Source organism: Gorilla gorilla, chromosome 4 (genome assembly GCF_029281585.2).
Source record: "Gorilla gorilla gorilla isolate KB3781 chromosome 4, NHGRI_mGorGor1-v2.1_pri, whole genome shotgun sequence".
Taxonomy (NCBI): domain Eukaryota; kingdom Metazoa; phylum Chordata; class Mammalia; order Primates; family Hominidae; genus Gorilla; species Gorilla gorilla.
Genome location: NC_073228.2, coordinates 139,925,371 through 139,996,971, shown reverse-complemented (window position 1 = coordinate 139,996,971; position 71,601 = coordinate 139,925,371). Strand labels below are relative to the sequence as shown.

General features: G+C 46.9%; 1 protein-coding gene across 1 annotated transcript; it reads right to left on the bottom strand.

Moving 5' to 3' along the window:
* Positions 1 to 29,327: 29,327 nt before the first annotated feature.
* On the bottom strand, positions 29,328 to 64,335 carry TGFBI (transforming growth factor beta induced). Its single transcript, XM_004042547.4, has 17 exons — positions 63,966 to 64,335; positions 59,314 to 59,412; positions 49,048 to 49,112; positions 46,684 to 46,844; positions 46,164 to 46,328; positions 45,759 to 45,905; positions 43,581 to 43,722; positions 40,065 to 40,277; positions 39,104 to 39,241; positions 38,323 to 38,468; positions 37,366 to 37,502; positions 36,386 to 36,516; positions 33,963 to 34,087; positions 32,247 to 32,349; positions 31,569 to 31,648; positions 30,461 to 30,485; positions 29,328 to 29,969 (listed from the first exon to the last, which is right to left on the bottom strand). Exons 1-17 carry the CDS (start codon positions 64,097 to 64,099, stop codon positions 29,929 to 29,931), a joined length of 2,052 nt encoding a protein of 683 aa, XP_004042595.1. The 5' UTR covers positions 64,100 to 64,335; the 3' UTR covers positions 29,328 to 29,928.
* Positions 64,336 to 71,601: the final 7,266 nt, after the last annotated feature.

Below are 71,601 nucleotides of genomic sequence, written 5' to 3'. Positions count from 1 at the left end.
ACTGGGGATAGTGGTAATAGTCATCAAGTATTAAGAAAGATAGGAGGGAGTGAAAGCTTTTGAATGATGTTTATATAGAGGAGTGCCAACAAAAGTTTCATTTAGGACATTACTGATTACAGGAATATAGGTTTAAGCTTCTTTGAAAAAATTAAATATTAATACTATTGGAATTAAATTCTCCTACCAAATGACTACTTTAAAAAAAGGAACTATTTGAGACCAGCCTGGCCAACATGGTGAAACCCTGTCTCTACTAAAAATACAAAAATTAGCCCAGGCATGGTTGTGCACGCCTGTAAATCCCAGCTACTCAGGAGGGTGAGGCAGGAAAATTGCTTGAACTTGGGAGGTGGAGGTTGTAGTGAGCCAAGATTGTGCCACTGCACTCCAGCCTGGGCACCAGAGTGAGACTCCATCTCAAAAAAGAAAAAAAAAAAGGAATAAACCAATAAAATATGTGTATGTCTGTGTGTATGTGTGTGTGTGTATGTGCGTGTGTATAACTGATAGGATGTACAGAAAAATATTAACAAGAAATGGTAGAATTATGGGTAATTTATTTCTTCTTTTTTACTTATAAAAATAATAGAACAGGCCGGGCGTGGTGGCTCAAGCCTGTAATCCCAGCACTTTGGGAGGCCGAGGCGGGTGGATCACTTGAGATCATGAGTTTGAGACCAGCCTGGCCAATATGGTGAAACCCTGTCTCTACTAAAAATACAAAAATTAGCCCAGGCATGGTGGTACATGCCTGTAATCCAAGCTACTTGGGAGGCTGAGGCAGGAGGATTGCTTGAACCTGGGAGATGGAGGTTGTAGTGAGCTGAGATTGCACCACTGCACTCCAGCCTGGGCACCAGAGGGAGACTCCATCTCAGAAAAAAACAAAAGGAACAAACCAATAAAATATGTGTATGTCTGTGTGTGTGTGTGTGTGTGTATAACTGATAGGATGTAGAGAAAAATATTAACAAGAAATGGTAGAATTATGGGTAATTTATTTCTTTTTTTTACTTACAAAAATAATAGAACAGGCCGGGCACAGTGGCTTAAGCCTGTAATCCCAGCACTTTGGGAGGCTGAGGCGGGTGGATCACTTGAGGTCACGAGTTTGAGACCAGCCTGGCCAACATGGTGAAACCCCATCTCTACTAAAAATACAAAAATTAGCCAGGCACGATGGCAGGTGCTTGTAATCCCAGCTACTCAGGAGGCTGAGGCACGAGAATCGCTTGAACTCAGGAGGCGGAGGTTGCAGTGAGCTGAGATCGTGCCACTGCACTCCAGCCTGGGCGATACAGCGAGATTCAGTCTCTCTCTCTCTCTCTCCATATATATACATATATATATATATATACACACACACACAAACACACACACACACATACATACACACACATATACATATGAACAATATACATAGACCTACATATGTTCTATATATATAGAACAATATAATATATATAGAACCCAGGAGGTGGAGGTTGCAGTGAGCTGAGATTGCACCACTGCACTCTAGCCTGGGCAACAGAGCAAGACTCAGTCTCAGAAAAAAAAAATGTGTATATATATACACACACACACACATATATATATGAACAATATATATAGAACTATATATGTTCTATATATAGAATATATAGAGAACAATATAATATATATCAAGTAAGACTCAGTCTCTATATACATAATAGAACAATATATATATAGAATTCTCTCTCTATATATATATAAAATAGAACAATAAAATTCTACGTGTGGAAGCAAGGACAAATTTTGTTTTCTTTGATACCAGGTGGTCTATTTTTGTCTGCCAGTATGTCTTTGGGGAATGACCCCTCTCATATTTCATACTCCTGGCATTCCAGTCTGATCCACTTGGTTTGGGTGGGACTGATCCAGAGCCACCAGACTGCTCTGTTCTCCTGGCAATTGGCTCAAGGACAGGCATAGGATCCAAGCCAGACACTCAGAATTCAGATGACAATCCAGCTCTTTTATCTGAAGTAGCATGACGTTCATCTTTACCTGTGCGGGAATGAAGCCATGTCAGGGTAAATCAGCAAGGAGAGAGAAGGGAAGGGAGAGGAAAAACACAGAGAAAGACAACTAAGAACAAGGTGAACCTTTCTACTCTGCTAATTTACTCCTTGGACTCCTCTGTTGTCATAGCCAATACATTTATCTTTTCACTTAAGCTAATTGAGTTGGTTTCCATCACTTAACTAAAGGAATCCTGACTCAGGCAATGTCCCAGCCCCTAAAAGTCAGGAACACATTTCTATCATGGCTTCTTTGAGTTTACTTTAATCAAGAATGCTTTCCCTTGCCAATATGTTATGATTTTAGCCTGAGATAAGTTTTTCTATGAAATCAACTGCCCATTCTCACTCTACTTGTGGGCAGAGAGAGCCTTTTTTGGCTCCTCCCCTTACCATTATCAAGTGGGTTATCTGTTCCCACAAGTGTTGCTTTGGGATGGTTCCCCCCTCTCCACAGGTCTTAAATCCTCATCTGCGCCTCCTAAGAGATCCCCATCCATAGGAGATCTGCCCCACCCCATTCCGGCCTCATTCTCTTTCACTTTCGCCCCTGCTCATTAAACTCCAGACACCATGGTTTCTTTTCTTGACTTCAAAAATGCCAAACTTTTACCTCACCCAGGGGCCTTCACCATGCTGTTCCTACTGCCTGGAACTTACTTTCTTCTGAGATCCTCTCTTTCTTTCCCTTGGCTGACTTTTCATATGTCAGCCTGAATATTATTTGTAACCTTCCTTCTTCCTACTTTCTTACACTCCAATCTAAGATCTGACATCAGCTCTCATTTCACTCTTCACTGTTCTTTCATAGCACTTACCCCAAAACATAATTACACAGTTACCTGTATTTCCGTAATCATGTGCCTAATATCTACTTCCTTCCCTCAACTATAAGCCCCGTGAGCTCATGAACAGGGTCTATTTGGCCCATGGCCCGATCCCCAGTGCCGACACATGGTTGACCTTCTCTAGATGGTTGAGGAATGGATGAGTGCATGCTCATGGCTAGCCATTAATACTCTGGACAGTTCCTGGAACACAGTCAGCAAGAGGGCTGCTTTCAGGAACAGGGCATCTTTTATGAGGCTTGCCAAGGAGACACTGCAGAGATTAATGGCCTTTGTGTTGACTTCAGCACAACAATAAAAAAAAGAATCCGGAAACAGAGTTTCCAGGAAAGCTCTAGCATCTAAAGAGCAAATAAATGGCATGGAACTAGGGAAGGCTCGGTGTTCCTATCAGTCCCTTGCAGACAGTGGCCAGGATTCACATACATCTTCTATATAGAGTGTTACAGGCCACTGTTAAATCAGATTAACTGGGAAACTCTTGGTACAATCAAATTTATTTTCACAGCATGCAAACGGTGTCCACCAAATTCAGAAAATGTATTAGGAATGTTAAGCAGTAAAGTTGGAGGAACGGCCTAGTGAAGGTGCTAAACTCTCAGATCAGAAGAGAAGGCAGTGCTTTTAATATTAGAACTATGGTTTTCAAGACAATTTTATGAGCATTTGCAGATTATTTCTTGCAGCATAGAGTAATTGTAGAACAAGGGCTTTGGAGTCAGCAAGGCCTGGATTTGGATCAGGCCCTGCCGCTTACTATCTATGTGCAAGTTACTTAACCTTTTCAGGCTTTGAGCATTTTTTTCTTCTGAAAATGGTGGATAATATCAGAACCTACCATTTAGGGTTATAGTGAATGAGTGGGCATTAATGATCATAATCAATGCCAAACACAGAACAGCACCTGACATCTAATGAGCACCCAATACTTGTTAGCTATTGTTGTTGTCTTATTGTTATTGCTGTTGTTGTTAATGTAGGTAAACTCCCTGGAATGGTACCTGGCACATAGTGAGTATAAATGACTGCTGTTACTCTTTGGGGTCCAGCGAAAGTGATATTGAAGTATTTAGCAACCCTGGCACTGGCCAATCAGAGGGAGGCTAGGCATTAACCTTCTGGTGGTTGGATTTTGTGGGAAGTGAAGAGGAGGATCCCATGGGATGAAGGGGGAGGACAAGGTTGGCCATCATGGTGGGGGGTCATTTTGGGGGATATAGGAAGCGGCTAGTTACCACTCAGTTATTTCTACATTTAACTACCAGAATGGCTGTACCAGTGCAAACCAACTCACCACCAACTACTAAGTTGGATCCTACAGAGGATCTAAACCCAAGGGTGCTGCTGGTGCTCACCCAATTAGAAAATCACCTCTGAATGCTCGCTCACACCGTAAGGGTCATTATCCAGCCTCTGCTTCCTTATCCAGACCCTTCTTTAGTCACTTCCTGCACAGGAATCATCGATTCCTCCACACCCAGCCACTGGCAGCCTCAACACCACCTCCACTCTCACACTTTTGCAGGGACTAGTCTCTCCCTGGAAATTCTTCCCTGCGAGCCAGCTTAACTCAAGCCTCAAGGCTCACTCCATGCTCCCTTCCTCTTCACCCCACCCAAACCAGAGGTGGGAGCCACATCCGGCACCTTCTGCAATATAGCAACTATCCCATTGGCCTTGTGTGTCATCCCCCAACCCCAGCCCCAGAGCCTCAGGGCCCTGAGTATTCACCTCATTTCCCACTCCCCACCAGGACTGTAGGGATGGGGCTGCCGCCCCACACTCAGCTGACTCCCACTCAGGAAATGGCCAGTCTCTATTTTGAGCAGAGGAACGTGTCACACCTCCTGGGCCAGGACACCTCCCCCCTGCCAAGAAACCACACTCCGACTGTGCTTAGACAATGACCTTTCGGTTCTGTCCTGCAAAGGCCTTCAAGTTGCCCAAATCCTCTGAGCCTCCAAAAAGTAAATCTTATTTTCTCTTTCCTCCCAACAATCAGCTATATATAGCTCTGCACGCAATATCTAACCTTGGAGAGCTGAGCACTTGGACAGGCTTGGCCTATTGTCTCAGCACCCGCCCACGTGCAGTGGCTTGGAGCCGCCCAACTGGGAGCTATCTGCAGGGAGGGGCCGGAGAAAGGGAGAGGAAACAAGTCCACCCTGTCAGTCCAGAAGGTCTTGGCCCTGTCATTTCCTTGCGGTTCAACTTTGGACAGCTGATTCGAGGTTTCTGAGCCTCAGTTTTCTAAACTGCCAAAATAGTGTAAATTTGTTGAGAGTATCAAAAGGATTAGTGTACAAGTTTGTCAAGAATCTGACACAAGCCTGGAGACATGGTGGTAGCTAAATAAATACTTGCTGTTAATTATATTATCTGGTGACTTTTTGAAACCTCTGGGTATTTGGGCGATTGAGAAAAACATCCTTTCTCTGTCTCTCACAAACACAGCACACTCACACAGACACACTCACAAAAGGCTCTTTGCTCCTCATCTTTCTGAATGTTTAACTCTTTTCCACTGATGTCCTATCACCAAGCTGGTTCCTAACATTTGTGCAGCCCCAGACTAGAGTACATAAGGAGACTCATATACTATATAGTCTTTTAATAGCTTTAGTGAAGTGAAATTGATTACACAATAAACTGTCCGTGATTGATTTTGATATTGTATATACCCATGTATACCTCCATGAAAACATCGTCACAATCAAGATTGGGAACATATCAAATACACTCCAAAGATCCTCCCCCTCTGCCCCTTTGTGAGTCCACCCTCCCACCTTCCAACTGTACCCACCCCCCAACTGTACCCACCCCCCAGCCCCAGGCAACCTTTGCTCTGCATCTACTTTTGTCAAAATAGATTAGTTTGCATTTTTTAGAGTTTTATATAAATGGAGCAATACAGTATGTACTGTTTTCATTTGGTTTCTTTCAGCAAAATTGTTATGAGATTCATCCACATTGATGCATATATCACTATTTCATTCCCTTTTGTTGCTGGGTAGTATCCTATCGTATGAATATAACACAGATTGTTTATCCGTTGATCTGTTTAGGAACATTTGAGTCGTTTCCAGTTTGGGGCTATAATAAATGAAGGTACTGGGAATATTCATGTACAAGATTCTGTTTCTATATATGCTTTCTTTTCCCTTGAGTAAACATCTTATAGAATGGTTGGACCATGTGATAGGTGTATGTTTAGCTTTTTAAGAAACTGCCAAACTCTTTCTCTTCCAAAGTGATGATATCATTCTACATCCCCATCAGCAGCATGTGTTCACATCCTTGCCAACACTTAAAATGGCCTTTTGTTCCAAACATTGTAATAAATGTGGAGTAGTATCTTACTATGGTTTTAACTTGCATTTCCCTAAAGACTAACAATGCTGAGATTTTTTTTTTTTCATGTGCTTGTTTGCTATCATGTATCTTCTTTGGTGAAATGTCTATTCACATCTTTGGACCATGGAAACAAATGAGCTGTTTGTTTTCTCACTATTGAGTTATTTTTATTCTGTATACAAGCCGTTTATCAGGTATACCATTTACAAAGATTTTCTCTCAGTCTGTGGTTTGTCTTTTTATTCTCTTAACAGCATCTTTTAGAGAGCAGAGTTTTAAATTTCGATGTAATTCAGTTGATCAATTTTTTTCTTTTGTGATTCTTTTGATTTTTGATCTTTTATCTAATAAATCTTTGTCTAACTGAAGGTCAAAAAGATTTTCTCCTAGAAGTTGTACGGTTTTTACTTTTAAAATATTTTTTAATTAATTAATTTTTTCTTATAAGTAAGGTTTCACTATGTTTCCCAGGCTAGTATGGAACTCCTAGCCTCAAGCAATCCTCCCACCCTGGACTCTCAAAGTGTTGGGATTACAGGTGTGAGCCACCATGGCCAGCCAAAGCTTTATGCTTTTTAAGTTATATGTTTAAATCTATGATTCAGCATTACTTTTTATTTTTATTTAATGGTTTTGTGTATGGGAGGAAGTGTGGTTCAAACTTTATTTTTCTGCATATGGATAACCAGTTGATTCAGCCCCATTTTTTAAAAAGACTACACCTTCTCCATCTAATTACCTTTGCAACTTTGTCAAGAATCAGTTATCTATATATGTGTGAGCCTATTTTTGGAGTCTGTTCTGTTCCATTGAACTGTTTGTCCATCTTTACGCCAATACTACACTGTCTTGATTTCTGTAGTCTTAAAATTGAGTGGTGATAGCCTTCCGTATTTATTCTTCTTTTTCAAAGTTGTTTGGCTAATATAGGTCCTTTACTTTGTACATAAATTTTAAAATCAACTTGTCAACTTTTTACAAAAAAGCCTGCTGGGATTTGATCAGGAGTGTACTGAATCTACAGAACAATTGGGACAGAATTGACAGCTTAACAATATTGAGTCTTCTGGCCCATGAGCAAGATATGTTTCTCCGTTTATTTAGGTTTTAATTTCTCTCAGAAGTGTTTTGTAGTTTTCAGTTATGGATCTTGCACATATTTTGTCATATCCATTCCTAAGTATTTCATAACTTTTTTGTGCTTTTATAAATGGTACTTAAAAAAATTTCAATGTCTAATTGCTTGTTGCTAATAAATGAAGATACAATTTATTTTTGTATGCTGATCTTGTATCTTGCAACTTTGCTAAACTCACTCACTAGTTCTAGCAGCTTTTTCTAGATTCCCTCAGATTTTCTATATTCTGCCAACAATTCTACTTCTTCCTTTCTCAATTGGATACCCTTTATTTCTTTCACTTGATTTATTACACTGGCTAAAACCTTCAATACGATGTTAAAAAAATGGTAAGAGCAGGCTTTCCTGTTTGGTTTGTGATCATAGGAGGAAAACAGTCTTTTCTATTTAAGTATGCTATTAGTGGTATCCCTTTGGTAGAGGCCATTATTACGTTAAGGAAGTTTCCTATCATTCCTAGTTTGCTGGGAGGTTTTTTTTTAAAAAAATCAGGCATTCCTGATGTTAAAATGTTCAAATGCCTTTTCTGTATCTATCGTTATGATAATGTGAGTTTTCTTTTTTAGTTTGTTAATATAGTAAACTATGTTGATTGATTTTCAAATGTTTAACCAATCTTCCATTTCTGGGATAAACCCCACTTGGTCATGTTGTATTATCCTTTGTATAGATTGTTGGATTGTATTTGCTAAATTATTATTTAGAATTTTTGCATCTATGTTCATGAGGGACATTTTCTGATGTTTTCTTATAAAGAGTTTGTCTGGCTCATAAAATGAGCTGGCTTCCCTGTTGGCATGCTCTGTCTTTGGAAGGATGCCCTGAGAAAAAGGCCTACATAGATGCTGAAAGCAGGTGGGCACAGTGCCATTCTGGCAGGTGATTTGAGTGTTCTGGTAATGTAGAGCATGATCTAAAAGAGTTCTGGGTTAGGTTATACACTTAAATCTATGCTTTATCATTACCTAAATTTAATTTTTTTAAATGGTTGCGTTTTGTATATGGCAGGAGATAGAGTTCAAACCTTTCCCTTGGTTCCTTCACAGTTACTTATCACACTGTGGAGAGGTTTCCAGGGAGGGCTCTTTAAAGCATTAGGCTTAGGGCAGGGGCCCCTTTTGCCCAGGACTAAGGCATGCCACCTCCGTGAAGCCTTCTGGAATCCTGACTAGCTATCATTTGGAATCCTTGCCTACTAGGAATCCCACTTCTTCTGCAACCTTCCTATATGAATTATGCTAGTGAAAACATTCTCTAATGTATTTTCAACTTTTTTTTTTTTTTTGCCACTGCTTCTTCTCAACAATGTTTAGATATGCTCCAGGCTCCCATCTGAAAAACCTACAAGACAAAGCTCTCCCTAGTCCTGAATATCCTTACAACCCTTGCTCCCTCTCTCCTTTCACAGCCCAACTTCCAGAAAGATTTGAACATGCACACTGTGTCCCATGTCCCATTCATTACTCAGCCATCAAAAAGCTGACTGTCAGTCTCACCACTCCTGCCAAGGTGAACAACAAACTCCTTGTTGCCACAGTCATTTGGGAGATTGACTGTGTGCAGCCTCTGGCACTGCTGGCCTCACCTCCATCTTGGTCCCTGTTCTGTTGACTTCTCTAACGCCTTGGTTCTAAGCTTTTTCTTCTCTCATAGAACGCTACATACTGATGCTCCTCTGAGATCTCTTTTCTCTTCTCTTCTCACTTGTCAGATTGTGCACCTAAATCCAGATGACTTATCCCATTCCCACTGGCAGCCACGTATGCTTGCTCAGGTTGTACACTGCATAACTCCGGAGAGTACCATTGACATCACAGTCATTCTGAAGGGCAACACCCAGATTTGAGTTATGCACAATTTGGCCATATGTGATAGCCTTGCCTGTACATACTCCAAATATATCACTTGACATCCTACAGAACAATGATCTGTTACATGTCCTGGTTGTAAGGCTTTTGAAGGCTGAAATTACCCCCTTAATCAACCCTGAAGGGCTTGGCACAAAGTAGATGATCTTTAAAGGTATGCTGAATAGATAAGCCTGCCACTGAATTTTAGCCAGTATACATTTCTCCACTGAGAAGTACCACCATTGCACAAGCATGAGGTTGAACTTCCTTTTAGACTATATGTCCTTTTGGACTAGAGGAAGAGACTGTTTTCTAACCTTCCCCTCACCAGGTACTCCCATTCTTTGAGCCCAACACTAGCTGGACGTGCTACTTCACCTTTGAGCCTCAGTTTACTCATCCAGCAAATAAAAGGATCTACCTTGCAGAGTTTGGTGAAGATTATGGAAGTAAAGTTGTGGAAAGCTCCTCTATCTTCTTTTCACTATTCCAGGGCACTCAGGATAATGCCTCTGACTAAAGGCTACCCCAGGAAAAAATTATTATATTGATCACGAAAGGGCATATGAAGGGCAGGAAACAAAAACCCCAGGAGGTATGTCCTGCCTCACCTGCTGCTAGCCTTCAATTTCAATTCTACTCCAGCTTGTTGGTATCATTTATTAATTAATTCATCCATTCACGTAACAAATGTTGAGCACTTTCTACTGCCAGGTGCTGTGGCAGGCACTGGGAGACAAATAGCATACGTAAGACAGATATGGTCTCTGTCTTCGTGACACTTGTCTCTACCACATTTGGCAATGTCTGGGTTAATGTCTTGTTAATGGTGGAAAGACGTAGGGTGATGCAACAAACAGTAAGGAGAGTGTGTGGAGAGGAGAGAGGTGGCCTGGTCCTTTAGACAGAGTGTTCAACAAAGAGTTCTCTGAGGTGGTGGCATAAGAATTGAGTGTTAAAGAATGAGATTGGAGGGTGGGGAATCTCTGAGAAAGAGTGAACAGGATGGAAAGGGCATGACTGAGGAACCAGAGAAGGCAAGGTGGTTGCAGCAGAGCAAAGAAAGAGGAGAGGGGCACCAGGTACTGCCAGAAAGTTAGGTGGGCACCTGATCATCCAGTAAACCCTGTCTGGATTGGATTATAAGAGAGGAGGTCTTTCAAGGTGCTGAGCTGGGAGGGGATGTGATTTGGTTTAGAGTGTACAAAGATGGGGGATTTCCTTACTGTCCAGGGACATTTCCCCACCAGGGGGAGCACCTGGAACGCACCCGCTGGGTCCTTTCCTTTCTGCTGGCCAGTTTTCATTCCTAAATCCAGGCTCCAGGCAACGAAGCCAGGGCTGGATCTGATCAGCAGCTGGAAATGGCTAGCAGGGAAATGGTCACTGGCAATTATTTTTATAATTGTTTACCGAGACTACTAGGTACCTAGCCTGAATAAAATGTGTTATTTCAGCATAACTTCCCATACCTCCCTCCATCAGGGGTATGTTATCAATAGCCCCATTTTTGGATGACAACTTGGCAATTACAATGAACATATATGCTATTCAGCCCAGCAATTCCACTTCTGAGAGTTTATCCTCACATTCATGAAATTGCCCATGTTCACAAAAAGGCATGTGCAAAGGTGTTCATTGGAGCGCTATTGGTAAACTCATGGAAAAAAACAAACAAACAAACAAAAAAACCTTCAATGTCTAGCCCTAACAGGGGATGGCAAAACAAATCATGCTTCATGCACTCTTGGGGAGCCATTATAAATAATGAGGGACCTCCCAGGCCTGCTGTGGAATTTCCCACAAAGCAGGTGCAGAACAATGTGTACAGTGCAGTCCTTCATATCAAAACACAGCCATAACCCAAATAAAGCTATGTATTTTTAATTATCTTTATATAATAGAAAGAGGACTAGAAGGAGACACAGCAAAATTTTAAAAAACAGTGGTTACCTCTGGGGAGAGATCTGGATTGGAAGCTGCAGTTAGGTCAAGGGTGGCGGGCTTTCACTACCTTTATTGTTTTAATTTTTACTGTACTCGTGGTTTTTGTTTAATACAAAATGAATATGAAAAGCAATTAAAAAGGTTGAAGCTACACAACTAGGAAGAGAGGAAGCTGGATTCAAACCCAGGTTGGGACAGCGCAGTTTCTAGTATAATGGGGTCCTACTATCCCCAGTCACTCACTCACTTAAATGTTTATTGAGTGTCTACTGTGGACCAGGCTAGGAACTGAGGAGGATATAGGGAGACAGCAAAGAACAGAATGGAAGATCCCTGTCTAGTGCAGCTTACCAGTTGTTTGAGATACTTTTAAGCAAGACAGGCAGACAGACATACACTACAGGCAACTCTTTCTTGAGAGTTCAAACTTTGGTTCTGTTCCTGAATATGTCACTTTTTGTTAATTCCTAACATTTCAGTTACTTACCACCACTGATTCTCAGTTTATTCATTTGCAAAATGGGGGCAACATTATGGATCTCAGAGTTGTTCCGGCCATGAAATGAGGTAAATGTTTAACCCAGAACGTGGCACATGGTGTGTGTGTGCTCAACAAACAGGGACATTATTAATATTCTGAAGGTCCCATTTTCTTTATTAGCAATTTTCTCCATCCAGCTCCTGAATCTTTCAAAAGAAAAGTAGTGTAGACAAGGGGATGGGTTGGGGGAAAAGAGGAATGATTTATTCTCCTTCAGCCTTAACAGAGCGTCTCTCTTGAGCCATGAAGCTTTTAAATCTTCAGCCTGTGATCTCAATTCTGGGCTTACTCCTGGGCCCTAGTGCCCTGCTAATCACTCATTAATTCATTCAACTCCCCATCCAAAGAGGATTTGCTGATGATGAACTCCGTCTCCAGGGTCTAGCCCAGGACCTGGCAAGAAATGAAACCGCAGAACCCCTGCCTTTGGCAAGTTCATAGGCTGCTTCGGGGAGATTTTATGGAGGCCTTAGGCTGCCCCCGTCTGCTGGAGAGAACCCCGAAAAGCCTTTGGCGGGGGTACTCCTCAGCAGCCTGGCTGCTGGACCTAGGTAGGCGGCCCACATGCCCCCCCGCACCCTCCTGCCTCCCCTCCAGTGGGTGGATTTTGCCCCCTTCCACGGTTCCCGCGCAGGATGCGGGCGGGAGGAACTGAGAGTCCCTCCAGGACACGTTAGCAGGACGCCTGGCGCAGAGCGGGCGAGACCGCATGACGCAGGCCTCTCGGGGGCGGGGAGCACATGCAGCCCGTCCCTCTCCACGTCGTCACTCTTCTATGGTTTAGAAGTTTCAGTCGCACACTCCTACCCGGGTCGGAGTTAGCTCAAGCGGTTACCTCCTCATGCCGGACTTTCTATCTGTCCATCTCTGTGCTGGGGTTCGAGACCCGCGGGTGCTTACTGACCCTTTTATGCACTAAATTCGGTATAATCTGTCACTCTGAAGGCTTTGTTATTTTTTATCCCTTTTAACTTTGCTAAATTAATAGGTTGATAACATAAGTTGGTGTCACTTTGATGGTGTAACAGAAAGTATGGAGGCTGGCCACTGGTCTTACAGGGCGTGCGTGACCGGCCTGTACTGCCAGGTAGGACGCATGGGGACAAAAAAATGCTTGTGCAGTTCACGAGACACACCTGGAAGCTCCGAGACCCCACCACTTCGGACCGCGGAGTGCGTTATGGATTTCGTCCCAAGTAGAACGGAAGTTTAACAGCAATAGCTGCCGTCTACTATTTTATCTCTATGACTGTTTTTTTCACATATATTGCCGCCCGCCAGGACTTGCCTGTTGGACCACAGCGAGTGAGACCCGCCAGGAATTTTTCTTTACGTCTTTGAAAGTTCCAAGTTTCTTCCTCCCTGGCGGCCTGTACCTACGCTATTCTCACCTGTTCGCATCGTGTCCAGACATTTTATGCAATTTGTCTTTACCTTTAGCGTGCGGGCTCCCCCCTAGAAGCCATACAAGGGCAGAGGCCTCTGCCCTTGCTGTACTTACAGCGTCTAGTACATTGTTGACCAGATTTGAGTATTAGCTGATTTAAGTAGCTTAATGCACAGGGACATGCACATGTGTTTTTCATATTAAATTCCTATAAGTAGAATTGTGGAACACAACTTGCCTATACTTAGGGCTTTAGATTGAAGTGGCCTCAGTTCCCTTGGGAAAGGTTAGGCTGGTATGGGGAGGGGTCTTTTTCAGGGGAGAAAATGCCTGCGTCTCTGGGGAGGCAGAGAATGCAAGCCCAGAGGCAGTGGGTGTTCGCAGTGATGGGCTCCCGGGGGCGCTCTCGGGCGGCCTACAATCCAGAATCGTCTTCTTGTCCCTTGACCCGGTTGCGGACCACTGAGCAGCTGTTCCGCCTTGCTCTGGTACCACCGTACGCACCTTTGATCAGGCCCGGCTCTCGCATTCACCAAGTCTTTTTGCCCCGGTAGTGCCCCTACCTGTGGTGCATGTTGCGCCGCACTTAAATTTTGGTGGGGGCACCTCCCCTCCGGTGTGCGCCTCCCGTCCCACGCGCCTCCTCTCCAGTGTGCACCTCCCCTCCTATGCGCGCCCCCAAGCAGAGAGCCCCAGGGACTGCTGGCGGGCCCCCTGCTACACCTAGGGCTAGTGGGAGTTCCTCCCTCAGTTTGGCAAGCCGGAGAAGGACCTTGGAGATTCACGGACCGCCTCTGTTCCCCACCCAAGAGGTTGGACTGAAGGATCCTTATAGGGGTTTGGGAACAGCGAACATCAGGAGCGAGCACCTCCCTCTGGGAGAGAAACAACCCAGGCATAGAAAGAGGAGCCCAAACTTGAACCTTTCAGGGCAGAGAAACTGAGCTAAGGGGAAAACTATTGAGCTAGACCTATGATAGAAGCCAAGATATCAGCAGTGGTGTTGGTGGTGGCGGAGTGAGGGACTAGAGGGATTCAACTCGACATTTGATCAATCTTCATTTTCCAGTTTACCATAAAGAATACAAATTACTTAATGTAAAACAAAACCGACACCAAATCCTTCCTGCTGTGGGTAGGAAAGGGACAATCCCCATACCAGCATCAACTGAGGGTCTTTTAAAAACTTCAGCTTCCTCCCCCGACCCACCCCAGACAGCTGAATTAGAATCACCGGGTGGTGCGCAGGAACCTGCGTTTTTAAAGAACACTAGTGTGACTGTTTCATATTTCCTCTCCTCAAACCTTCTCCCAAACTGATTCATCTGCCTTATATTTCATGAAATGAATTTACATAAACCTGAAAATCGCCTCACCTTCCCACCACCAAAGCCAATACCTTTACCACAATGGTTCTAGGCTCTCTGCCTGCCTTCTCACCATTTCTAGTGGAGGTGTCCAGGCAATCACCACAGGAGATGCCTCCTGCAACTCCAGATCCCAGCCTCTAACCCAAGTTTGTTCAACCTGTGGCCCACAGGCCATATGTGGCCCAGGATAGTTTTGAATGCAGCCCAACACAGATTCATAAGCTTTCTTAAAACATTATGAGATTTTTTTTTTTTTTTTTTGCGATTTTTAAGCTCATCAGGTATCATTAGTGCTAGTGTATTTTATGTGTGGCCCAAGATAATTCTCCTTCTTCCAATGTGGCCCAGGGAAGCCAAAAGATTGGACACCCCTGGCTAACCTCTCACACCACCAGCTCCCCAGCTCTACCGAAATATTCCCATCAGCCTTCAAACTCGCCTTAATATGGTCCCCTTCACAGCAAAAACAAAACAAAGCAAAACACACACAAAACCTTCCCTAACCCATGTCCCTTCCTGACAACATCTATTTGTCCATCCCCTTTATGGCAAAGCCTCTCTGTCCCTACTTCATTCGTTTATTCACTATCTCTTCATTGGCCTCTACTCCGTGCCAGCAAGATCTCATCACAGGGGAGTGAGAAAAACAAGAGAGGGATGGAGAAGACAGCTTGGACACACCCCACAGCATCCTCTTCCTTCTCTACCGTGAAGAGTTCCATGCCACCAGCCCACACCTACTCCAGGGGTCAGGTGCCAGGATCCCCTCCCCCAGAAGATCACCACATTCCCTTTTCAGGGACATATATTCCTCTAACCTGGTGACTACTGGCTTCTAGACAGGAGGTCTTTGGGAGGGGGGGATGGGTCCTGTTGGTTCTACTTGTAAAATATATCCTGAATTCAATCGCTTCTCATCATTGCCACTGCAACTTGGTCCAAATAAATTCCGACTCCATCCCTTTTCACCTGGACTACTTAACAGCCATTCATCTGGGCTCCCTGCTTTCTGTGAGCACCCTTTAGCCCATTCCTCACACAGTAGAGTGGACTGATGATCCATTCTGATCCTCCTTTCCTTCTAATTTTCTTTCATGAAAAAGGCAAGGAAATGCTCAAAGCTCCTGGGGCCATATTGGGATACAGAAGCTGGCTGGCCTAGAGGGATGTGGGGGGATATTCTGAGTCTATTTAAATCCCTAAATCTGAATCTTGTGAGGATGGCTGGAGACACACCCCATCTTAATTCAAGAGCCTCAGGCAGGAAACCAGTGGATGATGAAAAATGCTTGTATTTGGCAGAAGATGAAATGGAGAAAGCATTCTCCTCTTCCTGCTCAAAGGGAACTCTAACTAGCTGCCTTCCGAAGCTGTTGATGTATGGTTCTTTATGCTCCCTTTGTTTCAGACTTGAAACAGCATTACAGCAACACAATTTTTTTAGTGCGGAGGTCATCCCTCAGCTGTAAGAGACTTCTTGGTGGGGTTGTGCCCTGCTCCCTGTTTGGCTCCTCTTGCAGGTGTCCTGGATTTTGAAAGCTTCCATTTCAGGACCAGGCAGAGCAGCTGGGCTTTTAAATGGGAGACTCATGTGATCTCCCCAGAGTCCAGGGGTGGGAAGCTGGAGGACAGGAGCCATTTTCCGAGAAAGCAGAAGGGACCACTTCTGCCCCCAATCCCGAGGTCCAGCTCTCTTGTTCCTTCCACATTCAACTGTAATTGAGCATGCTGTCTTCAGAGGGCCAGGGCTCCAGCTCAGAGAGGCACAGCCATTCTGGGTTCCGCTTTTTGAGGGAGCTTATTTGGATTTCTTGCCCAGACCAAAGACCCCTGAAAAGGGTACCTGGTGACCTTGTGGGGGAGGGATCCTGGCACCTGACCCCTGGAGGGGGTGTGGGCTTGGTGGGATGGATCTCTTCAGACTAGAGAAGGAAGAGGGTGCTGTGGGATCCCACCTATCCTGAGAACTGGACCAGTGAGTCCAACCTGTTTTTTCCATCCCTCTCTTGTTCTTCTCACTCCCCTGTGATGAGAAACTGCTGGCATGATGTAGGGGCCAATGAAGAGACAGTGAATAAATGGACAAATTAGAGATGATTTACCAAATGGCGGTTGTCCAGGAGGACATTCAAATTCAAAAGGCTCTTCTTTTCTCTAGCTCTCCTGGGGATGGTATAGACATGTGTGGGGCTGTGGCACGTGGAGTCACTGTGCTCCAACCTAGCAGACACGAGCTGGCTAATTCTGCACAAGTAGCCATTCGCTTTAGGATCTTTAACCAATTGCCTCATTCCACAGTTTTGCAGGTCCACAGGTAATGGATAAAGCAGCACTACATCCCACTTTCCTACCTGCCTCATGGCCCCACAATCGACTGTGTGACCGGGGGCATGTGATGATTTCTCTGAGTCCCAGCTTATTATCTACAAAATCGAGGGGAGGTTAATGATACTGTCTACTTCATAGAAATTGCTTCATTGCTATAGAAACAGCCATGAGAAAATGCCATGAGAAAAACAGCCATGAGAAAAACACCATGAGAAAATGATAAAGATATCACTAATACAATAAATGGTATTATCATTTCTCCCTAGCATAGTGCTTGGCATACAACAGGTATTCAATACATGTTTACTGAAAGAATGAATAAATGAATACATGTTCAGAATGATAATCTTACTCATCCTTTCAGGAAGGTATTAACTTTCTGTATTTCCACAGGCCATGGAAATCCCACAGCTTTCCAGATATGGGTACTTAGGCTCCGGAAACTGATGCATTAAAGTGAGAGAAAACAAACAAATCAACCCTGCATTGCATCTCCCTGGCAGCTGTTGGTAAGCCAGTAAATAGACATCTGGAGAGAGGACTGAGCCAGATCTCATTAAAATCAAAGTCAAGGGCTTTCCTTCAAGAATGTTGCTTTTTGCATATTTACATAATGCTACCAACATGGCTGCCCCTGACCTTGCTGGGAAACTGAAGAATTCATGCTGAGTTCCAGATGTGGCTGGTAGGTAGGACGCTAGTCTTCTTACTGCTCAACCTGACTGGGCCCCCTGGGGAAACAGAGTTTTGCCTTTGAGCAAAGAAGAGACCTCTAAGACACTTGCACTCTGCTTGCCCTGAGTGGCTGTCTCAGCAGATGTGGTCCCTCCCTCTGGTGGTGGTTCCCAAACTGTACCCTGTATCACCTGGGGTGGGAACTTTCTAAAACAGCTGGGCACCATTCTTTGAATTCTTGATCCAGTAGGGCTGAGGGGGTCTCCCAATTTCCATTTCTAACAAGTTCCTAGGTGATGCTGCCAGTCCCAGGACCACTCTTTTAGAAACATTAGCCTAGGGCAGCTCTTCCACACCTATTGAGGTATTTGCCACTCAAAGTGTGGCCCCTAGACCAATAGCAGTGTGACCTGAAAACTTGTTTGAAATGCAGAGTCTGAAGCTCCATCCCAGACCTCTCGAGTCAGAATCTTCATCTGAACAAGTTTGAGAAACACTGAGCTGGGAGGTATGCTAAAGAAGCTAATTCCTGGGGTCCTCCCTACACAACTGAAACAGGACGACAAGGTACAGCCTAGAAATCTGTATATGTAACGAGGTTCTGAGGGGGTTCTGATGCATGGTAATATTGGAGAACATTTGCTCTGCATATTGAAATCACCTGGGGGAAGTTTTAAAACTGCTGAGGACTGGGTTTCCTTAAGGTCAATTAAAATCAGAATCTCTGGTCTAGGTATCAGAATTTTAAAAAGCTCCTTGGAGTATTCTAACATGCAATCAGGATTGAGAACCACTTCTCTGTGTGTTGTGGCTGAATGCACACCCTCTCATTGGCCTCCCAAGGTAGTGGTTAAAAGAACCTAGAGTCAGAGTTGAGTTAGAATCCTGACTTCATCACTTATATAACAAAGCTTCCTTGGGTAAATTCCTGTCTTAGTTCAAGCCTCTGTAACAAAAATATCATAGGATGGGTGGCTTAAACAACAGAAATTTATTTCTCACAGTTCTGCAGGCAAGGAAGTGCAAGATCAAGGTGCTGGCCAATTCGGTTTCTGGCAAGGGCCCTCTTCCTGAAGTGCGGATGGCTGCCTTCTTGCTGTAGCCTCACTTGGTGGAGGGAGGAAGCAAGCTCTCTCCACTATTCTTATAAGGACACTAATCCTATCAAGAAGACTCCACCCTCATCACCTAAGTACCTCCCAGATGCCCCATCTCCAAACACCATCACAGTGAGGATTACATTTTCAACATAAGAATTTTAGAAAGACACAGACATTCAGTCCATAGCGATTACTCAATCTCTCTGAGCCTCAGTTTTCTCCTCTGTAAACTGGAAACAAACATTATAACAAATGAGAACGTGAGTGTAAACTAGTGAGAATGAGGCTTTGTACAAACCAGGCCTTCAATAAGCGGTGGCTTTGATTGGAGGGTGTGAGGCGATCCAGGGCCCCTTGTTACACAGTCTCTCTCTCTCCAGCCAGCCCTAGAGCCACCCTTGACTGCTTTGGAGCAGAAATTTGAAGGCTTCAATACGTTAAAATGCAAAAGTGGACACTTACTCCCAGAAGACCCTATGGAATCTCACAGGCCCAGCTGATGGTGATCACAGTTTGTCAGTCAATGTCATCCTGGTGTGTGTGGATGTCCTCAGGCTGTCAGCTAGCTTGTCAGGGCAGAAGCCCAGGAACGCATGTGGTAGAAGGTGCAACCAGAGCCCCAGGGGAGTTCTGTACCCTAGCTCTCGGCAGGGGCCTGTGGGTCTGGGACAGTTTTAGGGCTGGGGAATCCCCCTGATTCCTAAGGGCCTTTTTCTTCACAGTAATGCCTCACGGGGCCTGGCCCTGATGCCTAGGCCCAGAGACCACTCTTGGCCCAGGACTCAGACTTTCCATATACTCAGAGGTCTCTGCAGAGGCAGAGTGAAGAAAATGAAACAAAATTCGCAGGTTTATTCCCAAATATGATTTTTCTTAAGAATATATTATAGTAAGAAACATGACAAAGGGCATTTCCACTGGTTTAAAGGCCTATATTAGTTTTCTATTGTTGCCAAACAAGTTACCACAAATTTAGTGGCTTAAAACAATACCCATCAATTATTTCATAATTCTGTAAAGTCAGAATTCTGGGTGGACTCAACCAGATTCTCTACTCAGGGTCTCACAGGCATAGTGACAGCAGGTCTCCTCTCTGGAGGAGCGAGAGGAGACTCCCTCTCCGAACTAATTTAGGTTAGTGGAGAATCCAGTTCCTTGCAGCTGAAGGTCCAAGGCCCCCATTCCCTCACTGGCGGTCGGCCTGAGGCTGCCTGCATTCTTTTTTCTCATGCCCCTCTTTCTTCAAACCAGCAACTTTGTACCAAGTCCTTCTCAGGCTCCAAATGTCTCTGATTTCCACCTCTGCCACCAGCTGGAGAGAAAAGGCTTTGCTTAAAAGGCTGCTATTTGATTGGGCCCACCTGGATAATCTCCTTTTTGCTATCAACCGAGTAACACTGTGGGGCAAAAGTCATGGTGGCCATCTTAAAATTCTGCTTACCACAATACCTATTTTCTTTTTATTTTGAAACTTATAGCACAATAGGGGAAGATTGCAATATATTATATATGCTCATGTTTTCCTCAAACACAGTATCTGAAAGAATCTGCTCCAGTGATTTGATAATGGTTTACTTTTTTCTTTCTGCTTGCCTATACTTTCTAAAACTTCCACAAGGAGAAAGTGTCAATTTTGTAAAAAGAAAAAAGTTATCTTCAAAAGCAAAGAGATCTGACTGTATGAGATATTAAAAGATACTAAATTAACACCAATTTACGTGGTGTGGTCCAGGTGCAAGCACAGTTATGTAGATCAAAGGAACAGATATTGTAGCCCAGAGACACAAGCTGATAGGAATAATGAAACATATCTCCAAGAAGGCAGAACAATGCAATGAATAGGGAAATAATTGATACATTTCTGATGGTAGAATAAAAATTTCTATGTGAAATTAATTCATTAAGACCCTGAATTTCCATCTTAGAGGAAATGAAATTCAAGTTGAATTTAAAAGTTAAAAATAACACAATAGACACATTAGGAAATAAAACTAAATTCACACATACAATTTTTCTAAAAATCTGGTTAGAAAGATGACAGAAGGACTTTTATTTTTAATCATTCACCTGTGTAAATTCTATGATCTTCAAACAAAGAGATAGGCTATTGATAAATGTGTTTGAAGATTTCCTTCCTGGTTGAGTTCTCTCGAGTATGTAAATAATAAACCATAAAGAAGGTGCTTCCATGTTAAGTTCTCAGGGTTTCCCAGCCCATGGATTCTCTGATACTGAAACAGTTTTGCCTGTGGAGTAAAGGTCGTCTACATTCCTGACATCACAGCGTTTCTCCTCTGCAGCATACTTTACTAAGCGAATCAGTGCCGTGAGCTCTGAGGGCCTTTTCACAGCACACCTGACTATGGCTCTTCTCTTTTCTCTCTTGCTGTTAGGCTGCCACTGCGCCACTGGGGGACAGCCTCTATGCCCTGTTGCAGGCAAAGAAACTGGGCTGCAGTTGGATGCCCTACTTGTTCTATGCTTATGCATGACCTACTGTGCGCAATGTCTAAGCTTGATGCTTTGAGGGTAGAGGACTTGTTGACGGCACACAAGAAGCACATAGTACTGTGCATGCAAGAAGCACATAGGTCTGTATGAAATGTGTTTTGAATAGGGGCTTGATATGGTTTGGCTGTGTCCCCGCCCAAATCTCATCTTGAATTGTAGTTACCATAATCCCCACATGTCACGGGAGGAAGCCAGTGAGGTAATTGAATCATGGGGTTAGGTTTTTCCTGTTCTGTTCTCATGATAGTTAATAGGTGTCACTTGATCTGTTGCTTTTATAAAGGGCAGTTCCACTGCACATGCTCTCTTTGTCTGCTGCCATGTAAGACTTGCCTTTGTTCCTCCTTTACCTTCCGCCATGATTGTGAGGCCTCCCCAGCCATGTGGAACTGTGAGTCCATTAAACCTCTTTTTCTTCATAATTTACCCAGTCTTGGATATTTGTTCACAGCAGTATGAAAATGGAGTAATACAGAGCTCGAGGGAGAGTGGTCATCAAAATCGTGTGTATTGTAGATACCTGTGCATTTTTCTGAGGAGAGGGTCCACGGCTTTTATCAGGAGTCCCTGGCCTAAGGAAGATTAGGAATCCTGTTCTAGTCTAAAAGTGAATAGGATCTGATTGTAGGTGATTCCTCTCAAAGCAGGGCTGGGATTTGAGGCTACATCTTCGCTGTTCAAAGACCACGTTCTTCCTTAGTTCTCAGGCATCACTGAACAACTGAGGACCCAGGAGTGCTTATTCCTATACCCCTTCTTTTCTCCTCCCTCCACTGTAGGAGGGACCAAGCCTTCTTCACTCCAAAGCTGGCTGAAAACAGCCCCTCTAGCAGGGGTTTTTCCCTCACCCTCCGATTCTGGAAGCCCAACTGAGAGTGGTCATCAGGGAAAGGTCCCTGCGTGCAGATGGCTTCCTTGAACTTGAATTATTCATAAGCTGTTGCCAAGAAGCCGCAGGGACTCACCCACCCCACTGACAGGAGAAGAGAGTAGTTTTCCATTTGTTCACTCAAAAACTCATTTCCGCCCAAATGAGGATATTTAATCATAAGTCTTTCCCCTCTGTCTCTGCTACTCCCAAATCTCAGACTTTCTTCTAATAGAATTAGGATCCTGGGAATGGGGAAAAACCCTCCAAGCATGAAACTTCCTCCCCAGAAGGGTTAGAGGGTGGAGTCACCTGCTAAAGATGAAGCAGCCCTTCTGCAGCATGACTCAGCAGCCATTTACCTGTTCTCTGGGCCCAGATGTTCTCTCTGAGTTGGGGCCTGCTGACCCAGGGGTGACCTTTCTCAGTTAGGCAGTCTTAGCCAGAGAGGACTGAGGCACACATAGCTGGGCAGGAGGCTTCCCTGGGGATGGTGATGCTCACAAGCCACCCTGCTTTCCTGAGAAGACCCGAGGAGAGCTCTGGTTGCAGGCTTCATCCAGCCCACTTGCGTGAGAGACCCCAGAAGGATACCTCAAGGGTCTGGAGAAGCCTCCTCTTCCTTTTTTAGAGAGCAACACGGGCCTGAGCCCACCTTGTTGACTGAAGGAGCCATTTGTTCTCTGGAAACACACCTTGTTGACTGAAGGAGCCATTTGTTCTCTGGAAACCAGGCTCTGAGATAACACTTTTTGAATACGTACTGTGTGCCAGGCCCTATGCTAGGCACTGGGCGGAGGAGTCCCTACGTACCTTTGAGCAGCTCACCTCCTAGCAGGGAAGGCCAAACAAGAAGTGGGGAATTAACCCAAATAAGTCCTTAGGGCTATGGCGGCACATGTACGGGGGTTTAGAAGAAAGAGCTGCTGATCTGACATGAAGGGTAAGACTGAACAAGTAGACTTCCAGGTTTTCATATGCCTGTGGGGTTCTCAATCCCTGAAAAATGGCATCCATTCAAGCACTCACAGCAGAAAATGTATCCTTCTCTCCTGCCCCCTTTCCTCCCAGCACAGAGTCAGTCCTCTCATCTCCCCCGAGAATGCTCTTGCCATGGTTCCTGATGACATGCACATGGCTAAACCCATCGGACACATCAATAATTCATCTGAGTTGATGTTTGTCCTTAAAAGGCTATCCTTCCTCAGCTTCCAGGATTCCATACACATATTATCAGACCCCTTTGCAGGTTTTTCTTCCTCTTCCAGATCTCCAAATGCTGGAGCTACCCAAGGCTCTGTCTCAGGCTCTCTTCTCTCTCTACACTCTCTCCCTGGGAGATCACATCCAGTCACTCTTTTTAAATAGCACCTATATGTACTAACTCCCCAACACTCCATCTCACCTTAGACCTCTTCCTTGACTCTAGGTTTGAATATCTAACAGCTTTTTTTAACATCTCACTTGGATTTTTAATTGGCTTTCCAAACTTAAACTATCCAAAGTAGACTCTTAGTCTTTTTTTTTTTTTTTTTTTTTACCAGTAGCTTCTTCCCTGCTCTGAATTTTAGGGGGAAAAAAATGGCATAACCCTTTAGCTGGCTGTTCAAGGCAAAAACCTTGGTACCGTTCTTGAATCCTCCCTTTCTCTCATGTTCCTCCTCCAACCCCTATTCAAGTCCTATCTGTTCTACCTCCAAAATATGTCTCAAGTTTCTCTGTGTCCTTCCATCTCTAGTGCCACCACCCTGGTCCCCCATCATGTCTTGCCTGGATGACTGTAACGGCCTCCTAATTGGCTTCCCAGCTGCTACTCCTACCCTCCACTTCAACCCACTTTCCACGCAAAAACCAAAACAATCATTTAAAAACATATTTAACAATTAAGAAGACAATTCTATGTATAATAGCATCACAAAGTATAAAACACTTAAGAATCAATCTAGCAAAGGATATGAAAGACTTGTACACTGAACACTGCAAAAAATTGTTGAGATAAATTAGAGAAGACACAAATAAATGGAAAGACATCCCATGTTCATGAATTGGAAGACTTACTATTATTAAAATGTCAATAGTACTCAAAGTGATCTGCAGATTCAATATAATCCATATCAAAATCCTAATGATATATTTGGCAGACAGAAAAAAATCTACCCTAAAATTCATACAAAATCTCAAGGAATTTCCAATAGCCACAACAATTTTGAAAAAGAAGAACAAAGTTGAAGGACTCATACTTACTAATTTTAAAACTTACGCCAAGGCTACAATAATCAAAACAGTGTGGTACTGGCATAAAGACTGACATACAGACCAATGGCATAGAGTAGAGAGCCCAGAAATAAACCCTTGCCTGTATGGTCAAATAATTTTCAACAAGGGTGCTGAGATCATTCAATGGAGAAAGGACAATCTTTTCCCAGCACTGGGTAGCCACGTGGAAAACAGGGTAGCCACATGGAAAACTGGGTAGCCACATGGAAAAGAACGAAGTTGGGCCCTTTCCTTATTTCATATACAAAAATGAACTAAAAATGAATAAAAGGCCTACATGTAAGAACTAAAATTCTTAGAAGAAAACAGGAGAAAAGCTTCATGACATTAAATTTGGCAATGATTTCTTGGACATGACACCAAAAGCACAGGCAATAAAAGAATAAATAAATATTGTGAACTTCATCTAAATTAAAGATGTTTATGCATCAAAGGACACTGTCAACAGAGTAAAGAGGCAACCCACAGAATGGGAGAAAATATTTGAAAATCATATATCTGATAAGGAATCAATATCAGAATACATAAAGAACTCCTAAAATGTAATAACTAAAAAAGAAAAAAAAATTCAAAAAATGGGCAAAGGAATCAAATAGACATTTCTCCAAAGAAGAAATATAAATGACCAATAAGCACATGAAAAGAGGCTCAACATCACTAATCGTTAAAAAACAAAACAAAATCAAAACCACAATGAAATATCACTTCACATTCAATAGAATGGTTATTACCAAAACCCAGAAAATAACAAGTATTAGAGAGGATGTGGAGCAACTGGAATCCTTGTGCACTGTTGGGGGGAATGTAACATAGTGCAGCCACGATGGAAACACTATAGCAATTCCCCTCCTCCCAAATTAAAAATAGAATTACCATATGATTTATCAATTCGACTTCTGGGTATAACCAAACTAATTTAAAACAGGGACCAAACTAATTTAAAACAGGGACTCTGACAGACATCTGTACACCCACATTCATTGCACCATTATTCACAAGAGCCAGAAGGTAGAAGCAAGCCTAACGTACATCAAAAGATGAGTGAATAAACAAAGTGAGTGGTATATATATGCAATGGAATATTATTCAGCCTCAAAAATGGAGGAAATTCTGACACACACTACAACATGGATAAGCCTTGAAGGTATTATGCTAAGTGAAATAAGCCGGTCACAAAGAACAAATACTGATTCCACTTACATGAAATACCTAGAGAACTCCAATTCATAGAGACAGCAAATAGAACAGAGATTATCAAGGGCAGAAGGGAAGGGAGAATGGGTAGTTAGTGTTTAATGGAACAGATCAGTTTTGCAAGATGAAGAGATTGGTTGCACAACAATGGGAAATGTACTGATTACCACTGAATTGTATACTTAAAATACTTGAAGTGGTAAATTCTATGCCATGTATATTTTACTGAATATAAAATATATATCTGATCATTGCACACCCCTCTCTATCTCCCTCCCCCAACTAAAACCCTCCAGTGGCTTCTCATTGTCTTAAGGATAATGTCTAAAATTCTTAATACTAATTGTGATAGTACTTAGCCTATGAGGCCCAGTACAGTCTAGCTCCCAAACCTCTCACCAGAGGAAGTGTCTCTCTTCTCTCTAGCCACACAAAACTCTCTCACATTGTCTCAGAGCCTTTATGACACTGTTCTTCAGACTGAATTCTCTTCCCCACCCTCTTCATTCTTCAGGTCTCAGTGACCTCCATCGCCTCCCCAAGTGATGGCGAGCTCCAGCACTGCAGGGACTGTTAGGGCCTGCATGGGTGACAGGGTGCAGCAGCTCCGGGGAGCCTCCTCTAACAGGCCTGAGGCCAGAGCTCCAGCTGCTGCCTTCCACCTCCAGGTCCTGGAGTCCTCTCCCCAACCACAAGTGGGTGTGCTGTGCCTGTTTTCTCTGCCTAAGGTTTGTGTCTTCGGTTTCCCACGCAGGGGTGTGTGTGCATGCATGTGTGTGTGTGTGTGTTTGTGTGTGTGTGTGTGTGTGTGTGTGTGAATGAATGTGCGTGTGTATAGAGGTTGTCCCAGACTCCTCCTCTCTCCACCCACTTATTCTCTGGGCGGGCTCTCTGGCTTTCTGGAATGGATGAGTTTCTTTCCCTGCCAGATAGGGATGGCCCAAGGTGGCCTCATTTGACTTCTCTGGACAGGGCTTCGGGCCCATCCCTCATTCCATGACTTTCTCTCCTGGCTTTGAAAAGAGTTCTGAGCATAATATTCCAGGCATCTCTTCTAAGAGCATAACACTGAATTATGCTTTCAAGCACAGAGGTATTTTCCTCTCTTTTTTTCCAGACATGAGTTCTGGGGCACTCATGGCTATTGCTAATTCTTAATACCCTGGCACCATAGAAACAAGTTATGTTCTAGGCTGTGCAAGCAGAGACCTGGCCTGCAGGGGCTTCTCTGGAGGGTAGGGGGTTTTGAGCCCTTCTGACCACCAGGCATTCATGTCTGCTTGTCCACGGCTGCCTTGACTACCCCTCCTGGCCTCTGGTATAGTTGAGCAGAAGGGAGAAGCGTGGTTAAGAATGGCTGGATTTGTGTTTCAGCCTCTTCCTATTCTGTGACCTGGCAAACTACTTTAGCTCTCTAAGCTTCTATTTCTGCAGCAGTAAAATGAGAATTTTAATAGTACTTACCTGTGTCATAGTATCAGTGCAAGTAATAGAAAAAATAATGCACATAGGTGCATAGCCCAATACAGCAGGCCTCTCTGGCCCCATGGCTGAGCTGGCCTCTCAGTTGGCCAATGTGGCCAGGTTTAGGCCACCCCTGTCTCCTGTGTGGGAAAGGCATACCCCATCCTGGGAGGCCTCAGGGCCCAATGCTGAGGGTCTTTGCAGTCCTCTCTACATCCCAGAAGGCTTTGTATTCCCAGAGTGACAGCAAGGACAGAAGTGGACTAAGAAGAGCCCATTCCCCTTCTTCCTCTCCTTCCATTTCCTTGGTTGGGGCTCAGTGGTCAGGGCTCAGGCAAGGCCTGGGCGACCTCCTTCTAGCTTGGGCTACCCTCTGGCCTTCTGATGGGGTGAGGCACACCTCCCTCCCCAAAATCACCCACCCCTGGAAACACACGGTGCTGGCCCCTCAGCTCTAAGGGTCCATCCTCCAGATGGCAGCCCTAATGAATGCTTAGCCCGAGTCTTCATGAGAAAAGAAGGGGTATGGATGGTTAGGAACCAAAAAAGGGAATCTGACCTTCTTTGGTGGGAGGGGAAGGCTGCGCCTTGTCCTCAACCACAGGGAGGATTTCTCTCCAGGGAGAGTTTGGAGAATAGAGTGGAGCCCACATTACTAGGGGGTGGGGCAAAGTCAGGGCAGGGAGTGGCAGGGACAAATGAAGGGGAGAACCGGAAACACATATCTTAGTGTTTGGCATTTATAATGGATCCTGTAGTGATTTTTACTTTAAATTTAAGGGTCTTTAAAACTTATGCTGATCACCTCTTTGGTTTCCGAGGTCATCTTGGTAAAGGGCAGTGTGTGTATTTTAGGTGCTCAAAGTGAAGCATAGCATAGGATACCCAGCATGAGCAAGGCCCTCACTAGCCGCCCAAGCCCGCATGGCTGCGGGGGAGGTGGGAACAGCAGGACAGAGCTATGGGAGAGTGACGGGGACCGAATTCACACTCAAGGTTAAGCCTTACCTCTCAGGACACCTTCTCCCTTGGTCCCCTAGCCTGATGCCTTCACCTTCAGGTAAGTTCCTTCCATTCCTCTCATCTCTTCCCACTTCTAGGAGCTCCTGGGCATTCCTGCTTCCAAATCCTTCATTATCTGTCACAGAACCACAGTGCTATCCTCAGAGTCACTAAGAACACACAGGCTGTAGTGCCATTATCTGGTTGACAATTCTCTTCCCCCCCATCAGTAGAGAAGCCTCATGAGAATGACATGTCTATTCCCCAGGGTCTAACGTGGGGGTGCACATAGGTAGCCCTCAACAAATATTTGTGGAACCAATGGATGAATGATTTTAATGGATTGATGTCATATCTCTCTTTCCTCAGACTGGAAGCTATTTAAGAGAGGGCCTCTGTCTGCCACTACCGTTGCTGTATTCCCAGCAGCAGTGGACTGACCAGCAGTAGTGCTGGGGATATATCTTTGGGTCATTGGTTCCATGAAGTGAAATGAGCTCCGCCTGCTGGAGTGAATCAGCCTTGGCAGAGATGGGTGTGGGTGGGAAGGAGGTCTGTCCCATTCTCTAGGAAAGTGGGCCAGCCCACCCGTGGGAAAGACACAAATAAAGGCTCTCCGGCGCATTGATCCTGAGCAGTCCCAGACGGCAGGATAAAAATAAGGCCACCTAATGTTGTACCAAGCATTTTATATAGATCATCTCATTTCATCCTCACGATGGACCCATGAAGTAGATGTGACGGTCATCTCCCTATTACAGAAGAGGAGACCCTGGGAGGTCACATGACTGGCCCCAGGCCACACAGGTAGGGGGCAACTGCACCACAACCACATGATACCACCTCTCAGAGTCCTGAGGATATTCTAGATGCCAGAGATTACGGGAGCCGGGGAAGGAATCTGAATGTGGGTTGGCACAGAGGGGATGGGCCTGGAAAACCTGGACTTATGCTGTTGTCAGTGGTGGTCACTGAGAGTCAGGAGGTATGGGTTCCAGTCCCAGCTCAGCTATTTTACATGCTGCTGGTGGTTCTCCCTTCCCTGGGCCTTGGTCTCCTCATCTGCATAATGGGATTATGCTGGCAACCACTTCACAGGTTGGTGCTGAGGACTCAAAAGTCCAGCACACAGGCAGGGGATCACCATGCTGGAGGGAAGGTACTTCCAAGTAATAAGAGGAATAAAGTGCGGGGTGAAGGCAACACCGAAAACTTGAAACCCCAGGACCGGAGGAGGGTGAAATAAAAACCTGTTTGGCAAAGACAGGCTCAAACCCCCATGAGCTGTCTGGCTGTCTGAGGACTGGCTGCTGGAATCTCCCCAAAACCATCCCTCGGGGCTCCTTTCTGAGCTTCTCCAGAGCAGAATTGAGGTGTGGAGGAGCATGACGGCCTCAGGTCAGCACACTGTACCATGCACACAGGACGTATGTTTCTTTGGTTTTATTATTACAAACACACCATGGCTCTGTCACAATAGGGAAATCTGAGCTCTACATGCTCTACATACCATTTCTTTTCTACCTGGACAGGGCCCCATAAAAGCCTCCAAGCCACGTGTAGATGCGAGACACATTTGACAGAACAGTTCAACTCATAGCTTATAATGATGCCATTTCTCCAGCTGTGCAAGGGCTTTACAAAAACTGTGCCAGGACTTCCCACGAGGCTGGATTGCTTGATTCATGTTTTATGAGCCCCACAATACTGAAGCTCCTTTTCCAGGGACTTGGCATAGGCAGTCAATTCCACATTTGGGATAGGTCCTCTCTGGAAGCGAATGTCAGGCAGTGACATCCAAGTTTCTGCATGCAGTGGGTTAACAGCCATGTTTAGGGGGAACATGATTTAAAAAGTACATCTCTCTCCCTCCTCCCCCACATGCACAAGGCTCACATCTCATTATGGTGCGGCCCATGTACATTGAAGTGTGATACTTGGTTTTGAAAACATTCAAACAGTCTCTGTGGAAATCTGAGAGAAATTGGCGGGGAGCTGCCGTGGTGCATTCCTCCTGTAGTGCTTCAAGCTAATGCTTCATCCTCTCTAATAACTTTTGATAGACAGGGGCTGAAAAAGAGAAGTTGGTAACGTCAAATAGGTGCAGATCTCCCCATGTCTGTCTAGGACACTGTCAGAATCTCAAGGACCAGGGCCAAGCAGCCTCCTTCTGCCATGCTCTCCTGCACATAGCACGTGCTTTGTGAAACCTCACTCTTTACTCAAGGCCCGATGTTCTGGTTTTCTGTACCTATCAACTTGGAACTAGATCCTCACCATGGGTTCCTGCCAAGCCCTTTGCAATATTCCCAGACTTCCTAAGCTGAAAACTCACCTTAACCCTAAAAGGTTGTTACTCTTATTATCCTCATCTTACAGAGAAGGAAATGGGGTGCTCTGGGTCTGACCCCAAGTCACCCTGCTGTTCTGACTCCAAAGCCCAGGCTTCTTTTACTGCACCATGATGTTCTTATCTATATACAGCAGATGGCAGGCTTGGGCTTGCTTGGGGGTAAGGCCTAAACAGGTCTGCAATGACTTCAAACCCAGACCAGACTCACCTAGTCGCACAGACCTCTGGGAAGCCTGAAAGAAAACACAAGGTGTCAGGTTTTCTAGTGAAAGTTATACCTGCAACTGCTTATGACAATGGCTTTGCCCATTGCCACCCCTACTCAGAAAAAATGCTGGGGCGAGGAAGAGGAAGGGGAAGGTGGAACTTATAGGCACCAGGGAGTTCCTCAGGTGGCCTTGGCAGACATAAGTTGTGCAAGCCCCTATCAAGTGTGCCTTCAGGTGGACATTCCTAGGAGACCCCCAAGCCAGGCTTTCCCACTGAGACTACAGCCTAGAGTTGAGGGAGCTGGGGCTGCACAGAGGTGGCCTCAGGAGTAGAAGCTCAGGGCCAAGAATCCTTCTCGAGGGCACTAAGGAGACCCCTGTGTACAAAAGTAAAGTGACACGGTAAGCTCCAGGCCTCTGGGTTTAGGATGGCTCCCTGCAGCCTCTCCTCCTGAAGTGCAATCTTTCTGTAAAGCACCTCACATTCCCAAGAGGCTCCACCTGACCTGAAGCAGCAAAAGAGCCAAGTGGGGCACTGAGCACTGGGCAAGCTGGGGAGCAGGAAAGGAAGCTCAGAAAGAGCCAGAGAGGGTTTGAGAGGGAGGTGGGGCTGGGGCAAGGAAGGGATGGCTCCACACACATAGCGAGCTCAGTATCCCTGTATCCAGAATACATACAGTGCCCAGGAGAGCCCCAGCCTCACCCAGGATGGGCAATGCCATGGATAGCAGAAGAGTGACCCAGAGGCCCCGGCTCAGGGCAGGCCTGGCCACTGTAAGATGAACTTGGGATGGGCTGCCCTCTTGGGCAGATGGCTTCCAGAGCTATGTCTGTTCTCTCCAGCAGTGACTTCCCCATGATCTGAGGCTCAGAGGCCTCGGTGTGAAAGCCTGCGCTTTGGCCCATGAAAGCCAGGGAGTTGCCTTGGTTCTTTACTCTGAATTTGACACAGGCTGGGGCTGAGGATGCCTCAGTGGGAGTGGGGAGAAGTTTTAAGAGAGCCCTGGGGAGCAGCCAAGGAAGACAGGGGCTGGAGAGGCTCCTCTATGGCCCAAACAGAGGACCTGAGGCTGCTCAGGCTAGGTGCAAACCTAGCAGGCATCTTACCCTGGAAAACGCTGATGCTTGTTTGAAGATCTCAAGTGCAGAGTCTGCAAGTTCATCCCCTCTTTCCTGAGGTCTGTTGGCTGAAGAGGAAAGAAAAGGCAGGTTTGACCAGAGTGAAACCATTAGCATGTCATTCATAACAACCGTAACTGAGGGGCACCGGTGGGCTTTCTGGCTCACATTTCCAAAGACATGTTTTCTCTATAATGTTTCATAACTCATGGTAGAACTTGGCCCATGGGGAGAGAGCGCCAAGAAAGGTGAATGCACACATGGGGAGAGAGCGCCAAGAAAGGTGAATGCACACATGAGGAGAGGCAGGACTGAGGTTCAACTGCACTGGAGGCAAGGAACATACACTGAGGTGAGATGCTGTAAGAGGAGTGCTGGGAATCACGCGGACAGCATCCACGCGAATACAGAAAACTGGGCTGTGTCCGAGGGGAACTAATATAGCTGGGCAACTCTGCAAAGAGCAATGTGTCCTCACATTCCTTAGTGTGGTGCATTCAAAACCAACAGCTCCCAATTCACTCTGCAATCAGTCACATAGGCACAGTTTAACTATCACAATTACATGTTATTCTCATCATTGTTTAGAACAGTTTTTCTTCTCTCCACCAACTGCCACATGGAGAAAAGGACTGGCTGCAGAGTCAGTGGGGATGCGACACTTACCTGGAGGCTGCAGAACATTGGTGATGACATGGACCACGCCATTTGTGGCCATGATGTCAGGCTCGGCAACAGGCTCCTTGTTGACACTCACCACATTGTTTTTCTAAAAGAAAAACAGAGTAGTGGTTGAAAGTAGAGCATTTATTTATACATTTATATATTTATTTTATTCACTCAGCAAGTGTTTACTGAACAGTTTTCGTTTTTTTCCTTGTTCTTTGTTTTTGAGATGGAGTTTCAATCTTGTCGCCCAGGCTGGAGTGCAGTGGCATGATCTCGACTCACTGCAACCTCCGCCTCCTGGGTTCAAGTAATTCTCCTGCCTCAGCCTCCTGAGTAGCTGTGATTACAGGCATGTGCCACCACGCCCAGCTAATTTTGTATTTTTAGTAGAGATGAGGTTTCACCACGTTGGCCAGGCTGGACTTGAACTCCTGACCTCAGATGATCCGCCCACTTTGGCCTCCCAAAGTGCTGGGATTACAGGCATGAGCCACTGCACCCGGCCTACTGAACACTTTTCATATGCCAAGTCCTGTGTAAGACTGGGGATACTCTGGTGAATGAAACAGTCCCTGCCCTTGACAGACCTTCAGTGTGGTGGATTAATTCAAATCTCCTGTGTGGATTTAGCACTTTGCAATTTACATAATGCTTTTTTGTGTGATCCACTCAGTCCTCACAGCAGTGTATGATAAGGAGAGTAGATATTATTGTCCCATTCCACAGAAGAGGAGACTGAGACTGAAGACAGGCAAAGTGCCTCTTTTAAGCTAAGTAGGTGGAACAGCTGGAAATGGAAGACAGGCTTCCTGCTCTGGGCAAATGGCTCTTTCCATTTTGCCTGGGTGCCTGACTTAAGATTTTCTCATAGGAGGCCCACCCAGGGCAAATCTATCTCAGGCCTTCCTGAAGGGCCATGTGACAAACTCAAGGGGGTAGGAGGCACAGAAGCCTGTGACAGACAGGACCCCAGCACCTGAAACCAGGTGCGAGGAGATTCTTGAATGACCTGCTAAAGTCAAACAAGTCATCCCCGTGCCTACCTCCCTACATGCATATCTTCCTATGCTCCTGGTGAGAAACTGGTGAGCAATGGATGGCTGAAGACCAGGAGAGAGGAGCAGAGAGTAGAAGCCAGCCACACACTGAAGAGCGGTCCCTCCACAGAGGGGTCAGTGGCCTCTGCAGGTGCAGCCAGGGAGATTTCTGGAGCTCGGCTGGCTATCTGCTTTAGGAACACTCTTAGTGCAGTTACAAAGTTATATCATCAATGTGCAGAGCAAGGGAAGGCTCACAGAGCAAGTGTCAGAACTCCAAAAGCCTCTTGGGATGGTCTGGTTCATGGTACAACTCAGTGAAGCCCTGGGTTTGAGGGGTGGGATGGTGTGAGTAGAGACTGATCTCTTCAGTCACGTAACTAGTTGCCTACAACCTCCTTAAGAGAAGGAAGATCTAATAGCCTCTCTCAGATGCCAAATCAGATGCTCTATTCCCTTGTAAATCTGGAAGTTCTTACTCATGTCTAACTATGATCTCACTTGATTTCCCTGAAGACCCTCTTCTCTTTTCTCTTTTTCTTTGGACAAATTACACTCAGAGATTCGGGCTGCAACTTGAAGGTTGTGTGTGTATAATGCCATCCTGGGGGTGAGATATGTCCTGGAGCCCTGCCCTGGGGAAATTTAGCCAGACTTTGATTTGCAGGACACTTACCAAGCTGACTTCCAGCTTGTCACCTTGGAGAGACTTTAGCCGCACCAGGGCCCCGATGCCTCCGCTAACCAGGATTTCATCACCAATGTGGTATTTCAGGATGTTGGCAAGTTCCTTGGCATCTCCTGCAGGTTGCGGGAAAAGGAGATAGAGTTAATCCCAAGAATGGTAATTAGCCTGGTCAAGGAGGGCCCAGAGGAGAAGATGTAAGTGGTCACCCCTGAAATGAAGAACTCCTTGCCCAGGGAATAAGCACTTATTAAGCTCCCACTGTATACTCAACGTTGTGACCCACAATCTGTCTAATGGTCAGAGGACACAAAGCACATGTTCATGACCACAAATCTGCCCCAGCAGTCAGTTGGCCTCTGGGTTAAATATGCTGTCTGGGATGCTGGGCTCCCTGGCTGCTGAGAAGGAGTTAATCCATACTCCTCTGTGAGTATGACTCATGTTTCCATGAGATAAATATTTGCTTGGAAAGCCAGGGACCTTTCCAGCACCGGCATCTGGGACGTTTCATCATCAGCATGGCTCCTGACGGTTATAACACAGTAGTGCAATATTTACACATTCTGCCCTCAAATGCACATTCTGTTTGAGATGGCTATTTCCTGAAGGGAGAACTTAAAAGGGTAGACAGCTGTACTGTGGAGGAGCCATGGAGCCGATGAGGTCAGAGCTGAGGGGGATATTCCCTCTGCAGCATCTCTCCTCGTCACGTCTCAGCATTCCTTTCAGCCCACATCAGTGTCTCCAGCAACTGGGGCAGGCATCTGGTTGCCCATAAAGGTGCAGAGGCATTTCCCAAATTAAGTGTGGGAGGTCATTCCGAAAGTTTCCAGCTGCCCTCTCATCTCGGATACTCCCATTACCAGCCAAAGGGCTAAATTTCCCCAGGGCTTATGAACAGCTATTTCCAGCATCTTGAAACTGAGAAGGGAGGAAGTTTTAACTTATTTTGGAGAGTTCACTTGGTTATTGACAAATCCACATGCATGCCAGAGGATGGAGCCACTGGGTACCAACTGATTTTCAAACATCCACAACCTGGAGCTGACAAGGTTCCCCTTCCACAAAATATTGCCTGGAAGTACAGAGCCACACCAGCCCCTGGGGTGCATGGGATGTCCTTTCAATATCTCTAACACCTGGACCAACCTCTAACACTCTCTGTCCCCCAGGGGTGCCTCAGGCCTGGGGGAGGGTGTATTTGGGAAGCTTTTCCCATCCCCCTCCTCAACTCCCACATAATTGAAAACAAAAAGAAAGCCAAGCTGGCTCGGGCCACTTGGGGAATATTCCATTCTTGCTGGACAGAGAGAGGATGAAAAGTTTATGTTCAGAATGAACTTATCCCCTCTCCTTAGGAACATACGTCAGCATCACAGACACAGGCATTCATTTAGCAATAAAGAAAATTAAACAGGACACAAATTCAACTTAGAGCTGCCTGCAACCTGAACTTTCTATTCTGCTCTAGAGCAGGCAGGGAGGTGTAGACAATGTGGGCCCCAAGGTTTGTCAAGGTCCTTCCTCTTCCTCCTCCTTTTCCCTGGTCTCATCTTTCTGTGAGAGTGGAAGCATCTCTCACAGGCATGCATCTGAGCTAAACACTGCAACTCCCATTCCTGCTCCCCCTGCCCCCATCGTCATGGCTATTACTCACCAGGCTGTCTGCCTGGCCCTGTGTGTGGCATCCTCTTTAATCCTCCCAACACAGGCTGCAAGATACTCTTACCTTCCTCATTTTTCTTAGCCACTCGTAACCACTAGATCCCCTGCCAAACATCCTCAACTAGATCTCTCAGAGCCATGACTAACTTCTTGGGAAAGCTTTTGTCTGGAGGGATAGTCAGTGCAGGTAACTGGCTTTATTGTCACTGTGCTCATAGGTCTCCAGTGGGAAACATGCCTCAGTGACTGGGCTGGTCGCAGCCACCCTCAATTCTTTTCTACTCCTCTCTGCCCGGTTTCCTGCCCAGGAGGCTGAGCTCTACGAACTGCATCAGTGGGCTCCCTCCTGCTCTCGCATCAGCCAACGAGAGACCCAGATGGCAACTGTCTGAGAGGGAGGCTGGGGCGCTGAGTGGTCCCCCTTGCATGGTTCTGACAGTGGCTGGCTGCACATGGCTCTGGCTGCTGTTCTGTGCCCTTGTCCAAGGCTCATGACCTCCCTGGTTCCTGCTCTCATCCTCCCATTTACTACCCCAGGCCTAGGGGTAGTAAAGGCTTCCCAGGGTTGCTAGTCCCTGGTTGGCCTCATCCTTTGCTAGTTCCTTTAGTCCCGCCCACTCTTTCACTAATAGTCTTGTCATAAAATCCCCTCAAGTCAATCCTTGATGTGCCAACTGTTTGCTGCTGGGGCCCTGAGGGATCATTACTTTAGAAAAATGGAGACGTGTACTTAAGTTGGTCTTTACCCAAGAGTCTGCTCCGTTCTCTTGGTGGCAGGGCTCGGAAGGCTTCATTTGTGGGAGCGAAGACTGTGTAGACTCCTTCCCGGTTGAGAGTCTCCGTCAGTCCTGCAGACTGGATGGCAGCTACCAGCATGCTGTAGATACACACACAGAAAATGTCACCTGTCAACAGGTATTTTCCTTAAATACCTCACCACGGCCGAGAGGTATTTTCCTTAAATACCTCACCACTGAGGATAGTAGAGTCCAGGCCACTGGAATGCACACACCTTGGTTTTCATGCCCTCCCTATGCACAAAGAGGGAGTGATTCCAGGCTCCAGCTCTCTCCATCCAGCAAAAATGCTAAGCTCTGTTAAATGGCCAGACGTCAGAGGCCACAGGAGAAAGGAGGGAAAAGAAAGGGCAGAGGTATGGCTGACCCAGAGACTAGCTGAGCCTCCAGGGATATGATTCTGGGAGGGCAGAGGGGTGTGGTCTCCAGGCCCTTGTGCAGGTTGCTGAAGTCAGTGACAGGGAAACATTCAATATGACAGCACCCCGAGGTGAATGAGCAAGTCAGAAATGGAGATAGCCGGGCAAGAAAACAAACTCACAAGGGTGCTTCAGTTGCAATAAACAGATACTGCGCAGAGAGTGAGAGGCTCATCGTGCACTGTAAACTATGTGCTCTTGGCTCACTTGGAGCTTTACAATGAGAGGGTGATGTTTTCCTTGCACTTCAGTCATAAAAATGTAGTCCCCCCTCCCTGCTTCCCATGCATGTGAAGATTACTCTCTTAGAAGTAACCCTTCTTCCCAATGTAAGCTTTCAAGGCGACCCTTGCCTGTTCCCCATCCCAAGTCTGGAAGGTCGCAGCAGTGCACCGCTAGTGTTAATTGAATCCCCAAGGTAGAAGAAAGCTTGACAAATAGCTGGGGCCCCACATCCCACTCGAGCATGACCACTGGGCAGAAGCCCCACCCGGGGATGGAACTAATTACCTAAAGCGATTGTCTCCCTTCAGGACATCCATGACAGTCCCCATTGGGGGGGTCAGCACCCGGTCCATCGTGAACAGGGTCCCGTACCTCCCCCTCTTGTCGTGGGCCGCGATGCAGCTGTTCTCAATGCACAGGCTCTGCACAGAAGAGGGACAGAGAAAGAAAGGACTGGTTATACTCCCATGAGGGGCCTCCTGATTTGTTCAGAGCTTGTAGCTGGGTCATCATCCATGAAGATGAAGGAGTATACACTGGGATGGTTTATTAAGGCTGAGATAAAATGATGTATTTTCTCCAGGAAATAAAACAATAAATGATCTTTCGTAAGGAAAGAACGGCTAGAGAGGCCCCAATAAAGTCACACAGAGGTCCCATAATGAGAATATCAGTTACACATGAGGTCCATTGACAATGTTGAAATAAAAACATTGAACCCATTTATTTATTTCTTTGTTTAACAGATGATAACCATCTTTAGCCAAATGGTGCTGGTTGGTCCCAGGCAAGAGCTATGTTGAGTTGTACTTCCTATTTGATTTCCAGGGTAACTGTTGGGTTTGAAAACAAAGAAGATACAGCAGAAGAGAGAAGGCACCTTTTGGACCAAGGAGGGCTGTATTTTAGTTTAGGGGGCTTCTCTTCTCATAAGCTCAGAAGGAGTCCGAACTCCATCCCTCCTCCCAGGTGTTAATTCCTGAATTCAAGAAGGACTTATTCCTTCACAATACAGGTTGGATAATTGTGTGGTTTATTCTCAAAGGCCTCCAGAAAAAGAGATTCCAATCCTTCTGCAGGATCTCATTTTGTTATCTATATTTTCCAGAAATTATTTCCTTCCTTGTCAGCAACCAGTTCTCATGCAAACTCCTGCTTATTGAGGACATTTTTTTTTTTACACTAATACAAGTCCCACAGTAAGGAGCTTCCCAGGAGCATGATTTAGGACCCAGAACTTACATTACGATAAACAAAAACTCTCAGTTTTTTGCCGCCCAGAGTTTCCAGGGTCTGTCCATGGTACAGATACTTAGAGGCCAGCTGGTCTTTAATTATGTGGTTCCGAAGCAAATTCCTTGTATGGGCATCAATTGGAGGGGTTCCATCTACAAGAAAGGGTGATGGTTAGGTCCAGAGAGATGTGCTCCTGCAATGAAGAGAGTGATGAGAGATAAATACAGTGAAAAAGTCCATCCCTCCTTGAGTTTGGAAACAGGGATTGAGAAACCAAGTGAAGCTGCCAATATTCCTTAACATCTGGTATCTTCTATGGAGAATTAAAGAAGATCCAGATAATCAAGGGTGTTTGGAGTTTTGCCCTAAGAGGGAAAGGCAGGCACGCACACAACTTGGCCCCCTTCTCTGCCTTCCTGGGGCTGCAGCTCAGCTGTACCCTCACTCTGACCTCTTGACTATACATTGGCAAGTGACCCTGCAAAGAGAAAGGCAAGGGAATGCTCTGCTCTCCCAGATGTCAAGTCTTGAGTTCTGAGGAACGGCTGCCTCCCAGATGTCAAGTCTTGAGTTCTGAGGAACGGCTCCCCAAAGGCATTCTCTGCACTGCCTAATGAAACAACAGAGCCTCTGAAGTTTCTGCTGAAGTCACATCTGCTTTTGGTTGAGCTGAGTGGAAGTTCTAATGTCCCATGGGGTGCTGTAAATCGGAGAGCGTTGTGGAGGTGACAGGGGTGGGGAAGCTGCCTCCAGGGACAATCTAACAGGGATGCCTTCCCCAGGTTACCTTTGAATACAGAATTCAGGGGAGCCAGGAGGGTCAACCGCTCACTTCCAGAGAGATGATTGCCGAGGCCGGCTTGTCTGAAAAGGTCAATGGCTGTGGACACATCAGACTCTGCAGCCAATTCAAATAGCGTCTTGGCTACAAGGAAGGAGAAAGTGGGTTCAAAAGTTAAAAGCACTGTTTTCATTTATCATTCATCCACCCCAGGGCATGACACACATCAACAGGAATGTCATCTCGTGAGTCAACAACCCCTCTAAACACTGCTGGGGCCCAGCGGGCTTGTGTCATCAGGGGAACAGTCACCTAGAAAATCTAACCAGTCAGGAGGAGAGGGAGGAGAGGTGAGCTCAGTTAGGCAGAGATCAGCCTCTGTCCCAGGCCCTGTGGGCTGCTTGGTCAGGGCACATTCTAACAATGGGAAGAAAGACAGTCTGTGTGATGGCTTCTGTGGTGTAGATAAGGCCAGCAACCACACCCATAGAAGCATTTTGTTTTTTCCTGTGAGATTCCTTCACTCATGGACAGATCTCACTGGAAGACTAGAATGGGGCTAGGATTCCTAATGAAACACAAGCCAAAGTCCATTCAGTCATTCTAACTGGGTCAGTGACCATGGGACAGCTTGGGCACTATCGAGAAAGCACATGCTCTGAGGTCAGCAAATGGCCCTCTTTGCCCATGCACAGCAGGCAGATCTTCTGAAAGGCCTCTGTGATTGAGTCTGTCCCCAGACCCCTTCAATAGCTCCCCACTGCCTCTCCACTGCACTTGCATGCCTGAAGCTCAAGACGCATCAGTCTGGTCACAACCCACACATTTGCAGTGGCCGAGAAGCTGTGAGCTGGGTCCAGGCAGGGAAGTCACCCAAAGATCTCTGAATTTCCCCTCCCCCACCACAAGGGATGGCAGAAGGGATGGTGGGCCAGGCAGGGCCAAGGCCCCCGGAGGCCTGGCCTACCTGAGTCTGGGATGAGTAGCTCATCAATGTAGTGGATCACCCCGTTGGTGGCTAGGATGTCTTTATTGGAGATGATCGCCTTCCCGTTGATAGTGAGCATGTCCCCGCTGCAGCCCACCTCCAGTGTCGTGCCCTCCAGGGTCTCCACAGACAGCCCCGCAACAATGGCTTCAGCACACATAGCTGACTTCAAGATGTGGTTGTTCAGCAGGTCTGGGGTCCAAACAGACTCAGGTCAAGTCAGGGTCCACTCCAGGATGACCTCAGGGACCACTTGCAGCCTGCCCATGCTGTGAGGATCCTGTTCTCTCAGATGAGGACCCTCAGATGAGGCTGGGGCACCACAGGGCCCAGATCCTCCTCGCCTTCTGCCTGCTGCCCTAGAAAACCAGCTGGGGCCCTGTGGCCACTTTCCAGCTGTGGGACCCTGGGAGAGTCATTTAGCCTCTTTGAACCTCAACTTCCTTATCAGTCAAGTGGACATAAGAATTGCATTCATCTCCTAGGGCTGCTGTGGGGATGACATGAAATTCTGAACCTAAAGCACTCGGCACAGTGCCTGACAACAGAGTAAATGCTCAACAAATGTTAGTGATTAGCTTATTTGTAGCTGAACTTTAGGGATACAAGAAAAACTCAAGAAAGCCTACCACGGGATTTTAGAAATCTACTGACCTTTATAAAAATGTAAACTATAGTAGGAAAAGATGAAAAGTGTACAAATGACAGTTTTGAGTTATTCGTACACTTTATTTGTCCAGGTTTCTGTTCATTTAGCCCAAGGGTCTACTAGCTGCCAGGATATATCTTAAGGTTTGGTGATCAGTAAGACTTGGCCTTTGCCATTCCATTCACCACACCCATAAATAGTAAGTATAATAATTTATTTGCTTATCCAAGTGCTACTTTAGGGGGCAGGGCAGGGCTGAGGCCCAAAGGGGGCTCCTGACTCATCGTGACTCCTGCTGGTCTCCATTGCCTCAGAGAGCCCAGACAGGCTGGACGGAGGCAAATGCAAGGACCAGTCAAGGAGGAGGAGCCCCTCCCCACCCCAGGCTGAGCAGGTGGCCTGGCCTGCTGCTAACCAAGGTCACCGAGGCTCTATGTCCCATATTCTCACCACGGAGGCGAGTTTCAATCTGATCCCAAGTGTGGGAACCAAAACCACACTGTCATAGGCAGGAGGAAGCTCTGAGGCCCTGCAAGGCATGGGGCTGCTGCAGACGAGTTGATGGCCTTGGAAGCCCGTGCTGGCCACATTCAGCCAGAGGGAAAGAAAAAGGGTGAGAAGGCCTATGGGAATGAGGCGTTGGGGATTGAGCTTCTTAGAGAAGGAAGGTGAAGTCCAGGATGTGGTAGAGGAACCTGCCAGGACCACTTGGAGGGTGAGCAGGGCCAGGGCTGGAAACTAGTCTTCAAACTGGACACACCACCAGCCCTGGCTGCTTCTCGCCTGCCTGCCTGCCTGCCAACCTGCCGGTAACAGCAGGAGACTGTTGGGTGTGGGGCAAGGACCTCTTCCTTCCAGTCTGCAGCCATGGCACCAAACAGAGTGTCCTTGCTCTGAACCAGCTGGTTAGTGAGTAGGAAAAGGCAGATTTGCAAAAGGGATGAAGTAGGGGCCTTTTTTTTCTTACAGTTTATAATAAGGAGTTTTGTTTTGTTTTGTTTTTTTCTTTTGAGAGAGTCTAGCTTTGTTGCCCAGGCTGGAGTGCAGTGGCATGATCTGGGCTTATTGCAACTTCTGCCTCCCAGGTTCAAGTGATTCTCCTACCTCAGCCTCCTGAGTAGCTGGGATTACAGGTGGCCACCACCACACCCAGCTAATTTTTGTATTTTTAGTAGAGATGGGGTTTTACCATGTTGGCCAGGCTGGTCTTGAACTCTCAGCCTCAAGTGATCTGCCAGCCTTGGCTTCCCAAAGTGCTGGGATTATAACCATGCCCGGCCTATAGTAAGGAGTTCTGAGGTCTCCAAAGCAAAGAATGTGCTCTGTACAAATCACGTTTTAATAGGGAATACAGTTCTAAAATCCTTTGGGCCCCCTGAGGCTATGTGTGTCCCAACGCCTGCCCTCATTCCCCATTTTGTGCTGTGAGTATCTCTGTCATTGCAGTCACCAAATCAGATCCCAACAACCTGTTTTAAAGCCTGCCATTTCTACTAGGTCTTAAGTTCCTTGGAGGCAAAGGCTGTGCTGTATTCATTTTCATGGCCTCTGTCCCCAGTGCCGGCCAGGCGCATAGAGGTACCACAATCACCTGGACACGGAACAAATCCCGTCTTCCCATCTGTGCTTTCAGAAATATGCCCTTTCCCATCCCTGCACAGATAGAAGGAGAACACTTTTAATGTATAGGGTGTCTGAAATGCATTAGACATTTTATATAGCACATTGACACGGTGGGTTTAAATAGATTCAAAAGAAATCAAGTGATCCTGGAATATGTTTGAGAGGAAAAGTGTGGTGGGGTGCATCAGAGACCTGGGGCGTACCCTGCATTTCAGGGGACTCAGGCAGCAGCTTTGTGCTCATGGCCTTTCAGAGGTCCTGGAGTAGAAAGGGGCAGGGTAGGCGGAAGGCAGAGTCCTCCTTTCTCATCTCCAAAAGGAAAACACGTGAAAACATGTTAGCTCCTTCCTTCCCTCTCCTGCAGCAATAATCAATGCACTGCCTAACTTAGCAGCTCATTGAGGAGGGCATGATGAAATCTGAAATGGAGAGTCAAAAGTTGACTACGATAACTGTTTTTTTTTTTTTTCTTGAGACGGAGTGTCGCTGTGTCACCCAGGCTGGAGTGCAGTGGTGCAAGCTTGGCTCACTGTAACCTCCACCTCCTGGGTTCAAGTGGTTCTCCTGCCTCAGCCCCTGAGTAACTGGAATTACAGGTGCCCACCACCATGCCCAGCTAATTTTTGTATTTTTAGTAGAGATGGGGTTTCGCCATGTTGGCCAGGCTGGTCTCAAATTCCAGATCTCAGGTGATCCACCCACCTTGTCCTCCCAAAGTGCTGATATTAAAGGCGTGAGTCACTGTGCCTGGCCTATGGCTGGTTTTTAACTGTAATTTTGGTTTATCCATAAGTCCCCTAGCCACAGAGAAGAATAGTGAAGAGTGGGCATGAGGAATCCATTTCAAGGGTGCCAGTATCTGCCACCCCCACACCTGTAAGCTGTCGTTCTACCTATTAGTCTTGCTCTGGCCTTGGCCATTCCAGCCTTTCACTCTCCCTGTTTCTGGCCAGGGCCAGCTATGGGTCTCCAGCTATGCCTCTCTTCAGTCCAGCTCTCCCAGACAAAAGCTGCTGGATTCTGCAGTCAGCCCTCAGAGTAGTGTGGCTGCTAGAGACACGGTTAGCTGAAGCAACAGGACAGGATGACCCCAGCCCATGGCTGCAGTGGATATCCTGAGGGTCACCTCATGGCAGGTGGTATGTTCATCTTGGACTAGAGCAGGTCTTGGGCTCAGTCTAGCTGCACAAATGAGGCAGCAGCAGGAGCCAAAGGATGCTCACCTCTCAGGGCTTCCGGGTCGCCCAGGATACGGTTCAAAGTCTCACTAGGGATCTTCTCGAAGGCCTCATTGGTCGGGGCCAAAAGTGTGTACTGGCCGTTACCTTCAAGCATCGTGTTGAGCCCTGATGCAGCCACAGCAGCCTGTGGGGAGGAGAGAAGATGGAGTGCTCCCTGAAGACTCTGGCATTCCCCACAGAAGATGCACACACAGCTTCACTGGTTCCCCGCAAGGGCTTGAGGCTTTTACAGAAGCCCAAGACGAAAACAGAAGCCAAACCCAAGCTCACCCATGACCATGGCCCCTAGGGGGCCTTGCTGGGCCTGAGCTCCAGCCAGCCTGGCCATCTTTCATGTCCTTAACCTGCCTTTCCTCTTCCTGCCCCCAAGTCCTTGTCCCTGCTGTCCTCTCTGCTCTTCCCTCTTTCTTTGCTTCTCTGATTCTATTCATTCTTCCACTAAAATATCATTTCTTTGGGAGGTCAACTTGGCACACTTCCCACCCCATCTCACCGCCAGACAAAGGTGAGTCTGTCTGCTGTGCCTACACTCATGGCTTGCAGCCCTCCTCACACTGTCACTCGACAGTTATTGGTAATCATGTACATGAGCCCATGCATGGAAGGATCACACCACCCATTCTCTACACAGGTGCCAGAAGGATCTTCTAAAGGCCTGAGTGGTTTCCTGCTGCTCCCAAGATGGAGATGGACTCTTTCCCAGGTCTGCAAGTCCTGGAGGATTGGGCCTGGCCACCCTGGCCTTGTCTTTGCCCATTGTATGCCCTTCACATGTGACCTCACCCACTGGCCTCTCCCTTGCCCTTCCTGCCCTGAGCCTTTGCTATTGCTCTCCCCTTTGCTATTGCTCTCCCCTCTACTGGGTGTGCTCTTGCCCCAGCATTTTGTATAATGGACCCATTCTCATCCTTTAGGCTGCAGATCAAAAGCCACCTCCTCCAGAGAGAACTCCCTGACTTTCCAAACCTCCCTGCACTACTGTCACTCCCTATTTACCTGCCCACTTGACATAAATTATCACAGCCCCTGGCTACCTTGTTGATTTGTTTGTTGTCTCTCTCCAGATAGAATATTAGCTCTACTGAGAATAGAACTTTGCCTTCCTTGTTCACCTCTATACTCCTGGCACATAGGCCCACCCGGGAAGTAGCAGGTACCTAGTAAGTATGTGTTATAAGAAGGAAAGATCGGCAAAATGGAGGGTCAGAAGAGGGAAGGAAGAAATATTTACCAAATCTAAATAGTAAGAGGAGGTGATGCAAAGGGATCAATTGCTGTTCATGTGCTGCCAACTATGTGGGAACATCATTTTCTTGCAGACCCCTGTCCTTCGAGCAACCCAGAAGAAAAGCATGGGAGAGGAGCTTAGACAGCGAGGCTCCCAGCTAACAGCCATCCGCACTTGCGAGGCCTGTCAGTGCCAGCCGGCCCCAGCGTGTTTGTCTCTCTGTGTTGGAGATCTCTAGGGAGGGTCCGCCTCACTCCCACTTGTATCCTTTGTGGTTAGGAAGTTCTCCTTGAATCAAGGCAAAAACCCTGACAGGGCAGCCTGCCTCCACTTCCTCCTGAGCAGCCCTTGCCAAGAGGAACATGCCTTCCCCTCCAGTTGTAAGAAAAATGCCTGCTGGGCATGGGGGAAGGAACCGTATTCCTGCGGCCCCAGAGCAGTCAGAAGCCAGGCTGGAAATCAGACCCTTGACTTCTGTGTCCACACTGGTGGCTTCTCTGCTGTTCTGGGCTCCAAGAGAACATGGGTATGGTTGGAACCAGGGTCCTAGGGTGGGGACATGTGATCCCAAAGCACACACAGCCTGATAGGCCATTTATTCTAGTACCCCATGTGGGAACTGCCACCTCTGGAAGCCACAGTGCAGGTCCAGGGCTCAGAGGACCCTGTGCTGCTGCGGCCAGACACCACTGACCTTTCCAGGGGAGGCAAGGAAGGGAACACTTTAGAAAGAAGATGGAGAATTTCACAGGTTAGGTCAAGCTGAATGTCTGGTCAATGGATTCTCCATGTTCAAGGGCATTCAGGGGAACCTGCTCTATGTTCCCCTACAGGAGCCATCCTCTACCTCTCCTGCAGAAGAGTTGCTGCTAGGCCCCTCTTGGGAGGCAATGTGTCCCAAGCGTGGGCCTCCACCCAGGGCAGTCCCTTACCCGAAGGGTCTCAAAGGTGTCCTCGATCTCAATGATCTGCTGGATGTTGTTGGTGATGGTGGAGATGACCTTATCGATGAGGTGCACCACCCCGTTGGTTGCATGGTGGTCGGCTTTCAGCAGCCGGGCACAGTTCACAGTTACAATCTGCCCAGAGAAGCAGCAAGGATGAGCAGTCAACACAACAGAGGCATAGTCCCAAAGCCCCGGGAGGAGAAAACAGTGTTTTCAAACACAGTAGCAGAATGTGGGTTCCACAAGCTGTGGAACAGAGGGCCCAAGGAGAAGCAGGCACAAAGAGGGTGGGTTGTCTACAGTTTAAACCCCAGAAACCAGCCCACACATGGAACAGAAGTGGGTTCCTTATGCACCAAGGGCCATGCAGTATGGCTGGGGATCCCCTACCCCATTAGGATAGTGGTGGATCTGGATGTTGGAATTCTGGTACATAGAGGTGAGGGTCATGCCGTGTTTCAGCTCATCAGTCAGGACTCGCCTGCCCACCATATGGTAGCGGAGGGCATTGAGCAGCTCAATGTTGACATTGCTGACCAGGGAGTCCAGCACTTCCTAGGAGGAAGGACAGGGTGTCAGTTAGGGGCTGCAGACTCTGTGTTTAAGAGATGGGTCCTTGCAACTCTGGGAAACATGTTCTCAGCTCTCGTGAGCCCCGGCCTCTCTTCTGCCAAGGATCCCTCCTCAGGAAGCACCCAAGTCTTTCTGCCCAGTAGGGCACAGGGGGCATTAGACGCAACCTGGTAAGACATATTTTAGCTCAAGTTCCACAGCCTTTTCTAAGGGGTTAAGGAAAAAGCTTCCTGAAACAGTAGGAAATGACTGCAGACTCCCATTCATCATGCCCACCCCTCAGGGAAGTAAGGCAGTTCCCCGTAAGAGTCCCCCGGGCAGACAGAGGTCATCTCACAGCTGGCAAGGAGGCCCAGGCCTCGTTGCTAGGGGCGAAGATGGTGAAGCTGCCGGGCCCCTCCATCTCAGGCCTCAGCTTCTCCGTGCGGTCCGTGTACAGCTGAGTGGTGGTGGATCCAACGACTCCCAGGGTCTCGTAAAGGTTTGAGAGTGGTAGGGCTGCAGGAGCAGAAGACAGAAGGAGGGATGGCCTCTGGGGGTCCAGCCCAACCACACCCTCCCTTCTCTGCCAGAGAGCACGGTACATCTACAGGTGGAGAGGACGAGGAGGCATGTGGGAAAGCCCAAAGACAGGCTGTTTCTGGGGGGCTTAAGGCTTGTTATAGTCTTCTTAAAACAACTCAATAAGTCAAATGCCTGTCTACGTGAACTCAACTAATTGGTGATTTTTAATCATTTTAAACACAGCAGAGCACAGCTCTTGTTCCCAGACATTTAGATAACAGAGGCAGGAATGGACACTGAAAACAGATATCCTAATTACAAACTAGTTTTACAGATTTACCTGTTTATTGAAACTGGTTCCCTAATGGCTTCTATTAGAATAAGAGACTATTATAAATCTCCAAAGTACTGTGTGTATTTGCAGGTAATAAAATGTTATTTCTTAAAGCAGCTTGAAGTTTAGAAGGGGTTTCTCAGACCTTATAAGACCAAAATGAGTTTCATGTTCATTTGTTTTTGTTTCTTAGACCAAAATGAGCTTAATATTCATTTTGAAGGGTCTGAAATTAGGGTTCAGAGGTTGAGCTCCCCTTCTAAGGTCAATCTTCTTTTCCCATCCCATTTCCCCACCTGTACCTCCACTTGAGTCAGTACCTCCATGGCCCCACCCGCACCAACCTCTCCCATCACATACTCTAGGAACCTTGGAACCAACCAAATTGCCCTCCTTCCTGTTATGTCTCAGTCTCACGATTTATTTATTTATTTATTTATTTTTGAGATGGAGTTTTGCTCTTCTTGCCCAGGCTGGAGTGCAACGGCCCTATCTCGGCTCACTGCAACCTCCACCTCCTGGATACAAGCGATTCTCCTGCCTCAGCCTCCTGAGTAGCTGGGATTATAGGCGCCCACCACCACACCCAGCTAATTTTTTTGTATTTTTAGTAGAGACAGAGTTTCACTATGTTAGCCAGGCTGATCTCAAACTCCTGACCTCAGTTGATCCACCTGCCTTGGCCTCCCAAAGTGCTAGGATTACAGGCGTGAGCCACCGCGCCCAGCCCAGTCTCACAATCTTTAAGAGACAAGGTCTCACTATGTTGCACGGGCTGCTGGTCTCGAATTCTCGGCTCAGGTGATCCTCCCACCTTGGCCTCCCAAAGTGCTGGAATCAAAGGCATGAGCCACTGAGCCTGGCCTCAGTCTCACATTCTTAACTAAAAAAATAGCCAATACAGTTGGCCCTTCATATCTGTGGGTTCTTCACCCACAGATTCAACTAAACATGGACCAAAAATATTTTTGAAATACAATAAAAGATAATACAAAAATTTAAAAGAGGGTGTAACTACTTACATAGGATTTACATTATATTTGGTATTATAAGTAATCTTGAGATGATTTAAAGTATATGGAAGAATATGCATAGATTACATGCAAATACTATACCACTTTATATCAGGGACTTGAACATCTGAGGATATGGCATCCTAGAATGGGTCCTAGAATCAATCCCCCGCAGATACCAAAAGATGACTCTATTTCAAAATTAAAACAAAATACTAACTCCCCTGTACAGTCACTTGTGTGTAGCACTAAAAGAAAGGCTCTAATAAAATTCACAGGTGCCATGCTGTGTTTCGCCCAGTGCAACCATTTGTGGGACTCTTTGCTGACTCTGGGTGAGCCCACCTGGCCTATGGCTCTTCTCCCTACCGAACTCCAAAAGGCCAAGTTTAGACACAGAGGGAGATGGGGACAGCTTGGGGTTGCCAGCCCACCAGTGACCCCCTCCTCCCACATCCCATCGGCTCTCTAGCAGAGCTGATCGGAAACTGATGGGCTATCAGGCTGACCCTGCTGGATGTGTTTAGAATCACTCCCAGCCAGAGGCAGAGGCCAAGAGCCTGAGTCTGAGCCTGTGCCTGCTGGGAAGGGCATGGACAGGCCACAGTTGGAGTCTACTCCACCAGTGTGGTAAGGAGGCCAGAAGGAGCAGCTCAGAAAATGCACTGTTTCCAGCTTCCATTCCTCAGCCCCTTGCATAGAGCCTGGGGCCAGTGGGCACGTGGGGAGAATGCCATGTCCTTGTGCCACTGCCCCCATTCACACTCTGCTGCCTTTTATGTGGGTACTCCTCTCTCCCACCATTCCCTTCCACCCACACCAACAGGCAAGGCCTGGAGGATTCATTCACCTGCTGGACAGCCCTTCTCCCCAGGGACCTTTTCATATCCAGGACAGCACTCGTAGCTGATGACTCTGTAACAAGACAACCATACATTGTGTTAGGCAGGGCTTCACTGTTCCTCACAGGTCATCTGGCCCTTCTCCACTAAGTTGCCTCCACAGCCAAGGAAAAGGAATGGTGGGTGAAACATTCTCCTCTTAGGAGTCATTTGCTAAGTCATAGGTCTGCCTTTCCTGAGCAAGGAGAGTCTCACTCCTCCTCTGCTCTGTAGAATGCTCCTGGCGGCTGCCAACACCTACAGCCAACCAACTGGGAGAACAGAGGACTCTGGCAGCCTAGTCAATGTTGTGACTAGAAAACGTAATGCACCAAGGATTTTATCTCAACATTATTCACAGGAAAGCCGATGGTGAGTGTTCCTGAAAGGGAACAGGAAGGAATAGAAAGAGCCCTGCACCAGCTCTGGCTCTGAGTCTGTCACTGACCAGCTGGGCCATCCTCAGCCAATTTCATCATCTCTCTGGGTCTCAGTTTCCTCATCTGTAAAACACATATGTGTATCAGGCAGTGGTCATTAAATCTCTCATGATTTTCTAGTTCTCTGATTGAATAGCCAAAGAGGGGAATATATATACAATCATCAAGTTTTTCTCTGTCTTCACAATCAAATTTTCAACTTTAAAATTAAAACAAAGCTCCTCTTACAAAGATACTTACTTTTTATTTTTTAAATAAAAAAAGTAATCAATAAGAACTTTTGTTTTCTGGTTTGAAATTGAAAATATACAAACATTGACCACTGTCTGGAGATCTGAAATACACAGCTTTAATGAACCAATATTCTGGGGACGCCTAAAACACTGAGAATTTCAAATAATATTGCAAGGAAGGAAGTGTTCTGAAAGCCCACACCTAAGAAAGACTTGCTTAAAACCAAATCCCCAGGTTCTGCTGAAGGCTACCCTGTACCTTCGGTGGAGTGAGCACGACCTCTACTCAACAGGCCTGGAACCAAATGCAAACAGCCAGTCCTTCCCTTTCCTTTCTTCTATATGAATATGCCCTTTGAGACAGGAAAGGACTCAGACTTTAATTGCAGCGGGTTTTACCGCAGAACTGCTCACTGTGGGACTCTCAAAGGACGTTTAACGACATCACCAGGAAAGAAACAGGCCGACTGGAAGAAATACAGGCTTTAGGGCTCTGGAGGGGCCTCTGGAAGGTGTTCTCAGTGTGCCCAGGAAATCCTGCTCTTGTTCATTTAAATGGAGTCGTCTCAGGGAAGACTTAGTTAAGCGAAGATGAAGCCTGATTCATCTGCTCTCCAGGGGGTGTTTCAGAGACAGATCAGCTAAGATGCTCAGGTGGCCAGGGAGTTGCAGCTGTCACTTTGCTAGAAATGGGCTCCCAGGAAATGACTGAGGAGTGACAAGCTATGCACATTCTTTTTTTTTCCTGTTCGCTTCCTCCTCCTTCCTTCCTCTTTTGTTTTTTTCTCCAGTCCTCCTTCCATCCTGTTTCTTTCTAACCTTTCATCCCTGAACTTATAAGGGCTAAACAGGCTATTGTCTTGGGACTGATCTTGATTGACTCACAATTTTATCTTCAGAAACTAAAGTCATCCTCTGCAACTAAAGTAAGATTTGATTGACACACTTTCAAAGGTGGTGTGGTGTAAGAGAAACAGTGCTAGAATCAGGAGATTTGGCTTGTGATCCATCAGTAACTAGCAGGGTGAACTTGAAAGTCCATTTCTCTCTCTGGTCTCAGTTTCTTGGTCTATGAAATGGGGTGAAGTTAAACTAGATGATTTTAAAAGTTACTTGCAATCTCACACTCACGATTCTAGTCCATATTTCTAGAAGACAGAGAAGAACTGTCTGCCAACTTTTCCCAGCTAAATCCAGGGAGAGCTCCAAGCCTTGAACCCATAGGACTAGGGATGCATATGCATGGGATATGCATGGGATTCTAGGCTTTCTGTGATAAATTCCAGGGCTGTATTACTGGGGCTGGGATGTGGGATTAGGTCAAGTCCCCCCAAACTTAGTTTCTTTCCTAAAGCATCTGTGTGAAAATCCATGGAGTTGCTGAAGCAGAGTTGGAGGAACAGTGTTATCCTCAAAGTCCTCATGTCAGGGCCCCCTGTGCACACGGGTGCAGTACTCTCTATGGCATGGAGCCCCTGGGCAAGCTGGCCAAAGACTCTTTTTCTATATTGTTGGCTTCTGAGTTCCATCCCCAAAATACCGCAAGGGAGCTGAACAGCTCAAGTGGCCTCACCAGGATTTCATTGAGGACAAAAGAAAACCAACTCCTCAAATATTAACTCATTGGTTCCTGTGGCTAGGTGTGTGTGTATGCTGAGGGGTGTGTAAAGAAAGACACCAGGAGAAATGGAGGTTGGGGGTTTAGGAGGAAGGGATAGATCTAAGCAGAAAAGTCTCAGCTTGGAGTAGAGTAACTCAGGATAGAATCAGAAAGAAAGCTGTAAGTGTTCTGAGGGGTGAAGGAGTTTCTTAAGGTCATAGATAGGTAGTAACAGACCTAGGACTCTTGCTGCATTCCATCAAGTCCAATCCTTTTTCCACTGCTCTTGAAAATGCACATGTTTGGAGGATAGCAGACAGATTTGGAAAGTCTGACATCTAGAAGACACAGGGGGTGTCTCCAAAGTGATCAAGGCTAGCCCTTGTCAGCACTCACTGTTCCTCTCCATGTGGTCTTTCAGCACCCATGTCCCACAGTGGCTGGACTACACTCTACTGTCACACATGGATGGCTTATGCAGCACATGCCCCACAACCAAGGCTCAGTCCCTCAGGCCACTGAGTCTTCTCGTGCCAAGGGCTTTTTCCTGGTTAACCGAGTGTGGCTTTCAGCCAGGAAGCTCTCTCTTAATCCTCTTGCCTTCCTGCTGCCCAGTCTGGCATCTCTGTCACTCTCTAGGTGTGCAGGGGTTAGCCACGCCTTCAGCCCCAGTGCAGCAGCCTGTGGGCTGGGAAGGTGTCAAAGCTGGCAGTCCACCTGCCTCCAACTGCCCCAACAAATTAACTCTTTTCTGAACTGGTCTGCATGGCCCCAGAGCAGCAGAGAGCAGCTGTGAATCGAAGGCTGAGAAGATTTCAGGCAACTTTGACCAAAATTTTCTGGGCTGGCAGTGGCCTGCTCCACTCTCCTTATACTCAGCTCAGTGTGCCACGCTCCCTGGCCCTGGTCCCAGGCAGAACACAGATGCTGTGGTTGGATGGGCTGGGAGCAATCACAGAGGCATGGGTCTGATGCCATTCCTCCAGGATGAACATAGGAAAGGATGGAAACAATAGGGGGCTTCCCAGCCGTAGCCCCCCAGTTCCTAGGCTTCCCTGCATAGAAAAGACCAATCTGTGGGTTTCTGAATCTAATCTCATCAGCCAAAGCTGTTCTGATTAAAGGCTTCAGGCTTCTCCTCAGCCAGACACAGTCTAATAAAGAAAAACCTCAGGTCAGAAAAAGCAGATCCCTTAGGACGCGGTCCCCAACCTTTTTGGCACCAGGGATCAGTTTCGTGGTAGACAATATTTCCCCAGATGGTGGCAGGGGGAAGGGGTGGTTTTGGTATGAAACTCTTCCATCTCAGACCATCAGGCATTAGATTCTCATAAGGAACGCACAAGCTAGATCCCTTACATGCACAGTTCACAATAGTATTCGGACTGCTATGAGAATCTAATGCCACTGCTGATCTGACAGGAGGCGGAGCTCAGGCAGTAATGCTCGCTCCCTGCCACTCAACTCCTGCTGTGTGGCCTGGTTCCTAACAGGTCACAGACTAGTACTGGGAAGGTGCCTAAATTAGGGAAGGCACCTAATTTAGAAGAAAATTTCAAGGAGGGTGCAAAGAGATAATGTCAACCCAAAGTCTATGTGTAGGGATGTCTGGGAGGCTCTCCACCAGTCCCTTCTAACATTTTTACTCAAGATTGGATAGAGAGAAGTACTGAGATTTCTCTCCCTAAAATAAGTTTCCAAGAAGTTAATATAATTTAAAACAACCACTGCACTTCACGGATTTGGCCGGCTGCTCTGGCCGTAAATGCCTGGGGATTAATTATACTCGAGAAGTCATTGGAGCAAGGAATGGCCCTGTAGGCCAGTCACCTGTGACTGAAGGTAAACCATACAGGGCATCATAGTTTCCGAGAGGAATGGCAGAGCAAACACAGACCCATAACGTCTAGACATCTGACATGGCCCATGGACTGCTTGCCTGGGATGGTTTGCTTTCCGCCCTCCTGGTCTTGGAAACACAGCTGAGCTGATTCTAAAGCCTCCCAATAGAAAATCATGGCTTGCTTTAACCTACTGTCTATCAACAAAGGCCTCAACCACTACAGCCCTCACCAGGGGCCAGCCTGGTTGGTGACGAGGACAGAGTCTTCAGAATGTGGATGTACTTTATTTGTGGCAATCTGTATGCAGCATGTGAGGGCATTTTGGGCAATCCTGGAGGCTGACTGTGTCTCCTCAGTTCCCAAGCTCCTTGTCTGATGAGCAGTCTTGGGGATCCCCTTTACAGCAGGGGGTGAGCAACCTGGAGAAGGTTGATGACCCTGAGACAAAGGCATCCTTCTCTGATGCTGAGGAGGCCTTGTCTCTGGGACACACAGCCACAGGTTTGAGGCTGTAGACAGAGACCTGGGGCAGTTTAGCCAGATCCTACAGGCCTGCTCACTTGTTCACCTCCCAAGTCGCTGACACTAACTGCCAGGCTTGATACCCCCTGGGGGCAGCAAAGGGAAGTGGACAGACCTCCTCAGCTTACCAGTGAATGACTTTGACCAGGTTGCATAAAAGTCTTTTGAGCCTGTCTCCTCATCTGTAAATGGGCTAATAATCATATTTATCTCATAGTGTGATTGTGAGAATTGAATGAACTTACATATGAGAAGCACTTAACAGATGCTTACTGTTTACTAAGTGGTCAGTTGTGAAGCTTCTAAAGAAACTCCAGGTATAAACCTTAAAGTTGAAGCTATGTTAATATCTTCATTGAAAGCAATGCCCTACATGAGACCATTGATAAAAGTACATTGAAATAAAGAAAAATGCATCTATAACTCAACAAATAAGGCCCGTGTTGGCTTCCCATTGCTTTCTGTGACAAATTACCACAAATTTAGTGGCTTGAGATCATATGCAAATTATCTTACAATTCCAGAGGCTAGAGTCAGAAATCAGCCTTATGGGGTTAAAATCAAAGGCTGCATTCCTCACAGAGGCTGTAGGGAAGAATCCATTGCTTGTCCTTTCCAGCTTTGAGAAGCTGCCTGCATTCCTTGGCTTGTGGTTGCATCACTCAAATGTCAGCTTTCATCATCACGTTGCCTTCTCTGACTCTGATTCCACTGCCTCCCTCTTTTTTTTTTTTTTTTTTTGAGATGGAGTCTTGCTCTGCTGCCCAGGCTGGAGGGCAGTGGTGCAATCTCAACTCACTGCAACCTCCGCCTCCTGGGTTCAAGCAATTCTCCCGCCTCAGCCTCCTGAGTAGCTGGGATTACAGGTGTGTACCACCATGCCTGGCTAATTTTTGTATTTTCTTTTTACTAGAGGGGGAGTTTCACCATGTTGGTCAGGCTGGTCTCGAACTCCTGTCCTCGTGACCCGCTCACCTCAGTTTCCCAAAGTGCTGGGATTACAGGCGTGAGCCACCATGCACAGCCTGCCTCCCTCTTTTAAGTACTCTGATGATTATATTAGACTCATCAAATAATCCTGGATAATCTCTCCCTCTTATGATCCTTAATTTAATCACACCTGCAAAGTCTCTTTTTCCAGTAAGGGAATATATTTACAGGATTAGAGATTAGGATGTGGACATTTTTGGGAGGTCATGTTTCTACCTACCACAGGGTCTTACCCCAGGTGGCACATAGGTTCATGTAAATACCCAACAGAATAAAATTCCTTGTCAGCTAGTCAGCCTCCTAGTTTACAGAATGGGACAGAACCCTCAGGAAACACTGCCCAACAGAGGCGTTTGGTCGATCTCTGCTGTTTGGTGTATGTCCAATCTCAGTGCCCCCAGAGCAGATTATTCAAGAGATCCCAGCTGGCTGCACAGGGATATGAAACAGGAAAGGAGGCACTAGTATGGGTCTGGGGTCTGCTTGGATGACTTCTCACCATCTTCTTTTTTTTCCTCTTGGGACCAAGGTTGTGGGATATAAGGGAGGAAAAGGACAGCTCTTCTTCACCTTCACGTCAGCTGTCCCCGGTGCCCTGCCCAGAAGGACACCTACTGAAAAAGCCCTGCCAGCTGATGGAAAAGCTCGACCATGCACCAGCTGATCTCTTTAAAAGTTAAATCTTTAAGCATTAATGCAGTGCTGAAGGAGTATTAATATTTTTGCCCCTGGGCAAAGGAACACTTGCTACTAGAGAAACAGGAGTGCTCTGCCAGCTCATCTTGGCTCCAGAGAAGGGCTTCGCACTTGTGAAATGTGTTGCTCGTGAAACAATTTCAAGACTTTTGGAATGAATAGCTGCCACCCATACCCGCTAGCTCCTCCACCAGCCCTCCCTATGCCACGTTTATGATGTCTGAGCTCCTGCTATGACTATTCCAGTCCCATGATGTCAACTTGGACTTGGCTGTTAAATAGGCCTCCTCTCCCTGGGGCTAGCACAAAGGAAGCCTGTCGAGAGGCAGCCAGGCTTCCTGACCACAATTTCCTGCACCTTTGCTCAAAGTGCCACACGTAAAAAATTTTATGGCTACTAATCAAACCAGGGCCTGAAATCACAGACGGGGATGCTGACTGTCTGCTCCCCACAGCCCTCTTTGTTTGATTAGCCATTGTATCACTCCGGTGCTATTTAGGATCTGAAATAAATGCTAAAGTGAATTTCCGAACAATAAAATTCACAATAACAGCCACTAAATAGGGACCCACTGGTAACCACTTCCTGTAATAAAGTCCACATGTCAGCTTGACGCATTGCACCAGAGACTCAGGCCCTTCTCTCTTTGTAAATGCAGAAAAGCTTTTGTGTGCAGGCAACAGAGCTTCACCTGATGATAGCAGTGGAGTCTGGGGCCTCACAAAAGCAGGCAGGTGGCTCCAGGCTCCTGTCTCACCAGGTCGGCTCCTGTATCTCTGTGTGACCTCTCACCATAAAGTCTTCCCCTGTATGCTTGGTACCCGTTGTCTGCTTCCAAGGTGAAATTCTCCTTCTGGTTTCGGGACCCTTGACAACCTGAGCTGCCTCCTCCCCCATGATACTTTACTCCTTTTCATCCCAACATACACCTCTGCTCCAGCCTCCTTCTCTGGAGTTTGCTGAGAAAATTTCAACTGTCTACGGACCTCATGCAGAGACAGTCCTTTTTGCCCCAACCACTACTGTGCTCCCATTTCCCAGTCTGCTCCTCACTCAACTAAAGGCATCTAGGGACCTACTTTCCCCAGGATAACATCAACTCCAGCCAGCACAGTCCTCTCCCCTTCCCACCTGACCACCCATGGCACTGAATTCTGACCATATGGTGGTCAGACAGTAGCCTCCTCACTGCTCTTGGTCTCAGGTACACAGGAGCCCTGCCAAGCCACTCGTACTGAGCTCTCTACAAGAACAGAGATGGGTTCCACCTCTTCCTCTCTCTGAGTTCTCTGGATCTTTTCCAGGGCAGCTCTACCTTCCTAATACTACATGTAATGTTCCAGGAAGGGCCTCTCTTGTCCTAGAAGTTTTATATCAAATAATATTTTTCTATCTTCATTTTCTCTCTTTGAAGTTGCCCAAAGCAGTGGCCACAAATTCAAGAGTTGAATGTAAATGTCATATCCTTCTGGCTTTGTGAGACTAGGCCAACAGCTGGGACTGGGCATCGGGCTTTGCCTGAGTCCACTCTGAACCCCATCTCCCCACCTCATCCAGACATTTCTTCCTTTTCCTAGAGGACTCCCCTTGTGTTCACTGGGTAAGGGAGCTGTGCCACCACATCGCAACATTATCATATCCAAACCTGCCCCCGAGGGGATGACCTGCTCATCAGGAACATTTTGGCAACACACAGCTCTGTTGCTTGTGCCTTGTCCTGGCACACAAAGATACAGGTACAAGAGCCAAGGCGGCTCATCATTGACAGTACTGTCAGCCTGGACACTGATAGGGGATGTTATCGAGCTATTGTTAACTAGCTGGGCAAATGTTTCCGTCCAGCGGCACCCCCGAAACAGTGTGGCAGATGCTACCTTGTAGCCAGCTTGTCATCATAAATGGGTCTCCATTTTCAGAGAAACTTGAACTAACAAAACAGATGGCCCTCTGAAGCCCAGGGCTCTTGAGATATAGAAGAGTTGTTTGCTTGGCACTAGCACTCTGGTCACCTTCCAAGAAGCAATTAGGTGAGGCCTGGCTTTGTGTTTAATTAAGTAATTAATTTGAGTAGATAATATACGCACATGGGAAAAAAATCAATCAGTACTAAAGGTTTTCTTTTCTTTTTTTTTTTTTTTTTTTGAGACGGTGTCTCACTCTGTCACCCAGGCTGGACTGCAGTGGCACGATCTTGGCTCACTGCAAGCTCCACCTCCCAGGTTCACGCCATTCTCCTGCCTCAGCCTCCCGAGTAGCTGGGACTACAGATGCCCGCCACCACGCCCGCTAATATTTTTGTATTTTTTTAGTAGAGACAGGGTTTCACCATGTTAGCCAGGATGGTCTCTGTCTCCTGACCATGTGATCCACCCACCTTGGCCTCCCAAAGTGTTGGGATTACAGGCGTGAGCCACTGCGCCCGGCCCATCTTTTTTCTTATTTTTTAAGTCAGGCATCCTGGAAGAATGGGTGGTGTATGATTTGCATAGTCTCCTTTTGCTCATAGCAGCAAGAATATCGCTGGGTGTCTGTTAGCTGAATCTTGGCAGTGTGTCCTCCTAGCTCACTCAACTTTTAGCTTGCAGGCTGGGCTGTCAATCAGGCATGGAGAAAGCTGCCATGGACCTGCCCTGGACAGGCTCCCAGGGACTGCTGGTATCTCCCCCGCTGTGCCATGAATCCCAACTTCCCTCAATTCATATTAGGATTGCTAATTGCCTAACATAATCAGGGTCACACATTGGGATATTTATTTCCACATACAGTTTAAGGAAAGAGCATTTTCTCTTCTTTCAGTTGGCTATTAAATTGGAGGAGATGTCTGCTCAAAAGCAATGTCACAACAATAAACTTAAAAATCCCTAACATTGAAAAGTGCTTAAGAGAGTGGCTTAGAGTTTCTTAATCATCCCATTATGTATGGAGACAGGAGGAAGGTCAGGCCTTCACAAGTGGCTCAGGAGATTTGTCACACACATCTTCCTAGCTATAGGAGACAGCCAGCTTTGAGATCTGTTGACAGTGCCAAAACAGATTAGGTTTCCCCAGAATTGTTAGAACATGCACCTAATTCCACCAGGGAGCTGGGCAGTGGGGTAAAAGCCGCCTCCCTCCTTGCTGAAACAGACATCAACAAGCCCTATTGTAACCACACTGGTCCACACCCCGTTGGCACTCTTACTTCTGTTTGTGTGGTCTAGATTTGCAAATCTAGGGTGATAATAATAATAGTAGCTAGCATTTATTGAGCACTGATATGTGCCAGGCACCATATTCAGTCTCTTATGTACATTATTTCATTCAATCCTTGTAACAACCCCATAAGGTGGGTCCTTTTGTTATACGAACTTTTCAGGTAAAGCAATGGAGGGTTCTAAAGATGAATCGACTGGCCTAGGTAGAGCTAGGGTTTGAATGAGGAAGTCTGTACAAATATTATATGCTATGCTGTCTCATAATCTGCATATGTTTAGTGCTCTAAGTCTTTTTGGGGTGTTTACCTTAGGACTGTAAGATAGGGATGGCATTCTTTAGTACAGATTCACCAATGGGCTTTCTTTTCCAGAGTCACATGCTGGTGGCTTCTCCACTGCATATCTGTATTATTTTATGAGGATTGAGAAACACACACACACACACACACACACACGCAGTGTTTCATGTTTCTTGCAAACCCAAACCAGCCCTGAAAAAGGTCTTCAAGTCTTGTCAGCAGCCTTAAAAATGCAAAACAAAATTGGCCAGCTTCCTAAAAATGCCACTCCCTAGCATGCAGGTCCCAGACAGGTTCGCACATGCATCTTCATGGCTTTTTAGGCAACCTGACCTTCTAGAAGGCTGGCCCAGGCCCTGGGGAACCGCAGCCAGCGTGCATACAGCTTGGTCTCCTGGCTGGTTACAGATACTCACGTTGATTTGCCACAGATTTTCCTTTGGTACCACTGCTTGCAGTTGGTGAAGTACTTCCTATTAGTGCCAATAACCTTCTGCACAGCACACACGTTGGGGCTGAAAACAAAAGCAGCAGAATTAGGAAGATGATCAGCACGTCCACCCCACTTTAATGACTCCTATCATGTTTGCCTCCTTGGGTCACTGGAACTTTCTAGAGATAGAGGAGAGAGTCATTTCAGTCTTGGTACTGGGGATATCTTGGGTTTAGACTTTGGTTCTGTTTACCTAGATTCCCATCAGCTCCCATGAAAGCTTCCCCTGCAAAAATTGTTAAAATCTCTCTTACATACTGATGTAACTTCATGTACGTATACTTCTTTGACATGGGCAATTGATAAGTGTAAACAAAAGCATCTCTCAGGCAGCTCTCCATACAGACATGCTCTGCATGCCTGGACCAGCTGCTTGGCTCCCAAAGACAAGCCATTGTTACTGTCTATCCTATAAACCAGAGGCTTTATAGCTGGTTTAAACCATGGCTGGTTGCTCTCAGGACCCTGATAGGGGATGCTCTCCCATTTAACTCTCAGTTGTTCATTACTTAGATTCCAGCTCAAGTCCCACTTCCCCCAGGAGCCTTTCTCCAATGTCCCAGATGACATGCTGCTTCCCATCCTCTGACAGTGGATACGGTCCTTATTTGATGTTGGGTTCCAAACAGAATTCCTGTAAGTGATGCGGGGAGGTGGGGGGTGTCTCTTCTCTGCATCTAACACTCAACAGAACCTTGAGGACAAGTGTTCTGCCTTGTTCTGTTGTTCACATTCTAGATGGGGCCTAGCATCCAGGCAGGGTGTAGAAGGAGCACGAAATGAACTTGTTGAAAATACTGCTCCCCAAACTACCCAGATCCAAAGAATCCTCAGGGACCCTGTGAAAAAGCAGAGTGTAAATGTCTGGGGGTTCTGCTAAGAAGCCTTTTCCAGAACCACAGGATTTTGGTTTTGCGTGTTTTTTTCAAGTATACCAAGTCCTGACCCAAACTGCGCTCAGGCCAGGTGATTGTGAAAGCTTCATTAGGAGCCCCTAGGTAAAGGAAGCTGCTGTGCTACATGGTCAGTCAGGAGAGGGTTGATCTTCCTGAGCCAGAGGCAGGCATGCATCTGACTGAATCACAAGTCAGAGGAAAGCAAATAAAACGAACAATACTGAGGGCTTTCACAAGACCTCCAAGCTCAGAGAACTTCAGGTATCACCCAAAGGATGAAGTATTTCTTTAACATCAATTTCCCTGTTACTTTAAGAATGCCATCCACAGACATCACTTGATGTGCAGCATATTTGTTAAGAAGACACCAATATTGCAGTAAAAACTACACCTACTGTCCCCATTATGATTCCTCTGCAGGAACTTGAACAATTCTCAAATATTCAGAGTCAGGCTTTCGGGTGGGAGTCCATTCTGCCCCTTCATTTCTCTGCCCTGTCTCTTCTGCGGTGATATGACTGTCACCTCTTGGCCAGTTTTTTGTTCAACAGGTGAAAGTGAGTGGGCCCAGGAGGGACAATGAGCATTAGTGAATCCATGTAAGGATCTAGGGGCAAGAGAAGTGAAGGCTGGAGAAGGGACCACAGCCAGCAGAGGCCCATGCCTCCCTAGTCCTAGCTGGGGCTGACCAAATCCTCCAGATTTCTGAATACCTGGTTTCTGTTTGCTGCCTAGGATTCACAGGTTAGACAGTCCCTGAATAACCCCTGAAGAGTCCTTGCTGGCCATACTCCAGCCCCCGGTCCTATTTATTGTTACAGAATCCCAGAAGCTCTTCAATCTGATCAAGCAGGAAACAATTACTGTCAATGAATTCCCTGCCACTTTCCGTAGGCGTCTGGCGAATCTTCAGTGAGTCTCTTGTGGATGTGGCTCCAAAATTCCTTTGCTGAATGTTTCCACTGCTGCTGTCCTTGTGGCAGCAGCAGAGGCTGGGGGCAGCTGTGACCCTCTCCTTCTCACATCGGGGAGTGTGGGTGGGCTGTGTACATAGGAAATTCATGCTGAAGCTTAATTGAAATGAGCAAGTTGCTTCTGGGCCTCAAGAATAACAGCATTGATGTTCAGCTTAGATTTGAAAACCAAGTGCTTCAGGAAATTCAGTTCAGTTTTTGGTGGTTGATGTTTGGAAGTGTGATTGTATTTTTACTTCTCTTTCAGTATTATTTTTCCCCTTCCCTATAGCAACACAGATATAGCTGGGAGTCAAGAGACCACATCACAGTTATTACTCTCCCAACAGCATTCTGTGTCTGAACTAAGTCACTCTCTACCTCACTAAGCTGCAGTTTCACCTCCTGTAAAATGGGAACATGAACAGTAGATCTCACTGTGTTGTGGTGAGGTCGAAAGCAAAAGCGGCAATCAAGTGCTGCGCACAAGCAAGGCACAGCTGTTATTTCTTCCTTCATATCAGGCAGCACGCTACAATTCCTTAAAATAGCAAAGTTTTCCTTCCCTTTCTAACAGTTTTCACTTTGAATGAAAGGCTGGAGCTAGAACAATGTTATCCATTTGCACAAGGCGCCACAGCCCTGTGTGCCAGGCCAGGCAGCCCTGTGGAATTAACAGGGACAGTTAGATCAGAGTAAATACAACTGTGCCTGCAACCATTTTGCCATGGTTCATGTGCCTGTGCATCCAGATTCTACTGGGACAGGGGTGCTCCTGTGACTTCTTAGATTACTCTGCCCATCACAGATTACAATAGGCCTTTCCAGCTGTGCTGCAGGAAGCTAATTAGGAGGCTTTGCCTGCAGGGGTATGGTGGGGAAGTTGATCTAATATCTGGAACTCATAATCAAGAGCATCTGCATTTAAGAAAAAAACCCTATTTTCCAGCTGGTCAGCACTCTTCTGGGCTCTGAAGGGAAAGAGGTTTGCTATAAAGATGGCTCTTGATGGAAAGCCCTCAATACCTTTGAGGATCCTTCACTGTGGCTGTGCAGAGAGATGCCCTTACAGGTGACACTGTTGCAGGGCATGCTATAAGGATCTTCTCCTGACTTAGTGGCAAAGATACAGAAGAAATAGAACCCTCCCAGGCAAATTGAGGCACCCAAACATAACACAATTCATTGGCAGGAAAGGCAGAGAGACCAACGGAGAGGTGGGCAGAGATAATAAAAATGCCAGGTGCTTGCATTTTGATGTTGAGGCCTCATATCCCTCTCGTCTTTCTGACATCCCCCCTCACTCTATTCTGCACACTGCCCAAGTCAAAGATGATTCTCCCACTTCCAGAAAGACCCCAGGATATCCCCAGTATTCTCCTCTTTCCAGGAGGGTGTTGAGGCTGCAGCCGGGCCTGGTTTGATTTCACTCTGCAGGGTGGCCAGATGTGCTCCCAGCAGGCCGTCTCCACCAGAGCCCCAAACTCCTGAAAGGCCTAGATCATAAAGCCACAAGTAGAGGAAACAAGAGCAACTATGCCCTACAAGGGGCAGCCTGCACCCATACCCAGAGCACTCCTAGTGCAAGGAGCCAAGACTGTCAGGGCCTGTGAAGTCAACTCTATCACCCCCAACAATGAGTTCTGATTTGAGCACAGATCTGCCCAGTCTCTTGGAGGTTTGGGCATTGCTTGTGGGTGTGAATGCTAGACCCTGATGGTATTTAGGCTTCCTCTGAGGAGTCACTACAAGATTCTACTCATATATAGTTTTACCTAGTTATGAAAAAGAAGTTGGTGCAACCAGGTAGGCTGGAAGCTGCAGCAAAGCCTGGGTATTTGTGACGCAGGTATGGCCTGGTTTTTGAGGTAGAAATGTTGCCTGCCTCTGCCTGGGTCAGTATTAGGGCCACTATCAGACCAGACCTTCTGCTTGAGTTTGTCTCCTGAAGCCAACACATCTTCAGGGTCTCAAAGGAATTCCTGAAATGATAGTGTCCTACATTTACAAACCCAGCTATTACTTTAAGACGGACTCCAATCCTGGCTCCAGTGCACTCTTCAGGACTGTGGGAAAGTGGAACCACTCAGGACTCAGTTTCCCCATTTGAACAGTGTGTGTGAGGGCCCAGTGCATTCTCCTGCTCTTCATCGGGCAGGACAAGAAGTGCCACATTGCCCTTGCTGTACCCAGAGAGCAGTGTCGGGTGCTAGCAGTGTCTGAGTGCAGGGCCTGGCCAGGAGCACAGGAGCCTGGGGCACCTTAGATGCTGCCACCGTGTGTGGCCCAGGTTCTTGTCTGGAGTCGCTGGCCGGGGGCCTGGCTGGGTTGGAATAGGTGTACTGCTGGGTAGGCTTTGCCCTTGGCACCTTCCCACTGTGATTATGGCCAAAGAGTTGCCATTTCCCCCTTTCTGCAGTGGCTGGGAGGAGAAGCTGAAAGCGCTGTCCGTCTCAGGCTCTTGGCCTGAGTCGAAGGTCTCTGGTCGGCTTCCCCACTCCCTTCTACAAAGCGGCGGCCTCCCGCTTTCCCTCCATGGTCCTCCACCTCCCTCCCTCTCTCCTTCCACCGCGTGCAGGGCTGGTGTCCGAGCGCTCCACGCTGCAGGTTTTTAGTTCGTGCTTTGTCCCCTGCGCCCCCAGCCCAGTTCAATGCCCCCAGCGGCTTGCGCTCCGAGCCCCGACTACCTGACCCTCCGCGGCCCCTGGCCAGGCGGCTCGGCTTACCCGTGCTGGCGGCCCCGGAGCCTGCTGTGCTGCAGCACCAGCTGGTAGGGCGACTTGGCGGGACCCGCCAGGGTGGCGGCGGGGCCCAGGGCCAGAGCCAGGGCGAGGGCCAGCAGCCGCACGAAGAGCGCCATGGAGCGGGACGACGCGCACCGAGTGAGCTAGCGACCGACGGGCAAGCGGGCGGCTCCAGGGAAGTGAGAGCGCCTCCGCCGCCCGGGCCAGGTTAAGTAAGCTGCGAGCGGGAGGGAGCGGACGCCAGGGGCGGGGAAGCTGGGCCGGCCCGTGCAAGGAGGGCGGGCCGCCTGGCGCCTCCCAACCCGCGCGCACCCGGCTGCCCTGGGCACCCACCCGCTCTCGCACTGTGCCCGTGCTCAGTTTTCCCAGCCCTTGCCCTCACTGCCAGCCCTCCCTCCCTCTCTCCCTCGCCACAGTCTTCCTCAAACCAAGGGTATAGGTCCCTTAGGCCTCCTGTGGCTGCTTCCAAATGGAGACCTTGGGACTGAGGGACAGCTGTCTCTGGGGCTTCGGTCCTACATGCTGGGGGCCCGAAGATTCCCTCACTGATCTTGAGGCTACAAAACACTGCAGGGAGGGGTGAGGGGAGGCAGTGCTGATTCCCAGAACACCATGGCCCATCAGACTTGTTTCTGCACCCCAGGAGCTGACCCCCTCCCCAGCTCCTCAATCTCTAATCCCTCCACCCCCACCCCACCTGTCATGCTCATTGAAAGACAGATGAGTAAATCGTGTGATCTACAGAAACGCCAAAAATGTGGGGCAGGTTTTGTTGGGCTCTAAGCTGCCTTTGGAGCCCGTGGGGAAGGGTGGGGTCCTCACCTTGGTACTAATTCATTCCCTTCTTCAGTAAACATCTCTGCAACAGTACCTGCCAGATAGATTCTGCAAAGGCAAGAGTCCTGCCCTGGAGGAGCTCAAGGCAGGTAAACAAATTGTCACATGGTAAAGAGGTGATACTTACCCAAGCATCTATTAATCACCCGTCAGTTACTTGGCACTGCTAGCCCTGGGGAGACACAGATGGATGAATAGAATGAGTGAGACCTAAGCCCTTTGTGAAAAAGCTCCAATTTGGGAAGATCCGTAGCCCAAGCCAATGATGTTCCATGAAGAGTAGCTGGGGCTTTGGGAGCTAAGAAGAGGCACCTGGCCCTCACAGGGTGATACCTGCTCTGAGGCCTGAAAGATGAAAATGAGTTAATCAGGTAAACTGAGGCATGCATTCACGAAACTCAAGTTGTCTGGTTGGCTGAAGCACAGGGAGGTGGAGTCAAGGGTAGGGAAGAAGGGGAGGAAGGTAGCAGGGCCCAGACTCCAGCTAAGAGCCTAGAGGGTGATGGGTGGAGGCAAGTGACATGGCCAGTGTCATGAGAGGCTTAAGGAGGCAAGAAGAACAGGTAACCAGGAAGGGACCATGGGAGAGCTTGAACTATGGTGGTAGAGGCAGAGATGGGGAAGGCTGGGCAAATGTGAGGGGTGTAGGAGGTAATAGTCTCAGTAGAATCTGGAGTCTGTATACAGGAAGAAGGGGAGAAAGGAGAGTCAAGGATATTGTAGGGTGTTTGTGGTCTGGACATTGCAGCAGGTGATGGTGCCATGTTCAGAATGAGGCACATGCAGGGTGCAGGCTTGCCAGGTAGATGAGTGGTTTGGGACACCCTGAGTCTGAGGTGCTTATGATTCATCCTGGTGAAGCATCCCATGAAGATAAAGCTGGATATGAGGATCGGGGGCTTGAGCGAGGGACGCGGGATGAAGATTCACACCTGGGAGTCATCCTCCAGTGACAGAAGAGCCCAGGAAGTAGAGAATGTGGGGTTGTAGTCAACGAGGGGTATCCTAGTAGGAGGGCGCTGCTCAAAGTGAGGAATGCTGCCAACAAGACAGATCTCAATGGCTTTCACTATGTCAGAAGCAGAGAGGTCACTGGGGACTTGGCTGTGGAGAGCAGATGGCCAAAGCCCGAATATGGTGGTTTGATGGAGAGATGAGTAGCATGTAGAAGCTTGTCTGAGAAGGGAAGGGGCGAGTTAGGATGGAAGCCAGGGAAAGACAAAGACAAGCGGGGCTTGGAGAGGTTAGAACTCTGATAGAAAGAAGGTGGGAAGGAGAAGGGAGAGATAAAAAGAAGGTGGGAAGGAGAAGGGAGAGAGATAATGAAAGTGAGGGGACAGGAGCAAGAGGAAGCAGGAAGCAGAGTGGTGTGGGCACTGGAGGAGGAATGGCCTACCGAGAGCATAAAGCAACTGAGGGCCTGCGTGGGGAGTGACCAAGCTAGTGGAGAGGAGGGAACAGGTGTATGGGAGATTTTAGTGGTAGCATTGATTAGACTTGGAAACCCCTTGGGCATGCAGGGTTAGGGACGGGGAGTAGAGCTAAACTCGAGGCTCGTAGCTGGCAGGAAGGGATGCCTGCGCTGGGCACGCTGGTGAAGGTGCACATTTGGGTGTGTGAGGAGAGTGCTCCATTTGTGTTCACATTATGTGTGAACAAGCCACCTGCATTTCCAGGAGGGATGGACAGGAGGGAGCTATATTCAAAGGTCTTGAGCTCAGGATAGGTATGAGGATTGGAGATGCAGATTTGAGTCGCCACAACGAGCAGGTGGTAGCTAAAGTCATGCACTGGATGAGCTTCCTTGGGAACAGGTGTTGGAAGAGAGGAGGAGGAGGAAGGAGAAGAAAAGGAGAAGATGGGTTCAAATACCAGTCTTTCTACTTCCTAGCTGTGTGGCCTTGGGCAAGTTATTCAACCTCATAGAGAGGATAATAAAACCTACCTCACAGGACTCTAAACTAGATTACATGATACAATTCGAGTAAAATGGCCAATAAATATGCATTGCTATTATTATTATTACCTCTCCCCAGTAATTGTTCTATATAGTAGGGTTCAATGAAACAATATGATAGTTTTGAGCAACTACAGAAATAATTATCTGAAAATGCTCATTTCATTTATTGAAAGCAAAACATTTCTCGGTTTCAGCATGACTGCTTGGCATAGGATAATGGGAAGAACCCAAAGGGATTCAAGCTCAGGCTGACTCCCAGAACAAGTTTCCCCTGAGACCAGTAGAATTTGGCTGCATTGCAGTTTCTAGGAAAAATGCTCCTTGTATGTAAGAGGCCAGGAGCCCTGCCATCTGGTTCCAGCTCTCTCTCTAGCAAGATTTAGAGCAAGTCAAGCAAGTTCACTGGACCTCACTTCTCCAGTCTGCAAAACTAACATTCGATGACTTGAGTTTTTCCATGAGCTCAGTAAAGAGATTGCAGTAATACTTTATTTATGGTTTAGATATTTTTTAAAAATCCCACATCCATGCCCCACCACCCATCCCCTCTTTCAAACATGAAAAGCAGAATGCTGTGAGTATAAACATTCTCCCACCTGAGGTTGCTGCTTCTTTGGAGACAAGAGTGATGCTGCTGGAGGTAAGAGCAGGGACCCTCCATCCCCAGATGACCCAGAGCCAACCAGGCAAACACAGAGCACCAGAAACCCTGTCATTTGAGAAAGAATTTTTTCCTTCCAGATTAAACAATCTAAACAGGAGAAAGTGAGGCTTGCTTGGAAGAATCTTTACTAGACTTTTTCAAGCACTTTTTAAAAAATGACTGCTTTTACATTTTGTGGCACATGAAAGGTCACCAAAAACAGTTCAGGTTTTGAAAATAATCCTGTAGGGTATGACAACAAGCTTTATGCATCATGATAAATTAGTAGTTCCAACAAGTTCTTCACAAAGGAACCTAGGAAAGAAACTGGTTCTGGGCCTGTTGGTGGGAGAGCTGGCATCTGCAGCCCAGCTGACCCCGGGCCTGCCTTTTTCTTACTCCCTAAAGTTCCTGGTGATGCTTGGGCATACATGGAGACAGAAGATACAGTCACAATCATTTTCAGAGGCCACCATGTAGCTAAATAAAGAGCTCTTAAAATTCAGCTCCCCAAGACTTGCTAGGGAGAAAAAAAGGTGAGTTTTGGCAAGAGATATCCAAATGAAAAGATGTGAATCAAATTTGGGGGAAAATTGCCATCCCTTGTGTAACACACAGAACTTAAAATGGTACTTCATATACAGTAATTGTTTTCTCCATGTTACAAATAAAGGTAAGAAACATCTCAGTTTACTAACATTAAGGTGTGATTGTAGTACCATTTAGGGGATTTTGGATTGATTTCTCAAGGATTTTCCACAGTCTTGCCACTCAAAATGTGATCTGCAAAACAGCATCATCGGCACAACCCCAGAGTTCATTAGAAATGTGGAAAATTTAAAAAATTTTTTTTATTTATTTATTTTTTCTAGCTCTCATGAAGAAACGTGGAATCTTATAACCTCCCATCCTCCCAAGACCCACTGAATCTGCATTTTCACCAGATCCCCAGGTGATTTGTATGCACAGGACTACAGGGTCATGTTAAATAGCTACGAGCTCAGAGGTGGTTAAAAGAGGATTCAATTTATGTAGGCATGGAAGAAACGAAATACACCTGAAAATGTGTACCAGTGAAGTGACCACAGAGGAACTCTCATCTTCCGCTGAGGCCCAGCTCACTTTGTGGAAGACCTTCAAGATGCCCAGGCACAAGGTCAGTAGTTGCATATTCAGTGTCTTCCACACACTGGACAGGGAGGGGAAATTGGCCACAGTCACCTTCCATTCTTCTCTCTTTTCAAAGCCTGCAAGGGAGGCTGGGATAATCGACAGGTTTGTAATGGCAGGAACTTAAAACAAACTTGAGGCTTCGGGCTCTGCAATTGATGGGAACAGAACAGCCGTCGCAGCCCTAGAATGGCATTAGGCCCCAGTGTTTAGTTTCTTAAATGACTTGGCTGTTTTCACAACTTCTCCAAACACTGGCTTTCTTAATCAGGGCCTGCCAAATGCTACTTGTTGGTTAGAACCCAGTTTCATTTTCCAGGGAAACTGATTTTTCATGAGAGTTTCATTGATTTGGCTCAGCTAAAATATCTAAGAAGAATCCAGAGGCACTTTTGAGGTTGCTTTAGTTGCCTGACCTCAAATACTTTAGTGGAGGGATGCCCACAGATGATTGTTGGCTTACACATGCCTTTCCTCTGCTTCCCATGAGTTTTCTTGCACGTAGGATAAAGGCCTTCAGGGAAATGGACACCACCCAGCAGCAATTCATTCCAAAATGCAGAAATCCCTTGGCTCTTTCGTCCAGCTCCCCTTCTTCATTTCTTCATTCTTGCCTGTGGTGCCACTCAAGGTTGGAAACCTTGCATTCAGTTTTGCCTGTCCCTGCTCTCTGGTCCCCCACGTGCAATCAGTCACCAAGATCCTGCAGGTGTTCTTTCCAAATCTCTCCTAGATGCTTCTGTTCCCTCTTCTGCTACTCAAATACTCCAGCTCCCCACTGCCTTACCTCTCACCACCCACAGCCTCCAGCCAGTCTGACATCAGCTGCCACCCCAGCCAACCATCTCCCAACGTGGCTGGTCTTATCTTCCTAAAACAACACTTCTACCAAAACACTGCACTCCTAGGACACTCCCGATGGCTTCTATTGTTTGTAAAAGAAAATCCAGACTTCTCTGATTGTTTATTTATTTATTTTTTTGATGAACATTTTATCCTCCCCAGCACCCCACCATGTTAAAAAGGAATACAGGCACATTACCAAAAAAAGAAAAACCTTAAAAAATACTGAAAAGGCTAGATAAGAGGAACACACACATCCATAATCCCTATACTGAAAGAACTTCCCATGTATTGCCCTCTTTCTACTGTACCTGGCTTCTAAAGTCCTCTGCAAAATTCCCCCTTTGCTTCATGTAACCTGCTTTCCGTGTGTCCCAGTCTCAGCCTGGGCTCTTGCAGGGCCAGCCTGTGCCTCTTCCACCCACTCAGGCCCCCCACCCCCAGCCCTGCTCTGCTCCCCGTGTAGCGAGCACCGTGCTCCTTCTTTGCCTCTACACACGTATGCAATACTCTCCCTCCAAAACCAGCTTTGCTAAGAAGCTTTGCTCAGGCAAATTCCTTCACCTCTCTGGGCTGCTGTTTTTTCAGCTGGTCTCCCTTCCGTGGCTCTCCCACTGGATGGAGCCTCTCCTTTTTGAAGTCTAACATCCGTCATCACAGTGAGCCCATGTGTTTGTTCCTCTGATTCTCTAACAGCCTCCTAATAAGTCAGCACGGAGCCCAATTAGCATTTGTGGATCCATCAGTTGACTGGCTTCCTAAATTCTTTCTAGCATAATTCACACCTATTCTAATAGAGTGGTCAGAATAGACAAAGACATTTGTTGGCTCTGCTGTAGGTGACTGCTCCACCATATGCTGTGGACTAGACTCATTTGCATGGCCCTCTGGGTCAGGCAGGGATTCTGAAGGGCTTTAAAGAACATTGGACCTGGCTCCCTCTCCAGCTTCCCTAGCACAGGCCTTAAGTCCCAGCACGAAGGAGAAGAATCGAGCTTCTCTGGGGCCAGTGCTCCCAACATCACATCCTGATCCTTTGGAAGCTCCCTCATGCTAGGTGAAAGAAAGTCTCTCCTTCCTCAGCTGCAATGTTGTGCCAGCATTAGAAGGTAGAAAGGGGAAGCAGGGTTGATGCAGCCATGACTGATGGCTCCACAGCAGCCATCCTGAGAGCCATTTTCAAAATTCCTAAGAATTTGCTGCTATCCTGACCCTATCCACCCTACTCCAAAACACCCTGGACATTCAAATCCATGGTATAGAAATTAATTTGTGCAGGCTAGAGAGCTGGTGAGATGAGAGCCACCATATTTTGCCTGCTGGTTTTAACATTTTAGAACTTGCTCATTGTCCAGATCAGCACCTTTGCCCTGGCATGAAAGGACAAAAATTAAACCCCATGTAGAGTGCCCCATGATACCCACCCCAGACTTCTCTGGACCCTCCACTGCCCCTCATCTAACGATTGGGCACTGGGCCCAGTGGCAGGCCAGCCATAACACACCCTTCCCCAGTCCTTCCCAGCATTTTCTTCCTCAGTCTTCCATCCATGGGACTCCTCATATTTCACTGGGACAGGAATGGGGTGAATGCAGTGCTCTACATAAACCACATAGTGCTCTGTAGTTAAGATACAAACATTTAGAATGATTTCTGCTTCTAAAGACAACAAAAGCAAGAATTAGCCTCCAAGCTTCCTCCAGATGAGGCTATGTTTAGGAAAAGCTATACGTTTGAGAATGATGCAGGGAAGAAAGCAGAAGGAAAAAAAAAAAACAGAAGGAAAAAAAAAAAACAGTGCATGCATGTGCCCACATAGAATACTGACTTATTAAAGAAAAATAAGAGTTTACCAATGTCAGGTACTATTCTCAATACCTTTATGTGTTAAGTCATTCCATCCTTAAAATACTCTTATGGGTTGAGTACTGTTCTCTTTTCTGTTTTCCAGATGAAGAAGGCAAGGCTGGAGAGGTGAAGAAGTTTGTTGGAGTGGTGACAAAGCTAGTGGGTAGGAGAGCCAGCATTTGAACACAGGCAGCCCAGCCCTCAGTACTTGTCCTAACTAAACCACTATGCGCCCCCTCCCCAGCTAGTGTAGTTGCATATTTTTGGAAAATCCTTGATATGGTTTGGCTGTGTCCCCACCCAAATCCCATCTTCAA

Bases quoted from the DNA above. Each gene is read 5' to 3' on its own strand.
- TGFBI (XM_004042547.4), bottom strand. From the start codon at position 64,099: ATGGCGCTCTTCGTGCGGCTGCTGGCCCTCGCCCTGGCTCTGGCCCTG. The intron at 43,723-45,758 runs GTAAGGGACTGC...TCCTCCCCACAG, and splicing joins ACACCTTTGAGACCCTTCGG to GCTGCTGTGGCTGCATCAGG. The intron at 38,469-39,103 runs GTAACCTGGGGA...CCTTTCTTGTAG, and splicing joins CCTGAATTCTGTATTCAAAG to ATGGAACCCCTCCAATTGAT.